We start from the raw sequence: 72,089 nt of genomic DNA, 5'->3' as shown, positions 1-72,089 counted from the left end.
TCCGAGGAGAAGTCCCTGACGTGGGATCTAGGTGGGGCGCAGGGGCCCACTGGTGTCCGGGTGTCTTCAGGTGTCCTCCTGCCTGAGGGGTCCGGGAGGTGGCGGCCAGGGCAGGTTGCACTTCTTGCTCTAGCAGCTGGCCCTCGTGAGGGAGACCCTGTGCCACCTATCTGTGGACACAGAGAGGCGCTCGGATCCAAAGTCACCACCCCCTTGTTCCTATGTGGACTTAGATAGATCTTATAAGCTAATTAGGCAATGTTTCAGGGTATAAAATAAAAAATACATAAATTGCATTCCTGAACATCAATGACGTATTAGCTCTATGGGATTTCCTGAAATCTAAGCTTTTCACAATGGCTGTGAAAATTAATATAAAATAAAATACCTGGGAATCAATATTAGCAAAAGTGTCACTTGATCTGTATAATGAAAACTAAAGAACACAAAAGAGAGTCATTGCAGGAGGTCATAGAAAATGGAACCATCTCCCATGTTTTTGAATAGGCAGAATCAATACTGACCATGTGGCCATATTACCCACAGTTCTATATAGATTTCATGCCATTCCTACAGAATTCTAATGATGTTTTCTATAGGAATATGAAAGGTAATCATGAAATTTGTTTGGACAAATGAGACATCCAGAATAGACAAAGCGATTCATTTGCAAGAAAAGTGCAGAAGGCCTCACCATTTCAGACCTTAAATTATATCACAGAACTGCAGAAACCAAAATGGCACGTTATTGTCACCCAAACAGGCAAGACCACCAATGGAACAGAAGACCCAAAGAGAAACCCACAAATATACAATCACCTCATACAAGACAAAGGTGCCATCCACATATATTGGGGAAAAGATAGTCTCTTCAACAAATGGCCCAGGGAAAAGTGGAAATCCATATGTAGTAGAACAAAACTGAACCCTGTCTCTCACCCTGCAGAAGACTCAGGTCAAAGTGCATCAAGGATCTAGGCATTAGACCAGAGACCCTGCGCTTACTAGAAGACAAAGTAGGTCCACCTCTCCATCACGTCAGCTTAGGAACTGAGTTCCTCAATAAGACTCATAAAGCTCAAGAAGTAAAATCCAGAATCAGTCAACGGAATGGTCTCCAACTAAAAGGCTTCTTCATTGCAAAGGAAACAAGAACCTGAAGAGAAAGCCTACAAAATGGGAGAGATCTTTACCACCTGCTCCTCAGATAGAGCATCAATCTCCAGGTTGTCCAAGGAAGTCAAGGAACTTTTAACAACAACAAAATAGAACCCACAAATGACCCAATCACTAAATTGGCACAGGAACTGAACCGGCCCTTCACCGACAAGGAAATATGAAGGGTCAAGAATATATGAAAAAACGTTCAACATCTCTAGCCATCACAGAAACGCAAGTTAAAACTACAATGAGATGACTTCTCATTCCAGTCAGAATGGCCACCATCAAGAACACAAGTAGCAATCACTGTTGGCAAGGATGTGGGGAGAAAGGTACTCTCATACATTGCTGGTGGGACTGCAAATTAGTTCAACCACTGTGGAAAGCAGTAAGGATACTCCTCAGAAAACTTAGAATGGAACCTCCATTTGACTCAGTTATCCCACTCCCTAAAATCAGCATAGTACAGTGACCCAACTACATCAAAGTTTGTATCACATCAATTCACAGTACCAAGCTATGGATCTGACCTATGTGTCCTTCAATACATGAACGGATAAAGATAATATCACACATATACACACACACACACAATGATATATTACTAATGTATAAAGAAGAATGAAATTATAATATTTGCTGGTAAATGGATGGAACTGGAAAATATGAAATAAGCCAATCCCAGAAAACCAAAAGCCAAATGTTCTCTTTGATTTATGGATGCTAAGCCACAACATGGGAGCAGGGAGAAAAGAAAGGAATCCATTGGATTAGACGGAAGGGAGAGGGAGGAGAATAGGAAGGCAGTAGAATTAATTGGACATAACATTCTCAGCCTTGTAGTTGACTACATGACCATGGTTATTTTGCAAATGTACAATCACAAGAATAGGATCCTAATTAGAATAAGTTATACTCCATGTATGTACAATATGCCAAAATGCATTCTACTGTATATGTAAAAAGAACAAGTAAAATAAAAATTAAAAATTTTCACCAACAAGTAGCTTAGGTTGATCAAAATATAAATCATTTACATTTTTTAAATATATATTTTTTTGGTGTAGATGGATACAATATCTTTATTTTATTTATTTATTTATTTTTAATGTGGTGCTGCGGATCGAACCCAGTGCCTCAAGCATGCTAGACAAGCACTTGACCACTGACCACAACCCCAGCCCTAATCATGTGCATTTTAAAACACTATTTGTAATAATCGTTAACAAAATTTTATTTCAACATAAAAAATGTGATATATAGATATATATATATATATATATATATATATATATATATATGAGTATCACTCAGCTATGAACAAGAATGACATTATTTCATTTCCTGGTTAATGGGTGGAACTGAAGAGATCATGCTAAGTGAAGCAAGCTAGACTCAGCACGTCTGGGAATGAGTATTTTCTCTCAGAGGTGGAAGAGAATTAAGGATAAAAGGGGTGGGTTAATCCTACAAAATACGGGAGAGATCAGTGGAGCAGAGAAAGGGTTGAGGAGGAGGGAGGAGGGACAGGTCAAAGGAAGAAGAGTGGAAGGAATCTGGTGAAACTTTCCTATGTTCCCTACAGGATGGACCTCAGTGAATCTCACCTTCATGTGTATGCAGAATGCACTGATGTTAAAAGATTATAACAGGAGAACATTCGGTTAGGAAATGGGGAAGGGAAGAGGGAATTCCTGAGGATTGAATTGGAGCAAATTATGTCTCATGGTTCTATAATTATGTCAAAATGAACCTCAATCATGTGTATCTCTAATGCACTGATAAAAATGTAGAACATGGGGCTGGGGAGAACCTTTCCAAGTGTTTGAACATTAGAATTCTTTTGCATTTCATCAGTGTGCTGCAAATTTGCAATAATTTGCTATATACTCACATGTTTCCAGGATGCCTATTGTTTATGATGATCAGTCTGTGATTTGTTTCTGTGTGGTGTGTTTAAATATTCTAAGTCAAAAGGATTTAGGAGGTTGATACATAAAGACACACATAAGCAACACAAATTCAAATGTATGTCATCAACTGAATCTATTCAAAACCAAAGTAGAGATGCTGTTCGAGTCTCATTTTTCTCTGGAAAGGATTAATTCAGCTATCTGACTATTAGATTCCTGAATTATTACAGTAACAGCTACATTGCAACCTCTATTTAAAAACATTAGAAGAGCTGGACATGGTGACACACACCTATCGTCCCAGCATCTAGGGAGGCGGGCACAGGAAGATCTCAAGTTCAAGTCCAGCCTGGGCAATTTAAAGAGGCCCTGTGTCATAAGTAAAAAGGGCTGGAGACGTAGCTGATGGCAGGTGTCCCTGGGTTCAATGTCCAGTACTGCAAGAGAAGCAGATGGGCAGTTTTGTTAGTACTGCCCTTGTCTATAGCACTGCCGCTCAAGAATGGGGAGCTTTGAATGAAGAGTGCCTCAGGGAGACTCCTCATCTGAACACCTACATTAAAGCCAGGAGAACTCTTTGTGCAGATTCAGCTGCAGCTCTAAGGAAAAGATCTGTATATTAGGAAACCTTCATGATGATATATTAATAATTTAAATCTTTCTGTGCCCAAGAACAAGTAGACAGCAGGGAAGAACAGGTGGGAAGTAAGTGGCCACGTGGATATTCAAAAAAAGCAAAAAGCTGTAGTAGACATCAAAGTCACTCTAGAAAAACCAAGAAGGCCTTGATGGGACAGTTAGTAGGTCAGATGTGACTGAAGAAAGGACCAGGGAGCTGGAGGAACCCTGAACAGAAACTTCCGAAAATGAAAAGCAAAGAGACAAGACCCACAGTAACTTCCAGGTGCAATGGAGGGTGCACACATGAGAACCCAGGGACTCATGTCTGCTTACGCAGGGGGACCCAGGCCAGTCTGTGCGACTTACCAAGATTCTGTCTCAAAGTAAAAGTCAATTAAAAGGGCCGGATACGACTCAGTGATAGAGCACCTTTTGGTGGGTTGAATCTCCACACCACCAAAAATAATGCTCACTGGGGGCAAGGACGACTGAGAACTTTCCTGAATCAATGTCAGACACCAGATCACAGAACAGGAAACTAGGGAACATCAAGCAGTAAGATAAAGGCCAAGATAGCCACACCTAGTGACGTGTTTGCTGGACACAAACTATGTGCCTCAAAACCTTAAGTGCCGAAGTCCCAGCCCAGTACCTCAAACTGCGACTGTGTGGACATAGGGCTTCCAAGGAGATGGTTCAGATAGAATGAGGGTTTTAACCCAATCTGACTGCTGCTCTGACAAAATGAGGAAATCTGGACCTAAGGACACACCAGGGGCACCAGTGAGAAAGGCTAGGGAGCCAGAGTAAGAAGGTGGTCATCTGTAAACCCAGGAGACACGCCTTGAAGAAGCTAAGCTTGCCACACCTTCATCCTGGACTGCAGCCTGCGGGACTGTGAGAAAACAGCTTGCTGCGGTGGGAGCAGCCCAGTCTGTGGGGTCTGTTGACGGCAACTCCAGCCAACCCATACAGTCTTTAACCTGCAGGCCCTTTTAAGGTGAGCACTTTCAAACTCAATACCAGTATAGTTTCTTTGTGATGTATACGTGGATTGAAAGAAAAATTTTGTCCACATTATCCAATAACCAGTAATAGATAAAAAATAAAGTGTACAGAAGACTTTGACACCATCTCCATTAGAGAAACACATGTGCAAATATAAAACAAATGTGATTTTAGCCCACTTAGTTTGGCCATTTATACATTAGTATAAGCTAAGTATAGTTTGTTCCACTAATAAAACATGTAGAAGGGTAACATCAAGGCAGGCACAGTGGTGCACGCCCCTAATCCCAGCTACTCAGGATGCTGAGGCAGGAGGATCCCAGTTTGAGGCCATCCCAGGTGACTGAGGTAGACCCTGTATCGAAACAGAAACTAAAAAGGGCTGGGGATGCAGCTCAGTGGTAGAGCACACCTGAGTCAAATCCCCAGTGCCAGAAAAGAAGAAAGTCGCTCACTACCAGGGACCTCCTCATGTCCCTGCAGGGCAACTAGGATTGGCAGCCATCAACCTAGAGAAGTGCCCTTGTGGGAACTCAGGGACCCAGATCACACGCTGCAGGATGCCCGGCTGAGGAGTGCTGTTGATGAGGGCAGGCCCACACCCAGGTGGCCGGCCTGTCCACTCTGGTGCTGCCTACAGACCTGGAAGTGGCCTGAGCCCCGGTGCACCTGGCCACCGCACCCCCACCCCCAGGCCTTGGTGCCACCATCAGCACTACTGCCGAGGGTCCCAGAGTCATGCCCACTTACGTGCCGAGTGCCTGGGCTGCCAGGCTCAGTGGCAAGGGCATATGCTGAAGAGCTCTGTAACTTGGCCCCAGCGCTGCCCCCTGCAGTCTGAGAGCAGTCCCGCCCAACAGGAACCCATTGGAAGGCATGCCTGTCTGTGCCCCCAGAAGCAGCCTGCAGACCCCTCTCCCACAGCAGGACCTGAAACAGCTCCATCCCCACAATTGGTCCCAATCCCTCCCAGTGACAGCATAAGCATAAATTGTCTTCCTCCCAGGGACCAACAGGGAAACACAGGTATCCATGCCCGCAGAGGCAAGCCAGCCAACCTTGGTGAGACTGCAGATCCCCAAGGAGCCCCGGGTCCCAGCTCCAGACCTGCTCAGCTGTGGTCCAGAGGCAGCTGTGCCTGCCCAGGAAACCAGCAGGAAGCAGGCTGCCTATGCCCTGGGAAGCCTGCAGACCTGGGTCTCGGCTGAAGCAGCACTGTGACGCAGTTCTGGCCCTCGCAGTCCACGTCTGGGGCCACTCCTGCCAGTGCAGGACCCTCCCAGGGAGCTACGAAAGCCATAGGAAAAACAATTTAACCAAGGAAAGGAAACCTATGGGCACAAAAACTCTGAGGCACTGATGAAATCAACTGAAGAAGGAAAACATCTCACACTCATGGATTGGAAGAATTAATTTTACCACAATGTCCGTGTTGCCCCAAATAATCCAGATAGTGAAAGCATTTCCTATCAAAACTCCAATAGCATTTTTCACAGAAACAGAAAAACAATCCTAAAACCCACAGAGGTCCACAAAAGACCACTAATAGGCAAAACAATCTTGAGAAGGGAGAACAAAGTCGGAGGCATTACACCTCCTGATTTCCATTACAGTCATCCCTTGGTATCCATGGGGATGGTCGCAGGACCTCCCACGAACACCACAAGCCATGGACTCTCAGGGACCTGGCGTTAAGTGGCCCAGTGTTTGCACAGAACTGACGCACATCCTCCCATAGCCTTTGGATCATCCAGATTTCTTCTTACCTAACCATGTAAATGCCACTGGAATAATTGTTCTACTGCATTGTTGAGGGAATAAGGACAAGAAAATGTCTGTATAGATTCCATAAAGATGCCATTTTTCAATGACTGGTTGGATCCACAGGTGGAGAACCCAAAGATACAGAGAGCTGTCTGTCTCTTACAAAGTGAACAACAGATATCAAAACAGTATGGTGGGGCATAAAAACAGACATGCCGGCCAAGAGAACCACGTGAGCCCAGAACTCAAGCCAAGCAACCTTTGACAAAGATGCCAGGAATAAACCCTGGGAAAGGGTTTATCAAATCATGCTGCACAATAATGTAGGAAGGTAGTGATGGCTGCACAATATTATGAATGTATTTTACAACACTCAGCTGTGCACTTTAAAATGTTGGGATGGAACTTTTCACCATGAAAAATTGGAGGAAAAAAAAACCCTTATTTTGAATTCCAAATTAAAAAAAAAAAAACTTGAAAAAAGTTTTGAGTCTTCCCTTCCCAGCTGTCTAGTGACTCTCTAGGTGGGTAGGAGATGCCTGCAAAGAGTGATCGGCACTGGCTTAAAGGTCCCAACCATATTTCATTTTCCTAAGCAAGAGAGTCTTTTTTCATGACTTGAATCACATTGATCTCAATCATTTGATTTCTCTTTTCAATAAAATCAGATTAAACTATCAAAAAATACAAAACTGAGCCAGTCACAGGGGTGCACACCTATACATAATTTCAGCTACTTGGGAAGCCAAGGTAGAAGAATCACAAGTTGAAGGCCAGCCTGAGAACTTTAGTGCGACCTTTTCTGAAAACAAAATGTAAAAATGGACTGTGGGTGTAGTTCAGTGGTAGCATGCACAAGGCCCTGGGTTCAGATCCCAGTACTACAATAACCAAATATTTTAAAATATATTTTTATACATTTATAAATATGTTTTCCATACTTTCACATATTTTATAAAGCGAGAAGACCTGGTCATTGGTACTGCACAGCATGAAAGAGGGTTTTCTATGGAAGTTACTCTATGCTTCATGAACGTACATCTCTGCTGGAATAAGGTTCCACACTAATCCAGTTCATTCTTCAACATCTGCAGGAGGAGGATTGGGGAATTTGAAGAGAACATACTCTCACCTGGAGACTAGTTCATAGCCCACCAACTTAATAGATCACAGGGAAAAGAAAATCATTGAGCATTAGAGTAACTGGTTAAACTAGTTTTGACTGTTAATATAAGAAGCATTACTAGCATTACCAAGGGCACAGTAAAATCATACACAATTACTAAGCATCAAAGAATTTTTGCTTGCTTTTTTGATGCTGGGGATTGAACCCAGGGCCTCATGCATGCTAGCCAAGTGTCCTACCCCCAAAGAATATTTAATGTTTTAAAACTGTAAAACCATGGGGATATCAATCTCAATCTGAAAAAAAAAATAAATTTAAAATGGAAAGTAACTTGAAATTTTAAAAAGTGTCTCTATTGGGATTTTTCAGATAAGCAGAAGCAATAGGATATGGAGACAAAAAAAACAAAACAGACATTTATTATGAGGACACATAATTCGGGAGACTAAGAAGGTCCATGATTTACCCTCTGTATGCAGGAAACCCAGGAGAGCCAGTGGTCCTTCTACCTGGACCCTGAAGGCCTGTGAACAGAGGAGTCAGTGGTTTTAATTGCAGTCTATTTTCAAAAGCCCAAGAACTAGAAGCTCCAATGTTTGGGGAGAGGAGAAGATGAATGCCCCCACCAAGCACAGAACAAAGCCCACCCTTCTTACACCTCTTTTGTCCATGTTGGAGGATGGCCACCCTCACTGCTTAAGGCAATCCCCTGCACTGGCCTCATTCCCATGCTAATCCCAGACACACCCAGAAACCCTGTTTCACTGCATCTGAGCACCCTCAGCCCAGCCCAACTGACCTACATCAGGCATCACAGCGGCAAACCCTTCTTTCTGCTCAAGGACCCTTCTCTGCTGAGCCTCCTCTCTCTCCTCTGACCCCCGACCCCCACTGCCCCTCTGCCTCTCTCCCAGCTCATTCTCTCTCACGCTCCCTGTGCCCCTGCAAGTCAGTCACCCGTCCCACCCTTCTCCACTTCACCTCCGTGTCTCCCCACCTCACCCTTAGGGAGCTTCCCTTCTTCTTGGTCTCTCTTCTCCGGATTGTCCACCCCCTCCCAGCATCCATAATCTCTGAGGGGGACGGGTCCATCTACAGTGGGGCAGGGAGATGTACTTGGTGGATATGATGGGAACAGAGAACACTGGTGTTGAGGACGGGGTGTGTCACTACACACTCACCCCACCTCCAGGACTGGGCCTCCATGAGGTGGTCCCTAACCGTGGGAGGCTTGGGGGTAACAGGCTGGGTCCAGGGGCCAGTGATAGGGCATCTCAGGACAGGAGTGGGTCTTAGGATCCCAGAACCAGGGAGCATGGCAAGGTCCTGGTCTCCCAGGGAGTGAGAACAGAGGCTGAGCCTGGGTCCTGGCCGCCCAGGGGAGAGGGTGGAGGCCCAGTCCAGGCCTGGCCACACAGGGTGAGAAGGCAGAAACTGACCCTGGGTCCTGGATGCTGGGTTCCAGGGGTGAGGATGACAGAGGCCGAGCCCAGGGCCTGGCCACACAGGTGAGAGGGCAGAGGCCCAGCCCAGGCCTGGTCACTGCTGAGGCAGGAGGAGCACAAGTTCAGCAACTTAGGGTGCCGCAGTCTGGCTGGGCACAATTCACAAGCCACTTATCAAGCAGAAACGAACTATATTTTTACAACACACCTGGCACCCCAAGAGCTCTTCAGGAATTCCCTCAGAGCCCAACTGCCACCACCGGCTTCCCTCAAGCCTCTCAACACCCGCCCCTTGCTCTTGAGGCCGATTGGCTGGGTCGCGTGGGCAGAGCCAAAAGAGTCCCCAGTGAGCAGCTCCGTGGTCTGAAGGGCAGGGAAACAGCCCAATGAGCATCACCGCAGAGGAGCCAATCAGCTGGCAGCTGGAAGTTTTCTGGGGCCCCTTCGGCTGTGGCTCTCAACATCTCCCCCTCTCTGTTTAAACAACAAGCATGTGGCTTAGGGACCGTGTGCCTGCCTTAGGTTGTCCAATACTACATATGGTCCTTACCCGTCATCGGATGAGCTGACCTCAAGGCGTCAGCGTCCTGTCTTAGGTTGGTACCATTGCAATTGGATCTTACCCGTCATTGACTACCGGTCCAGTATACAGCCACACCTGTGGAGAGGTCTTTGTACCAGCAGGGGGGTGAGGTTCTTTGCCTCACCTCTGTTGGCCCCCAAATTTTAGCTGAACGACCATCACAAGCAGAAGGGAGGAGGATACACCAAGCCAACTGACGGCTCCTTTTGGAAAATTTGTACCACCTATGACACCATCAGCAAAAATACCCCAACACTACCACAAGTTGCTGCACCAACAGATAGTTCACAATGCATACAAGTGAGTTCACAATGCATACAAGTGATACATAGTCCAGGCAAGTTCTGCAAGCAGTTCACTGATAGCTATTGCAGAAGCTGTAGATTGGTTTTATCTTTGTCTTCACAGGCACTGGGATGAAGATAGGAATTCTGGCAATAATAGCTAAAGAAAAAATTATGTAACATTCCAGAAGGCACTAAAAGAAAACAATTTTCTGAACAATTTACATTATCCTGAACAGAATTATTAAATATAATGAAAAGGAAAGGTGAAAGTAAACAAACAGATCTGTTAACCTCCTTTTTTGTTCACATATTAAAACAATCCTCAACAGCTGTTTACCCATTTTAAATTAAACCATTTAAATCACATGAATAAAAAAAATATTTGGATCCATTTTTTCATGAGCACTCATCATATATGATATATGGACATACGCTCATACAGACAATACAAAACACAAGTGTGCACACATAATATAATATATACAACACATAACATAATAGTAAAGGCCTTATAACTTTTTACAGGTGAAATCTCCATTGCAATGTTTAAAAACTCTATAGTCAAAAACAAAAAATAGAACTGATCAGCAAAACATTAACCTAGGTCTGTATGAGCTCAAAAAACAAAATAGAACTTCATGATATGGGAAAGGGCAATAATAAAATAGATATTGAAAAAAAGCATCCTGGTTCTGTTGCAGATGTAAGGATAGCCAAACTGGAGTTCTGGATATCAGCTGTTATGGATTTGAGCCAAATCATCTTCTTTTTGGTCTGTAGAAATCGCTTTAGTTAATCTCTCTGGAATACAAATCAACTGCTGTTCTCCCTGTGGAAACACACAAACAGACCCCCGACTCCAGACAATCACTGGGTCAGGATTTTAGTTAATCTTTCCGGAACCCAAATCGGCTGCTGTTCTTCCTGTGGAAACACACAAACAGACCCCCGACTCCAGACAATTACTGGGTCAGAACCTTTCCATTGTCCTGTTAGAATATCTTTCCAAAGTACCTTGGGCTTATGTACATTTTTTGGACACATATGCCTTTCTGCAGCACTAAGTCCTGATGAATCCAAATTTAAAAAGTTTAGAGTAAAAAGGGTTATTTTAAGTTTATCTTTGGGGAATACATACCCCTTTCCAATTCCCTCTTTTTGCTTTAATAAGTACATTTTAATGAGCTCTTTCAACTATACATTGTCCCTGTGGATTGTATGGAATTCCTGTTATGTGAGTAATGCCAAATGATGAGCAAAATTGTTTAAGAGAGGTAGAGGTATAGCCAGGGGCATTATCTGTTTTTAACTGTTTTGGAACGCCCACAGTGGCAAAATTTTGTAAGCAATGAGCTATAATATCTTTAGTTTTTTCTCCGGCATGAAGGGAGCCCATCAAAAATCCAGAAGAAGTATCAACTGTAACATGCAAATATTTTAATTTTCCAAATTCTGGCAAGTGTGTGACGTCTATCTGCCAAATATGGTTAGGTATCAGTCTCTAGGATTGACTCCAAGATTAACTTGTGGTAAAAAGGTCACACAATTTTGACATTGTTTTATTATTTGTCTAGCTTGTTCCTTAGTTATTTTAAAATGCTTTTGTAAAGTATTAGCATTGACATGGAACCTTTTATGAAAATTTATAGCTTCTTCTAGTGTAGAGAAAATATGTATGTCATGTGTAGTTTTATCTGCTAAATCATTGCCCAAACTAAGGGCTCCAGGCAATCCTGTATGTGCCCTGATATGTCCTATAAAGAATGGATCTTTTCTATCCCAGATTAGACATTGTATAGTGGAAAACAAAGAGAAAACAGTAGAAGAAGGGGAAATCCTACCAGCATCTTCAAGGGATACTATAGCATTAACTATATACTGACTATCAGAAAATAAATTAAATACAGAATCTTTAAACATCACAAAAGCTTGTAATACTGCATTAAGCTCTACCTTTTGAGCTGATTGTTTGGGTACTAAAAATGTAAAAGTTTGATCAGGTGTAACTATTGCTGCTGTACCATTATTTGACCCATCAGTGAATATATTTGGAGCATTCATGATAGGTGTTTTTCTTGTCATTTTTGGAAAAATTACAGGATGCGATGACCAAAAAGACAATAAAGGATTAGATGGTAAGTGGTTATCCAATGAAACATTAGATTTGCACATGATTATTGCCCAAGTATTTAACTCATTAGCTAACTCTTCAATTTGATCCATAGTATATGGAGTAATAATTTTATTGGGAGAAATTCCAAACACTCCCTTTGCTGCTTTTATTCCTTTGAGTATTAATTGTCCTACAGCCTCAGGATACCTAGTAAGAATAGTGTTAGGAGAATAAGATAAATGTATCCATAATAATGGACCTTCTTGCCAAAATAATACTGTAGGAATATCTTTTGTTGGTAGTACAATAAATAATAAAGGCAAACTTATATCAATTCTATCCAAATGCATATTTTCCATATATGTTTCAATGATTTTTAATGCCTTTCTTGCTTCAGGCGTTAATGTGTGGGGTTAATTTCTATCTGATGGACCTTTCAGGATATCCAATAAAGGTCCCAACTCTCCTGTTGGTATGCCTAGATAAGGCCTTATCCAATTTATGTCTCCTAATAACTTTTGAAAGTTGTTAAGTGATTTGAGTTGATCTACTCATACTTGAATTTTTGGTGGACAGACCATGGTTGAGGATAATAGAACTCCTAAATAATTAATTGGAAAATTTAATTGTACTTTATCTATTGCTATCTCTAGATTACAATTTTTTAATAAGTTTGTAACTGTGGCATAACATTCTAGCAATGTATTATAATCTTTGTGTGCTAATAATACATCATCCATATAGTGAAATATTTGTAGTTCAGGATTTTGATTTCTAAGTGGCTGGATTACTTTGTTAACATAAATTTGACACATAGTTGGGCTGTCAGCCATCCCTTGAGGGAGTACTTTCCATTCATATCTCTGATCAGGATCTTCATGATGCAGTGCAGGGATAGTAAATGCAAAACGTGGACTATCCTCAGGATGAGTTGGAATTGAAAAAAAATCTTTAATATCTATAACTAAAACATACCAGGTTTTTGGCAAAGCAGACAATTGGGGAATCCCCAATTGAGCAGGTCCCATAATAACCATCTCATTATTAATGGCTCTTAAATCTTGCAATAATCTCCATTTACCAGATTTCTTTTTGATGACAAAAATGGGAATATTATGGGGACATACAGAAGGTTGTATATGTCCTTCTGCTAATTGTTGTTTGACCAGGTCATGGGCTGCTTGTGTCTTTTCTTTAGTCAGGGGCCACTGAGGAACCCATACTGGTCTCTCTGATTTCCAAGTAATTTTTATTGTCTCAGTGACCCCTCCTTAAAATCTAATCCAATTCTGTCTGTTCCTTAATCTATTTGTATTGGTGCTGATCTACCTTGTTCTTGTTCTCCTAAACTTTTTTCTTTCCTAAAACCTTGTCTAGCCATAATAGTGGACACATTTGAATTAATGTTATTTGTTAATATTAGTCCTAATTGATCTAGGACGTCTCGTCCCCATAAATTTACGGGAAGATGATCCAATACATATGGTTGTATAGTTCCTTCACATTCTTCAGGATCCTTCCAATCTAATACCATTGAGCTTCCATGGGGATTAGTCGCCACTCCTAGGCCTCAAAGCATTTGAGTGGCTTGTTGTAATGGCCAATGTTTTGGCCATTCTTGATGAGAGATGATGCTAAGGTCTGCACCTGTATCCAGTAGCCCATTAAATTCATGTCCTTGAATATTTAGTTTTAGCATGGGGCGAGAATCTAAATTTAAAGAAAGCATAGCCCAATCTACACCTGTGGACCCTAATCCCCTGGAACCTCTTTCTACAGTAAGACTGGAAAAATTATCATGTAGGCTGGGTATTATTAGTAACTATGCTATTGTATCTCCTGGTGAAATTACTGATATACCCTTTGGAGAACTGGCTATAATTTTTATTTCACCTACATAATCGGGATCAATTACCCCAGGACTTATCATAAGTCCTTTTAGAGTAGAAGAACTGCGTCCCAATAATAAGCCTACTGTTCCTTTGGGAGAAGGTCCTTTTACCCCTGTGGGAATAATTTGAACTCCCATCTCTAGAGTTAGTACTGTTCTGGCGGAGGCGCAGATGTCCAACCCTGCGCTCCCTCTGGTTTGTCTAGTGAGGCATCTAATGGACAATGTGTCCTGGGCACTACCCTGATGGGGTTGCTGGGTTCCTCCAGTGCCCCGTATATTTGTGGTCTTGGGCCCCAGAGCATTGGGCCCCCCTGTCCATTTTTTGGCAATGGAGCCCGATGCTTTTCTTCACGATATCGTGGATGGACACCTGGTCCTTGTTCATTTTTTGATGATGGAGTACCCTCTATGGTGGTTTGAGAATGGCATTCATTATCCCAATGTCTACCTCTACGGCATCATGGGCAAATACCCGGTTTTCTACTCCTTTGATACCTAGTTTTGTTAAACCCTCCTCCTATGGGGCAATTCCTTTTAAAATGTCCTGTTTGTTCACAATTGTAGCATGTTTTTGGCCTGGTATCTAAAACCTGTTGTACTGCAGCTGCCACAACTTGCCCTTGTTCATTAATGTCTCTACATAATTTAATATATGTGTTTAAATCTTCATGTTTCCATGGTCTAATGACCTCTCTGCACCAACGATTTGCTTGCTCATAAGCCAGTTGTTTTAGTAATGGCATTGCTTGTTATGTATTCCCCAAAACTCTGGTAGCTGTTTGAATAAGCCTATCTATAAATTCAGCGTAAGGTCCATTTGCTCCTTGTATTACCTTAGATAATTGACCTTGTAAACCTCCATGTCCTTGTAAAGTCTTCCATGCCCTAACCGCATCTGCAGCAATTTGTGAGTATATGCCAGGATCATATGCAATTTGTTGCTGCTGATCCTCATAAGGTCCCTTTCCTAACAACATATCTAGATTTCTCTGAGGATAACCAGCTGCTGCATTTCGCCTAGCCATCTCCTTGCAAAATTCCTCATTGGTAACCTTCCATAACAAGTATTGTCCTCCATTTAGCACAGCTTTACACATACTAGCCCAATCTGCTGGTGTCATGTTCAAGTTGGTAATGGATTTGACCATGCTTACAGTGAAGGGTGCTTGAGGACCATAAGTTGTTACAGCCTTTTAGCTGCTTCACTGTTTTGAAATCTAAAGCATGTTAAATTCACTGCCCTCCTGCCTGCTCAAGTACAGGGCATGTTAATATTTGAGGTCCTGTCTCAGGATCCCATCTATCAACTATGGGGTTTGGGGGCCTCCCAGCATATGGAGGTGGCACTGTTGGTTGGACACTTGCGCCCTCTGGTGACAGAAAGGTGTTAGTAGCAGTCTCCTGTTGTAACTTTTCCCCTGATGGCTTTTTCTGCTATGAACTTTCTTCCTCTGTCTGACTAGCTCGAGAGACCTTCTCTTTTACTTGAATCTTTTCCTCTGTCTGACTAACTTGAGAGACCTTCCTCTTTTACTTGAATCAATATGTCTTCTCCTTCCTCTACCTTTGTCTGAACTGAAAGGTTTGGACTGGGCAAACAAAATTGTAGCATGATCCACAATGGTAATGTGCCAACTGGCAGAGTCCCTAGGTTTTTCTTTTCCTTTTCCCTTAAATCTTCACCATGATGGTCCCATTGTGATATATTCAACAACTCCTCCTTAAAAAGCCATGGGCTACATTGTTGTATTGTATCAACATATGCCCTGACTGCTCTTGATTTTACTGGGATGCCTCCTTCCTCTAACAATTTACTTAACAGTCTTTCGGTTTGTTTTTTACTAATTTCTGTTCCCGTATTTCTACTATAATACAACCCAACAAGATGATGCCAAACAAAACTGAGACAGAATGAAATAAAAATGGAACCACACAAAATCATTATATCAGCCTTTCTATCCTCCTGAAATGTCCATCCGTCCTTTCTCCCTATCTGTTCCTCAGACGCAAATAGTTTTTCCTCAGATGTGAGCGGTTTTTCTTCTGTCTCACTCATAGGGGACAGGCAACTTAAAACAAAAGTGAAGCAAAACAAAAGATGAATCTTAAAATGGCTACCCATCCTCTCGCCCTGCCCTCAGGGGCGAGCAGTTTACGTTATCACTTACCCTCAGTCGTTCCCGTGCGGCCCACCAAATGCCACAGTCTGGCTGGGCACAATTCAGGAGCCACTTGTCAAAAGAAATGAACTTTATTTTTAGAACCACACAGGCCAAACAAAACAGCTCCTCAGGAAAAAACCCTCAGAGCCCAACTGCCACCACCGGCTTCCCACAAGCCCCTCAACCTCTCCACTCCTCCTGCTCTTGAGGCTGATTGCCTGGGTCGTGTGGGCGGAGCCAAAAGAGTCCCCCAGTGAGCAGCTCCGTGGTCTGAAAGGGCGGGGAAACAGCCCAATGAGCATCACCGCAGAGGAGCCAATCAGCTGGCAGCTGGAAGTTTGCTGGGGCCCCTTCGGCTGTGGCTCTCAACATTCATACTATAGGTCTGAGCAGTGAAACAGACCTTTTTTCCTGCTTTCATTGATGTCTTACCCCATGTCAATACATGGAAGACGATTTTCTGTACCTCAGTCCTACATCCTGGATCCCAGGAAACCTTGGCAGTCCTCACTCCAGGCCCCAGATAAAGGAAAACCAGGCGGGTGAAATGAGGTCCGCAGAGGAGAACCAATGGGGAAGCACTGCAGGGGCAGAAGACAGGGCTGAGAGGCACTGGGAGGCTGGGAGATGGGAGAAGGGCGGTGTCTTCCCAGTCTTCAGGGGCCCCTCCAAACCCCAGCCACCCCACCATCCTCCCCACTCAGGGTCCAGACGGGGCCCAGACCTTTGGCCAATAGAAGTAAATTCTCAGTCACAGGCCCAACGTTGCTCCTCCCTGAATCTTTCCAACAGAGCAAGGAGAGTGTGTGTGTCAAGGACGAGCTTCCAGGACAACTTATGCCTCTACCTCACACAAACGCGAGCAGAGGTGAACGTCTGTTGTCACCTAACACCCGCATGTTTCTAGACCAAGCTCTGCAAGGCTTAAGAAGTTTAAAACTGATAATGAAAAGGTCAGCGCTGTTGACCCAGCCATGTTTCACCGTCCAACAGGGAGCGCGTGTGACCAGGCCTGGAGTCATGACTACTTCCACATCAGTGACTCTGACCCCCTTCTCATGGTCCGGTGTTTAATGACAGTGTCTTGTCACAGGACAACCAGGCAGGACAGGCAGTTAATCACACATGACCCACCTCCTCTGCTTTACTTCCCCGTGGTTCCTCGGCAGGGCTCCCGCCACCACACGGTTTCCTCGTCTTTTTCACACCTGCTTCGACACATGAAGTTGAAGGTAACTCGAGGGTTTGAATGGCCTGGGTTCTCTGGTTCCAAAATCCTAAAGCTCAAATCCTAAAAGGTCCTGAGAGTTGCTGGACTTCCCTTCCTTCCCTTTACCCCACTGGATGAGTGGATGCTGCAAAACTGGGGCAGAAAGCCTCCTTGGCCAGGAGGCGGACACTGGACTCTGGGAATCACAGACGTTAAAGGGGAAATTTGGGGCCCTATGGTGGCCTGGGGTCCCCGACAGTCAGGAGTCAGAATTCTGGAGAGAAGGTGATTGAGTTCAAGGAGGCTGAGGGAAGGAACATGAATGGGGACTCCATTTCCCCAGCTGACCCAGCTCTGGGTGTCAGCCTTGGGCACAGCAAAATCCCTCGGGCGTGGTGTGGACCCTCCCTCGTCTACTTTCTACGCAGAAAATCTCTTGTATGTAGGAAAAGTCTTGCATTCTGCTAGTGAAAATCAGGGGCAGAAACACTAGTGGAGACTGTTAGAGGGGTCTCGATACTTCACAGTCCATCAGCAGATGGGACCCCCAGCTCTTCTTTGAAGCAGAGACACAAGTTATAAAACAGACACAGGGAAGTTGTGCAGGGCAGGACCTCAGGGGACATGAGACACAAGAGCAGCGACAGGCCGCAGAGCCCAGGAGCTCAGGACAGGGGCCTTCCCACCCTCTCCACACTGAGCTCCCAGGAACTGCAGTAGGGAGGGAACACAGGGAGACAGAGAGTTTAGGTGACAGCCACCACCAGAGAGTGGTCCCTCCACAGCTACAAGAAGCGGCAACACAGGCATCACCCCTGGGTCTCGCTGATTCTCCATGTTCTTTGACTTGATGGCACAGACTTCACGTGCAAAAGACCACACCCACTCCACCAGGGCACTGGAGAGTCCAGCGTGGTGTCCACCAGTTAACCTGGCGGTCAAGGAAGAAGGTGCGGCAATTCACAGAAAGTCACAGCCCACTGACTGCACAGGGACAAACTGCTAGCCACGAACAAAGGTCATTGTACATGACAGTTAAAAGACCACCTTAATGATCACCAGGATGCTCTAATACTTTTTCAAAATTGCGTCTTCATGTGCAAGGTAAGTTTAACTGGAAAAATTGATTTTCCTTCTTGCCATCATTTTAAAAATAAAGTCTCTGACCATGGCTCAAAATAACCTCAGATTGACCCCGGGAGCCACCCCATTAATGCCCACTGCCCAGAGCAGGACTCTCCAAGAGCTCGGGGCTGAGGAGGGCCAGCGGGCGCCTGAGGCTCCTGGGGCCCTGCAGCTGCTGGCACAGCTTGACCTCGATGTGGCCGCCGCTGAAGGCTTCCGCCCTGGTCTCCTCTACGGGGTTCTGCCTCCCACGTGGCTTTGCCTTCCTCCGCGTCATCGTGACCCCTGAGTCCCCAGGCCTCTGCACTGGGGAGCAGGGTTCCTTTACTAGGCAACAGCAAACTGCAGACAAGAAATTTTTTTTGAAGTTCTCGTTCAAAAACGCATAAACGATGGGATTGCAGATGGAGTTGGAAAAGCCGATGATTTGCACGATGGCAAAGACCATCTTGACGGTGACTTCATCGTGCTCCTTTTCGAAGTTACCTGAAATAAAGCAGCACTTCAGAATGCTTGTTTTACCATGAATAAAACAGACGGCTGCTCCTGGCCCATCTTCACCACAAACTTACATTCACATAAGGGGCAGAGGCCCACAAGTCTCAAGAGCACTTGGGGAGGCACCTGGTATCTTAATAAATGACCTTTGGGACGAGGCTGCATTCTTGGGAAACAGTCGTTCAACCCCATGCTCCAAGCATTCTGTGAACGTTTGCTGGTGTTCCAGGAACACAATCACACCAAGACCCCCACTGGATCGTGGGTTGCCAGGGAGGACTCCTTGAGGGTCTGGCTGAAATCCTCGGCCTTACTACACTATGCCAGGAAGGCCAGTTCCAAATAAAGAAGGTCCATGAGGTGCCACCTCGCCCATGTTAAAGAGGGAGAAGCCACGGGTCCCAGGGGAGAAGAGTCTCAAAGCGTCTCTTTGTCTTCTGTGATCAGGGACAGCCTGGTCACAGTTGTGCCTAATCAATTACTGACTGGCGGTCCTGCCCAGGAAGGTCCTGCATTCCATGTCGGGCGTTTGATTATCCGAGTGGAGAGAGCACATCCCCGTGACTCATCGCCCATTAGCAGCCCACAAGCGAGAAAGCCCTTCACCCAGCACAGACACTCACCGTACTCATTCATCATGTGAACGACGTGGAATGGCGCCCAGCACACGGCAAAGAGGGCCACCACGGTGACCATCATCACAACGGCTCGCTTCTTCCTCCTGGACCCACAGGGAAACACGGGTTGTCATTCTGCCCGGCAAAGGTGTCCAGCTGATGGCATCCCTTACAGCCTGTGCTCACTGTGGGCTGGTGCTCGGCTAGTGATTGGCAAGAATATGCCACCCATGTTCCCAACAAGCTCCCGGGCAGATGCAGCCAGGGGCACAGAGAAGCTGAAATACTTTGCAGAGTCAGATGGCTAAGGAGGGGGCATTCTGGATTTGAATTTAGGCAGTCTAGCTTTTATTCACAGCATGTTGAAAAGCCTTCATACCCGTGATAGGAAACTGTAAATACTTATGAAATGTGTGAGCCCGAGGACGGAACAAACATGCAACCCTTTATTACGTCGAGGGAGCAAGGTCTTTACACAGATGGGCACTAGAGGGCACTGCACACCTGGCCCTGTGGAACCCGTGGAATAGTCAGGCCTCTCCACATATTGCTCCAGCAGTCATAAAGTAGAGATGGTAAGATAAAATATATGGACTGCACGTACCATACCAGTAAACTGTGTTTTAAAATTGCTATGAGTGAATAAAACCCAAAAGTACAGACTTCAGGTACAAATAAAATATCAATAATACTAATTTTTTAAAATAACGTGCTCCAGTTTCAGAGCACCGTTACACGTTGTTGATGTCTGTGAGTGACATCCTAAGGATGGGCTGTGCAGGCCCCTTGGACGTCTGGGAAAAGCAAGACCTGCTCTCCAGGTGCTGGTCTTCATGATAGCTGGCGAGTTTCAGGGCAGACCCCCGGGGGGACCACAGGTCCTGGCACCAGCCCTTAGCTACGGCCAAGCCATCGTCACACATAGATAAAAATGTAGTGGTGTGCCCAATCCCAGGGATGTTTCTATCTACAGCCACAGAGCCTGTTTTGATCTCAGAGCGGGTGATCTCGCTCTTCCTGCCTCACGCACAATCTCATAAAACCTCAGGGTTTACAGGCCAGCCAGGCTCTAAATCTGAGTTGGCTAAATCACGAGGGGTTCTGGGAGCCCTGGTGAATGTCCCACCCCAGCATAACTGAGGAAAAGCACTTAGAGAGGAACGTAGCATGGGACCCACCTGGCGATCTTGGACATTTCCTTCCCATGAATAGTCCGAAGCACAGAGCCGTCCCCCACCCTTTTCTTGACCCAAAGCTCATAGCCGATTTTGCTGTAGAGGACCAGCATGACCAGCAGGGGCAGGAGGAAGAGCATGACGAGGATGAAGGTGGCGTAGGCCTTCTGGTGCGCGGGGCTGGCCCACTCCTCCAAGCAGCAGACGTGCTCCTTCTCGTACAGGAAGTCGTACTTGATCTTGGCAGAAAAACGACACGGTCAGGAGGACCAGCGTCTGCACCCACAGGGCAGACTCGACCCAGAGCCAGCGCCACACCGCAGCCCTGCTCAGCCCCCCAGACGCCCGCTGTGCGGGTCCCCGTAATCACTTTTCCATGGCTGCTTGGTTAGAAGTGTTTTCCACACAACTGCTCAAGTTCTTAAGAGTTTTGTGCTTTTATTTTCATTTTTTATCTTTCTCAACTTTTATTTCCCCTGGCTACGAGTTTTCAGTTGGCTGGAAAAAGCACAATTAATAAAGTGCATGTTGAAAACATTTTGCATCAGATGCCAGCTAGCTCAGTATTCATCGAACCCATCAATTAGACTTTTCTTTCTTAGTTGTTGAGGAAACAGACCTGGGAGTCCTCAGACTTTTTCCTAGCAAGAGGCTGAGAGCCACATGTTTTACTAGTCTCATAGTAGAATGATCCGGTTGCTTGGAAACAGATCAAAAGGGCAACTGGTCAATTCTGAGATAAAAAGCAAATTGGATTCAAACTCCTGTCCGATTGTATTTATTTGCCGACATGTTCATACTGTTTCTGGCGGACTCATCTTGTACGTTCAAAAACATTATTAGGAACCATGACAACATCAATGGTTACTAAAAGGGCTCGTTTCAGGACCAACTAAACGTTTATAGCACATTTGAAAGTCATGTCTGAGTGACAGGAATAAAAATGAGGGAATTTGTCCAACTGTCAAAACCACTTCGATCACCCTGGAGGGTTCCAGGTGAATACTTCGGTATCAGGCATATTCTGCCTGCACTCCCAGCAAACTTTGTCACTAATCATCAACATCCGTTGAAAAGGTAAGAAAATTTAAGTTCTCATCCAGGTGTTGAGGGAATACAACGAGGAACAGTCACATTTAGTGGGGGAAAAATTCTCCCCAGGAATGGGATTTAAAAAGGAAATTCGTTCCGACTTTAGGTAAGCAGACCTTAGAGGGTCAAGGGGGATACCTCTCAAAACATCTCACAGCTGCATGGGAGACAGGTGGCCTCCACACAGCATTCTGCAGCACTGGGACAAGCCCAGGCTTTCCAACAGCACACCTGGATGGGATTGTGACAACCAGTACCAGGTCCTCCACTGCTCTGGCTGGTCCTGGGACTGGGACATGCTGGGCCCACATTCTCACCTCCTCTTTCATAGTTACCCTCTCCCTACTCAAATCTACACGGAGCACCAACTGTGGCCGTCAGTGAAGCCCTGGACCAGGCAGTGGAGGCCATGCCAGGACCTCTCGCTTCCCTGTCAAAGCCTGCTTCTGTTCAGGGTAAGGCCTGGCATTTGGGGAGATGGTATTTTGACAAGCGTTGGGGCATTGTGAACGCACAGGTCACAGTGAGGGGGCAGAAGGGACGATAACTTTGATTTAATCACCTCCTTGCTTCCAGGTCCCGGAAACTGTCAGACATCACTCCTGAGAGGCCGCCAGACAGCCAGGCCCAGAACTTCAGGAGCAGTGCTAAGACAGCTGCTGCCTGTCCCCCGTGGAAGCCAGGAGCAAGAAGGTGGCCCTACTAATGCACTTACAGTCCCTCAAAATGAAACAGAACAGGAGGCAAACCTGATTTGGCTGATCTGGGTTCGACAGGGCGGCTTTGCCAATTAGATCACACAGTACACATTCTCTCAAACTAGACAAAGGACTTATACATTAAAATCCATTTAGAGTACACAATAAGATGATTTTATTGAAGAGACTGGTAGACCTCGTTTTCTCCCATCGGCTAGAAATGCACTCCAGGTCATGGTCTGCACAGGGAACATCCCCCAAAGGCTCAGGTGCTGAAGGGCTGGCCTGATCTGCAATGGCCAGAGGTGGGGCTTTGGGGAAGGGATTGGACCACGAGGGCCCTGACCTTCTCAGCGGATCGACCCACCGAGGTACTTGGAGCTGAACGGAGTACCGGGAGACGTGGACACTGCAGCAGGAGGGAGCTGGCTGGAAGGAGTGGGTCCTGAGTGCCCCTGGGGACTGTACCTTGTCCCTGGCTCTCGCTCTGCTTCCTGGCTTCCAAGAGGGAGCAGGTTCCCTGGGCCACTCCCTTCCACCATGAGGCTCTGCCTTACATCAGGCCCAGAGCAACAGAGCTGTCTGACAGAAACCCCTGAAAGTGTGAGCCCAATAAGTCTTCCCCCTCCAAGTGGTTCTTCTCAGGTACTTGGCCACAGCAGGGAAGAGTTGACGTCCGGAGTCTCCTGCTGAGGTAAGGGCAGGTCAGCTGCAGGAGCTGTGGTCCAAGCTGTGTGGCCATGAGGGCTGGTATCCTGGGGAGACCCAGGGACCAAAGAGTCTGTCACGGGCCACAGCCATCCCCAGAGGGCACCGCCTTCACAGGACCTCTGCCCTCCATCTCCCCACCCTCCGTGCGGGCTCCCAGGAGAGAGGTGGCAGAGAGACAGGAGGCGGGCAGAGAAGGCGCTGACCACAGCCCCTCACAGCTCTGGGCCTGAAACCATTCCAAGCAGAGGGAAAGGCAACGCTTAAATGACTGCAAGTATGAGTGATGTGACTGTCTCCGGACATGGAGTTTGACAAGGGGCTGAAAGTGACCAGAGGAAAATATCACCTGAGTGGCTGGAGGAGCTGTGGGGTCCACTCGGGCAGCAAGAGATGGAATGAAGCGGCTTTGTGCTCTCACCCACACAGTCCAGCCCACTCAGCACAGCTCCCCTCATAACCCAAAAAGCACTGGCTACTTTCCAACTGTGCCATTATCTTGGGGCCCACTTGACATCCTTGCTGGCCCTAAAGTTTCACGTTTGCCCACCTCTATTCACAGCATAAAGGGCATGTCCCTTTAAAGGCTGCCTTGTGCACATCCTGTCCCTGAAGCCCGCCTGTGCTCGGCTCCCTGTGTAGGACACACTGAGGCACAGCCACAGGCTGGGCCACCTGCCATGAACACTGCTCCCTTCACCCTGAAGCCCAGGCGGGTGGGCCTGTCAGAGAAGGTGTGGGAGGGAAGTCACAGAGATGACCCCTGACATATTTCCAGTTTCAATTTGTCAATGAACAGAGGCAGGTAAGAAAGAACTAAGTAGACAATCTTAAAAACAAATTTTTATGTGACCTAAAAATATAAGAAAAATCGAAAGCAATCATTGAACTCTTAAAATGCAGCAAGACATGGAGAGACACCAGCATGGTCACCTTGCTGTGGAATGCATTAAGTGATCTTGTAAATTTAAAAAAATTTTTTAACTAAAATCTCCACAATATCAAGAAGAGCTGGATAAAACAGAGTGGGGGAGTCTTATTTTACTCAGGTTAAAAGACTTCCTGTGAAATAACTGAGGTCACACAAATTTTCTGCAATGCTCTTGAAGGAAAGAAAATGACTGCAATTAAGAGGGGTGAGAAATGGCTCAACAACCCGTCACCAGCCTGGTCCCAAGTCTACCTGCAGCTGCTGCACGTGCCACATGGGGGAGCCCACGATGACCGCCACCAGCCAGACCACACCTGCAGAATGCAGAAGTCATCAGAAGGGGCTCTGCTGAGAAGACCACAAGGTGCTGAGGATCGGGCCACCGGGACTCCCTGTTCACCACGCCCCGCGACCCTCCTCCGTCTCCCCTGCCCTGGGCAGCGCAGTGGGCTCATGGGTTCTCAACCAGTTTTAAATGTTAAAAACTCCTTAATAACGTTCTCCTGTCTGTAAGGTCAACCTGATTCTGGGCACGGGCTCTGAGTCCTCTAGTGAGGACCGAGCACTGCGGGTTTGCATCCTGAACCCCAGCCCCTGCTCCAGGAACCCCTGTGCTGCACACCCCTACTCCACACACACCCCCAGCTACTCCACACCCTGCTCCACACCCCGCCCCCTGCTGCTCCACCCCTGCCCAATGCCCCTGTGTGCTGCTGCTACTCCACGCCCCGCCCCTCCTCCACACAGGCCCCCTGCTCCACACCCCTTGCACTGCCCCCTTGCACGTACCAGCATTGGCTAGCCAGTCCTCACCGTCCATCCGTGGTCGAGGACGATCCACTTACTGTTTTGTTGCCCCAAATAAAATTCCAGGGAAAGTTCCTGGCCCTCGGTGGGCGCTGACCCATGTCTGCTGAACAGACTAGCCACTTCCATACCGGCCCCAGACCACGTCCACCTTCTCTTCTTGAATCTAAACTGCGTTATGTTAGGCCACATAACCTGGACACTGTTTTCTGATCCAGGAAACACCTAATTGTGACTTTAGAAACCAGCCGCCCTTTCTAAATACCCTGCCCCCCATTGTGAGTTTATTGAGAGGAATTACCTTTCTGATAGGCTCTTAGCAAAGAAGGAAAATGGTGTCATTACCCAGGAGCATTTCAGCCTAGGAATATTAACAAATCAAGAAGAGGCCAAAACCAAGGGCCATCTTTGATTTGGGGAAAATCAAACTCTGGTTTTCTTTCACTGGGCGAGTCATTATAAGACAGCACATTCCTTGGGTTCCAAGAAGCCGAGACTCGGGCCACACCAGGTTGCTAGAGGAGACCCATGAACTGGCACCGCGGGCAGACGTCCTCCCTACCTAATGATCCCAGGTGGCCCTGGGGCTCGGGCAAGTCTCTGCACTCCAGCCTTCCCCACATCTATCTGTTCTAGGCGTGTGGAGCTCCCAGTGTCCAGTCCTTTTCCCGTCCCTAGCAAATTCTGGGGGAATCGAGTCTCCTGGGCTGGGCTCACTGCTAGTCCTCCTGGGCTCCCCACTAGCCCAGGACGGAAGGTGCAGGGTGAGAGGGACAGGCTCACACAACCCAGGACCACTTCTGGGAGGTCCCCGATCGGGGCCTGGGAGGGCAGCATCAGCTAGAAGGAGGCACAAGGCCAGGCACCCAGGTGTGACTGACAGGGCTGGTTCACTGGCAGGAGAAACCACCTGTGGGGAGCTGTCTCTGACCATAGGACCTGCTGCTCTCCAGGACCTTGGAGCTGGTCTGCTTCCGGCCCACTGTCAGCGTGGCCTAGTGTGTCGAGACCCAACTCCTCTTTCCCTTTCCCGCCTGGTGACTGCCTCCGTGTGTCCTTTCCTCGTCCACCTCCCCACCACACCACTTCACATATTTTAATGCTACAAGGTGGTCAGTTATCAAAAGCCCAGAGACCTTTGAATCTTCATAGGAGAGACATGGCATAAATTTGAAGATAACTAAAACTAATGGATTTTCCCCTGTTGATTCATCCATTCGTTTCCAATTATTCAAGATAAGTTTAGGATTGCAAAGCCCTCAGGAATCCTTTCTGTAATTCCACAATCCAATACTAACTAAATTGTCATAGCAGAAATAAGTGCTTGCTGACACCTTTCACTTGATATAGTAGTGAAACTTGCTCTCTCTGATGCCCACTCGGCTGCTTCCTGGGCCTCTGTTGATTTAGCAGCATAAATCCCATCAGGGTGAAGCTCATCCAGCTATGGAGCGGGGAAGTTCTCCCAAGTCACTGTGCCAGGCAATAGGACGCACTTCAAATGTGCCACTTGGCATGTGGCACGTTCACCGTGGCAGCTAATCGGGAGCAGCTGGAGCCAACTGGGCATCCAGGACCCACTCTGCTCTCTCACAGCCAAAGTCTCCTGCTGTGCACTCACCGCCAGGCGCACCTCTAGCAGCCCTCCTGTCCTCTGCCCCCTGGGGACCTGCCTGCCCTTGTTAGCTCAGTGCCTTTCACCGCTGTCTGACAGCTGGGGTGCTGAAGGTTGAGGACCGGGCCTCTGGCGGGTTTCCATAGAGGAGTGGGAGTTAAGTTTGCCTGAGAGGTGTCCCCAGGAAGTCAGTGTTGGGACAGGCCTGAGGAGAGATGGGGGGCTAGAGGCAAACAGGTGGCGTGGGGGGGGGGGGCTGCACACCCTCGGGCACTCAGAGCTTGCAGGCCCCGGGGTGCGACCCTCCAGGGCACACACACTGTCCCCTGAGCCCTACCAGCTCAGCACATGGCCTCACCTAGCATTGTGAAAGCCCTCTGGTTGGTGTACTGCCACTTCATTTTAAAAGGGTGGACAAGTCCCTGGTGCCTTTCCACAGCAATGCAGGTCATGGTGAGGATCTCCGTCACAACGGCGGTGCACTGGACAAAGGGCAGCAACTTGCAGATGAAGGCACCTGCCAGAAGGAAGCAGGGACACGTCACACTCAGAGCAAGGCCACCTGCCGCAGGTGGGCGTCCCAAGCCTCTGCTGGGGACCCCATTGCTATGGCAACACACAGACACACAGCAGTGGAGACGGTACCCAGCTTGTGTTTTCTCTCTGTTGGGCTCCCAGTTCCTAAATGCCACATGCACATGTATATACCACAGTGGGGGGCGGGGGGGGACAGACTGATATCTAGCCATTGATGATAAGTAGGGAGAGTCAGCGAGCAGTGGCCTCCTGGGGTCTAAACCACACAAGAATCTGATTCTTCTTCCCTCTTGGTTCCCTGTCAAATTGTCACAAAGGAACAATGGTCGTTAAACTCTCTGATGTCACCGATTTCTTCTCTTTGACTCCCGTCCAAGACTCCCTATGCACATTGTGCCCAGCACTCTTAGCTGATTTTATCTTCTCTAATGCAAAGGCTTCCAACTGGTGGCAGCCGGGCGAGATTTGGCCCACAATCAGGTTTGGTTTGCTTCATATAATACTTTTCCAGAAATATCTGAGTCCACTGCCAGTCCTTTAAGTGTTTGTGCTACCTGTCTGGGCCCCTCACCATCGGGATCTGTGAGCCCTGGTCTGGCCCTGCTCTGGCACCCACCCTGCTCCCCGCCGCCTGCCTGTCAGAGCGCTGGAAGCTCAGGGCGCATAAGGACTTGGAACAGACCTTAGAGGTCATGTAGTACTTCACGCCGAGGCAGAAAAAGATCTGCTCATGTCCGTCCAGTGTGCAGCCAGGCTTAGCTTAGAGCCTGCAGAGAGGCCTTGCTGGCGCCTCCCACCTGAGGCCTCTCCGCGGCTTCCTCTCCCAGGACTGACTCCCTCTCGTGGTCCCCGCGTCTGCTCACGTGTCACTGTGATGGCTGATTTCAAGTGTCAGTTCCTGGGCCAAGGGAGCTGTCAGAACCATCTGTATCTCAGGATGAGTTTCTGGAAGAAGTCAGCGGTTTAACTGACAGACTGAGTCGAGAGGCAGGGGGCGCCGTCCACCCCACAGGCAGAGTGCAGAGGCCAAGAGCACGCAGGGAGGGTGAACTGCCCTCTGCCTCCCGGGACACATCTCCTCCTGCCCCTGGAGGTCAGCCACCCTGGCTCTCCGGGACCTCCAGCTTGCAGGTGGCAGATTGCAGGGCTTCTCAGCCAGTCCCTCAGGACAAATCTCCTTCTGTCCATCTCCATGATCTGCTTCTCTGGAAAACCCTGACTGACGCAGTCCCTTCCCACTGAGGCCGAGCTACCCTAAGGCCCTCGTTTAAAGCAGTCTCTCTCGTTCCATGTCCTCATGTCTCTCTTACTCCTTCCCCACCTCTTTCACCTTCTCCCATAGCCATACCTAGGTAGCTATGATAGATGCACATGTAATTACTAATTTGTTGCTATTATTTATTGTCTCCCTGCCCCTACTGGAATATAAACATCCCAAGAGCAAAGACTTTTGTCTATTTTCTGATGTATCCTCAACATTTAGAATGGCACACAGTAGGCCCTCAATAAATATTCATTGAATGGAAGAAAGTGGGTCACTAGGATGCTCTTCAGCTCCAAAGGCATCCCATTCGGTTCTGAAGAGGCTCTAGTTGGAAGGAAGGGGTGCTTTTCAATTCCAACCTCTTCTGGTTTTGCATTCAGAGAATCCCGGAGCCGGAAAACCACCTTTCCCAAACAGCAGCTCCCGTGTAGATGAAAAGTGCTTTCTCGCCCCTCCTAAGCCTGCGCTTCCTCAGTTTCCCTCTCTGCTCCTCGTCTGACATGCCGCCAGACCTCTGTGCTGGCTGGACCGTTCGGACAGGAGCCTCTGTGTTGAGGACGCAGACGGGCAGCCGAGCCCGTACAGCCTTTGCTTTTTAAATTTTTTATCAGTTTATTTATTTCAGTTAGGTATCTATGATAGCAGGATACATTTGATTCACTGTACACAATTGCAGCACGACTTTTCATTTCTCTGGTTGTGCACATGTAGCGTCGCACCACATGTGCACATGAACCTAGGGTAATGACGTCCACCTCATTCCACCATCTGTCCTGCCCCACTGAACCCTCTCTACCCTCCCTTCCCTTTGCCTAATAAAAGTTCCTCAGTTTTTCCCAGCCTCTCCCATCCGTGTTTTGGATCAGCTTCCACTTATCAGAGAGAACATTTGGCCTTTGGTTTTTTGGGATTGGTTACTTCCCTTAGCATGATATTGAAGCCAGATTTAAAGTTAGGTAGTCAGTGTAGTTAGGTAAATCGGGTCTAATACCGAGTGAAATCTAAAATGGAGGCCATGCTGGGAATGACTCAGGAAAAACACAGGACAATGGAATGTTAATGGAGCCCAGGAAACAGCCCCCAACAGATTTGAAGATAGCCCATCACAAAGAAGTGTTAATAAACAGCCCCCAGCAAACTTAAAGATAGCCCATCCCAAAAGTCCTCCCTGTCCTTTTGGCCCACCTGTGTCCCAACCCCTCCCACCTACATTCCATCACCAAAACTATAAAAAGGGGAGACAACAGCCCTTCCTCGGATTCCACCTCTTGGGTCCCCTTCTTCCTCCGGGAGAAGTCTTTTCTGCTGTCCTTTAATAAACTTCTAATTTCTACTCTGACCTTGCCTCGGCGTGCTTCTTTGGTGTTATTCTTCAACATCGGGGAAGCAAGGACTCGTCACCGGTCAACAGCGGTATCATATTGGAGGTCCCATACCGAGATCTACACCGGGGTAAGTGCATGCACCCCATGTCTGTTTGAGGTGCATCTTTTTCTCTCTTTCTTTCTGGAGGATAAGGTGGGCACCCGACGGCTACTTAAACGCAATTAGTGCAGCCGCCACTCTACAAGACTCGGGTGAGAGGTTTCCCGGCCTAAGCAGCTCTCAATCACCTGTTCAATACAGAGCAGGCATGTTGGGTTCTGCCAAAGCCGATTCCAACTTTTCTGTCTGGGCCCGGAGAGCAATTGGTGTGAGTACACAGTGTCCCTAATCCCGATCTGCCTCGGATGCGTGGAGGTGGAGGAAGGAGTTTGGAACAACTGCGGAATTCCGGTCTGGGCTACTCTCAGACGTTTCCAAAGGTTCCTTTCTCTTGAGCCCCCTTCCGACAGCCCTCAGGGGTATCTAGGGTGATCGGTAGATGAATGGCACTGAGGGAAAGCCCCAATCACATTTGCCTCCGTATGGGCTACGCGCAACACTCCCAACCCCGCATCCATTCCTCCTGGATGCTTCCCTTCCTTCGCAGGTCAGAAATGTTAGCAATTCAGGTTGCAGGACTGAGAAAGGCATGAGATAATTAGTAAAATCTGCCCAGGTTCCCTAAGATGCATAGGTAACTTTTACTAGTCTGTTTTACCGCCCCAATGTTTAAAATGAGCTGCGTTCTCTAAGCTACTAGAGAGGCATTTTTAGAATCAACTCCTCCGGTAATCTGCTACCTTACAACCAGTAGATATCCCTTAACACTTAGGCGGCTCCTTTAGTCTACAGAGCAAAGACAACAAAAGAGCACAGGATTCTCTATTGCAACGGGTTTTTAGTGGTCGGGAGGAAAGCAGTAAGGCCCTTAAGTCTGAATCCTCCCAGGGTCTCTGGCACAGGGCAAACTGAGACCCTAGCAATTTGCTAAAGGGGACCAGAAACCCCTTGGCAAAGCAAGGTGAGAGACGGGTTTTCTGGACCGTTTAGGAAGCTCAAACTTAGGGAGACGTCCCTAATGAGAACAGTTTTCTCCGGTGCAGCGTGGGCGCCTGAGTCCTGTTTTCTTCTCACTCAGAGGGGAGCTTCTCTCTCTCTAATACGCCAGGTGGACCACTAGCCTGCGTATTGAAAAATTGGGGTAAATTTGAACCTCAGATGCTCAAGAAAAAGCGCCTCATTTTCTTGGCCTGGCCTCAAATACGAGAAACCTGGCCACCAGAGGGAAATATCAATTTTGATACAATTTTACAGTTTGATAAAATTTACAAAAAAGGAAATGGTGTGAGGTGCTGTATGTTCAGATTTTCTTTGCTCTAAGGGAAAATCCTAAATTATGCCAACAGTGTAAAGTAGACTTAGCTATGATATCTGCCATGAAGAGAGAAAATCTTGGACTCACTGAGGAAAAAGAATCAAGAGAAAAATTTGGGCCGATCAAAGTACATACCCCCTTCCCCCTTCCAAGACCTAAGGCAGATAAAAACTGACTCTACTGGAAAGTTAGGAGATATGCCAGATTGCCTAGGATTGGATCTATCCAAAGGAGCTAATCTTGCAAGTGAAAGGGAAACTGAGGAATTCCCAGCAGCTGCCAGAGCCATTTTCGCTTTGGGGAAAATTTCCTCATAATTTCCCTGCACTTAAGGATTGCTCCACCTAAATGCAGTAAAGTCAGTCACACTGAGACCCTTGATTTTACACCTATAGTTGCCCTTATGTGAGAACATCTGGTCCACTCATGGGGAAATCTAAGGTGCCACTGATTAAGAATCATAATTAAATGGAAGTTCAAAACCTGGAGAGATTTTTTTCTTATCTGGTCTGTTTTAAAGGTTATTATAGATTGTTTCTTGAGGATAATCTAGGCTAAATGTGTGTCTAAAAGATGTTTCATTGTAACATCTGGTATCTAAATGAGTTTGAAGCATTGCGTAATCTTGCAGTTAAAAGTTAGGGTTAGGTAATTGATTAGTTTGATTTCAGATAATTCATGCAGGAGAAATTAAATACTTCCAAGTTGGCAAGTAACTCCCAATCATTCAGTTTTATTTTTCCATCAATTTTTGAACTGGGTAGCCTAAGGAGATTTCACTAGGTATACAGTACATTGATTTGGGCAAGGATAGTAAATTATGATTTGGTATCTGTTTCTCTCAGTGTGTAAGATTTAGGAAAAAGTGTTGAATTAAAACGTTGGTCTGGCTTATTGAAATGACATTAATTAGCAACAGTCTTGGGAATTTTCAAAGCTTAATTTTAGATATACATGGTAGTGTGTGGATTTTTTCCAGGTGATTTAATGTAACTTAATACTACTTTAGGAACTTCAGAACAAAGAAAGTAACTTAATGATCCTGAAGGAACTTCTTCTGATGGTGGCTTTTATACTATCAAGAAAGATCCTATTTTCAGTTTTGTGTGAGCAAGTTTTTCTAGTGTAGGAAGATATAAAGATGAAATTTTGTAAATTGTACCATATTTTCAACTTCCAAACCTGAAAATTGTGACTTATGGTTAAAATGCCTTAGACGTGAAGTTTCTGCTCAAAATTCCAGTTTTCCCAGTTCCTTCCAGACCTCAGCCAGGACTTAAATTGATATACAAATAGAAGAAGCCTGGAGCACTCAGTAGGAGACAAATCTGAGGCCCAAAGAAAAAAAAGTAAAGGTGTCTTTTACCTAAACTCAAACTCGATTAAACCAAAGAGTAAATTGTATGACATTTACTAATTACTGGCCGGTCAATTTTTTCTAGGACTTTTGCCTTTTCTTAGATTCTATGTTTTTTTTGGAGCTCATGATTTTTATCCTACAGACAAGTTAATGTTTTTCTGATAAGTTCTATTTTTGATCAACTGGAGTTTTTTAAACATTGCAATGAGATTTCACCTGAGAAAGTTGCAAGGCCTTTTGTGTTATGTGTTACACTTGTGTTACATGTTGTATGTCGGTATGTCTGTGTGTGTGTATGTCCATATATCATGCAGTGATATGACAATTGACAAATGAGGAGCGCTCATGAAAAATTAAAAATGGATCCAAATATCTTTGATTCACGTGATTCAAATGGCTCAATTTAAGTTGGGTAAACAGATGAAAGTAAAGATGTCTTTAAAATTAAGCTTATAAGTTTTTCTAGGTGTTCAAAAAGGCCCTAATAAAATGTTAATGTCTATGAAATAATCTGCTTAAATTCAAGTTTACAAGTATTGTTTCAAAATGTGAAGAAAAGGAGGTTAACAGATAAAAAGAGAAACTAAAAGGTTCTAGATTTCTGGATAAGAGTCTATATGATTAAGTAATTAAGAGGGTTTAAATAAATGATATAAAGAAGGTCTGTGTAAGTTTTTGAGCAAGTAATCTTAAAGAAATTAAACAGCTGGTTAAACAAGTGCTGTCGTTTTAGAGAATTGTGCTGTTATTTCTTTAAAAGCTAAACTTGGTTAATATAAAAACATCAATGTAATTGGTGCCATTAATGTGTTCATATCTTCCAGGTATACAAGTCTGTAAGGTAGAAGCTTTAGAAAGAGCATCATATCAAGCTGGTGTTCTAAAAGTGTATGGTAATTTTAGGCTTAAAAGAAAAACATGTTGGAAGTTTATTTATATCACTTGTGTTCTATAACTGTACTTATTATCAATAAGTTATGTAAAGTTCCATGTTACTTTTTACACTGAGATACAATTTAAATGTATTTTTAAGTTAATGAGAACCTAATCTATGTAAAGGTTTTATTGCAAAACAAAAGTACTTTGCTACTCTTCTACAAAAGGTTAAAAGCGTTCAGCCTTTCTTTAATTCATGTTTTAGATGTGATATTATGTTGTGTTAGCTAATATTCATGTAAACTTGAGCAACAATTTATGTAGGCTTTGTAAAATAATGTTTAAAAAAAAAACAAAGATCAGCTTCAGAACTATAGTATTTAAGATTTATGAAGAGCCCCACCTTACTTGAGATAAGGCTCTATGTCCCATCTCATGTGAAAGTGACTATGAAAGAAGTAGGCTAGATTTCAGTACATTTAAGGTTGTGTCCAAAAGTTGGTTTTTGTCAGGATTGCCAGGATCTCAAACAGGAAATTATAATGTATAACTCTGCCAGAATTCAAGGTAGCTATTACATAAACTAAATATGTTTTTACCCTAGTTAGTTTTGTTTTGTAGTTTGCTTTTAGATGGTCTAAGGATTGCCTGTTAATGTTTTAAAGAGGTACTGCTTTAAGAACACACAACCTGGCTTAATTTAAGACAAGAAGTTATCACCTACAGGATAGAGAGATAGACATTAAAGCTCAGTGCTCTTAATATAAGGCTGTTAACTTATTTGCTGGATGTTTAAGATTAAGTTTTAAAATTAAAAATTTGGCTCTTGCCCTCTGAGTCAGTCTGAATCAGGGAATAGGGGACTTCTTCAAAGGGCTCTGCAACTCTAGGCCACATAACCTCCCGATCAGGGAGATTAATGAGACCAGTGGAGGACAGGAAGCCAGTCAGTGCATTTGCTGTGAAGAGGAGGGTAATCAAAAAGGGAGACATCCCTGATGCTTCCGAGGGAAGCCACGTGGTCAAGCAAGGCCTGGACCCATCCTAGCGCAAATGGCACTAGCAGAACTGAGAAGCTGCTGTGAAGTTCCCGAGGACTCCCAGAGTAACTCAGCTGACTGTTAACAATAGATTGAAAACAAAAGTCAGTTTGACTTGCTTCATCTTAAACACTTAGCAAAGACAGTCAAAGCCAAAGCACAGTTGTTCCTGGACATCTTAAATAATAATAATAGTTAAATGTAACTTCCATAAATAAGTAAACTAGAGGCTACAAAAGAGATTCTCAGACAGGAATGCCTGATAACTATCAAAAGAAACTGCCAGAGTAGTTTTTAGTTTAAGGCCCACAGATATTTCTAACCAACGCAGGTAGGCTTGATGTTTGCTAGTATGGTTATCCAGCCCTGTGTAGCAGAATTAAAGATTTTTCTATTAGACACAGAGGTCAAACTAGTAAAAGGATTTTGCAGGATCAGATGGCATTAAATTATTAGACTATATCTTAAAGGAAAAGACATCTGTAACCCTAAATGTTGTGTTGACATCCCTGACATTTCTGGCAATGTGGCAAATATCCTTAAAGATTTACATGCTCAGATAGAAGCCATGTCCTCAACAATATTGTCGTGGAAACAGTATCTTAACTCTTAGTTCCTGGTACTGCCTGATAGAAAACATTGTTGATCTTTGTCTTGGCCATTATACTCATTGGCATATTTCTGTGCTTTGGCATTTCTTGCTGTATCAATCTGGTTCCAGTACTAATGAACTCTTATTTCTCTTATAGACCACCTATCACTCGAATGGCCTATTACTTCTCAATTGGACTTTTAGCATGGACCACTCGATAGACCCAATTTTTAAAGGGGGACTCCAAACTGCTTGCCCCAACATCGCCCCTTTTGTCAGCCTGAAGAAGCCAGAAAGATCTTCTTCGCCCCCTTTCCTTACAGCAGTAAGGAGTTCCCCAAATTAGAGGGGGGAATGAAGCCAGATTTAAAGTTAGGTAGTCAGTGTAGTTAGGTAAATCGGGTCTAATACCGAGTGAAATCTAAAATGGAGGCCATGCTGGGAATGACTCAGGAAAAACACAGGACAATGGAATGTTAATGGAGCCCAGGAAACAGCCCCCAACAGATTTGAAGATAGCCCATCACAAAGAAGTGTTAATAAACAGCCCCCAGCAAACTTAAAGATAGCCCATCCCAAAAGTCCTCCCTGTCCTTTTGGCCCACCTGTGTCCCAACCCCTCCCACCTACATTCCATCACCAAAACTATAAAAAGGGGAGACAACAGCCCTTCCTCGGATTCCACCTCTTGGGTCCCCTTCTTCCTCCGGGAGAAGTCTTTTCTGCTGTCCTTTAATAAACTTCTAATTTCTACTCTGACCTTGCCTCGGCGTGCTTCTTTGGTGTTATTCTTCAACATCGGGGAAGCAAGGACTCGTCACCGGTCAACAGCGGTATCAATATTCTCCAACTTTACCCATTTACCTGCAAATGCCATGATTTTATTCTCTTTTCATGCTGAGTAATATTCTATTGTGTATGTATACCACAGTTTCCTTCTCCATTCATCTCTTGAAGGGCACCTAGGTTGCTTCCACAGTTTAGCTATTGTGAATTGAGCTGCTATAAACATTGACATTGCTGTGAGCTGCTCTTTTTAAGTCCTTTAGGTATAAACCAAGGAGTGGGATAGCTGGGTCAAATGGTGGTTCCATTCCAAGGGTTCTAAGGAATCTCCATACTGCTTTCCTGACTGATGGCACCAATTTGCAGTCCCACCAGCAATGTATGAGTGTGCCTTTTCCCCCACATCCTCGCCAACACTTACTGTGTCTTTATTCTTGATAACTGCCATGAAATCTTAGAGTAGTTTTGATTTGCATTTATCTAATTACTAGAGATGTTGAACATTTTTTCATATATTTGCTGATTGAATGTATATCTTTTAAGTGTCTATTCAGCTTTTTACCCATTTATTGATTGTATTTTTGGCATTAAGTTTTTTGAGTTCTTTATATATCCTGGAGATTAGTGCTCTATCTGACATGCATATGGCAAAAATTTTCTCCCAAAATGTAAGTTCTCTGTTCACCTCATTGATTGTTTCTTTTACTGAGAAGAAGGTTTTCAGTTTGAGTCCATTTTATTTATTAATTTATTTATTTATATTTTGCAATTTTCCTAAGGAAGTCAGAGCCTAATCTGATGTGATGGATATTTGGGCCTACTTTTTCCTCTATTAGGCGCAGGGTCTCTGAACTAATTTCTAGGTCCTTGATCCACTTTGAGTTGAGTTTTGTGCATGGTGAGAGAGAGGGATTTATTTTCATTTTGCTGCATATAGATTTCCAATTCTCTTAGCACCATTTGTTGAAGAGGCTATCTTTTCTTAATGTATGTTTTTGGTGCCTTTGTCTAGTATGAGATAATTGTATTTATGTGGTTAGTCTCTGTGTCCTCTATTCTGTACCATTGGTCTACATGTCTATTTTGGTGCCAATACCATGCCATTTTTGTTAATATTGCTCTGAAGTATAGTTTAAGTCTGGTATTGTGATGTCTCCTGCTTCACTCTTCTTGTTAAGGATTGCTTTAGCTATTCTGGGTCACTTATTTTTCAAAATGAATTACATGATTGCTTTTCTATTTCTATAAGGAATGACATTGGGATTTTAATTGGAATCGCATTGAATCTGTATAGCACTTTGGGTAGTATGGCCATTTGACAATATTAATTTGCCTATCCAAGAACATGGGAGATCTTTCCATTTTCTAAGGTTTTCTTCAATTTCTGTCTTTAGTGTTCTGTAGTTTTCATTGTAGAGGTCTTTCACCTCTTTTGTTAGATTGATTCCCAAGTATTTTATTTGAGACTATTGTGAATGGAGTGGTTTTCTTAATTTCTCTTTCAGAGGGTTCATCACTGATGTATAGAAATGCATTTCATTTATGGGTGTTGATTTTATATCTTGCTACTTGGCTGAATTCATTAATTAATTATAGAAGGTTTCTGGTGGAGGCTTTTGGATCCTCTAAGTATAGATTGCTTTGCTTTTTTTTTTTTTTTAAGAAGCTACTTGGAAAGATTCATGCAAAATACGAGTAAAATGCAAGAGATAAGAAGTCATGAAATCAAAGAAACTGAAGAAGGAATCCTTGGGAAACCAGTTTAATGAAAACAGCTGTAGAGCCCTCGATAAAACAAAGCAAAGCCTAGAGAGCAGTCGTCAGAGCTGGAGTTGATGGTCTCCCAGGAGAAAGTCTCAGGAGAACAAACCCTGGAACTGGTCCCACGCAGCTTCCCATGTGCCGAGAGCTGGACTGGGGCAGCCTCAGCACCGCCGACAGCCACGAGTGCTTCAGGGGGTCCAGGTGCCGTCCTCAGGGCGACACTGGCTGAGAGTCCTGTGGGGCTCGCACTGCTGTCCTTGTCCACGTGTTACAGGTGTGGGAACCCAGGACACAGAGAAAACAGGTGCTGGTGTCTGGGTATGGCTTGAGAGCATCCTCCAAAGGCTGCGGTGTTGGAGGTTTGTTCCCCACTGTGGCCATGGAGATGGGTGGACTTTTGAAAAGTGCTAATCTGAAAGACTTCATGATTCACTAGTGCAACTCCTTAAAGCCTTGAGGGGCTGTTGTCCTCATCAAAATCCACTCAAAGAAGTCTTTTTTTTTTTTTAATTTTTACTTCCTGGTGCCAGGGATTGAACTCAGGGGCACTTAACCACTGAGCCACATTCCCATTCATTCTTTTAAAAATATATTTTATTTAGAGACAAGGTCTTGCTAAGTTGCCAAGGCTGGCTTTGAGCTCACGATCCTCCTGCCTCAGCCTCCTGAGCTGCTGGAATTTCAGGTGTGCACCACCACGCCTGGCCAGAAGAATGTTTTCAGACAATAACATCTTTTCAATTTTTCAATGTGAAAATCCAGCCACAGGATATAGAGAGGAGATTTCCCTAATTAGAATTAGGAAAAGTGGTGCTTCCTGAAGACCAGGTGCTGTGGTCCAGGCCCTCTGGAACCATGTTGGAGTCCAGCCTCCACTTCGAGGCACTGAGAGGGAGGAGACTTAGCTGGCTGTGTGGCTGGGCCACAAGGAGGTTAGGGCTAGCTCAGGGCAGGCCCATGGTTGAACCTTGGTGGCTTTATAAGAAGGGACAAAGATGAGAGAACACCTCTGCTCTCCCTGCCCCTGGCCATGGGCTGCCCTAGGATTCTCCAGATGGGACGCTTGAACCTCCAGAACAGTGAACCAAATAGACCTTATAAATTATCTGTCCTTGGGTATTTCAGTATAGTGACAAAAGTGGACTAAGCCAGAGTGAGCAGGGTCATTAAGAGCCCATCTAGCTGAGGACAGGTTCACCACTTGACTTGGGCTTGGATCAGCCATCACAAATCCAGCAGGCAAGCAACAGGCTGGGCAGGAAATCCTGCCCCTCCTGGGTGTGATGGCCATGTGGAAAACAGTCCTTAATGCAAGGGTCCTGATTACCAGTGATGGCCTCGCCGGTACGACAGAGAAGAGGGAGAAGTGACAGCCATGCCGTCTGCGAGAAGTGCTCAGGGGAGGCCTCTTACCAGTGGCCAGCGTCCTCTACCCCGTCCTTCAGAAGCAAAACTGAGCCCAGCGACTGCAGGGAATGCACCAGTGGTCTCCATCTCCTTTGTGCATGTGGATCACCTGGGACTTCTGGGAAAATAGACTCGGACCCAGGAGCTGAGACGGTTTCTAGCAAGGTTCCAGGTGGAGGTGACGCTGCAGGCACTGGTCCGTGGTAGATCAGGAAAAGTGTACCACAGATAGAGACCCAGCTCATGAAAAGGAGAGGCTCATCTGAGACTCCACGGCTGTTGTCACCATGGTAACCAGGCCAGAGTGGTCCTGGGAGATCTGGGTCCACTGATGTGCTGCGCTGCAAGCAGAGTGCCTCGTCAAAGCACTCTCTCCTTTCCTGCGTCTTCTCTGCCTCCCACACGAGTCCTGCTGCTCCTCCCATGACCAGAGCCGATGCTGTTTCCTCGAGACACTGCACCGTCTGCTGACCACCGGAGCAACCGCTGCTCGTTTACCTCCTTATGTTGGAAACTTTTAAAAAAACAATCATTGTGGGCTGAGGTGCTGCTGCGAGTTGGAGAATTGCCAGGCATGTGGAAGGCTCTGGGCTCCCTCCTCAGCACCCCAAAAAACACCTGCAGTCTTCTGTAATCCTCTAAATTGCCTCTACCTGGTGAAAGAGGCTGCAAAGATACCAAAGGCAAGCAGAGCCTGAGCAGCTCCACACAACTCCAGCTGCACGTCTGCCCTAGCCAGTTTCCATCAGAGATTCCTAAAGCTGCCCTCCCTGTCCAGGCTCCAGCCCCTTTCCCAGATGTTTTTAAAGAAAGGTAACCAATTCCGTTCTCATCAGCTTCCCAGATAATTAGAACATCTGTAGGTCGGACTTTCTAACAATCATAGAAAAGCGTTAATAAGTCTTTTCATTTCTCTTTTTAAAGAAGTGTATTTGCTATACACCCTTATCCAAGAAGAGAGGAAAAAGTTTAAAGAGGAAACAGGCAGAGAGCTACACAGGAAGTCTCTCTCTGGATCCCTTCACCACAAGACAAAATCCCAGCACGTTATTTTGTGGATTCCCGAGACCCAGACCCACCAACTCACGTGGGGAGAAAAGAGAGGAGAGTGGAAAACCAGGAGCAAACCCGTAGGAGGAGACTTGCAGGGACCTGCTGCCTGGCTGGGCAGGAAGCCGCAGTGATCCTGCAGCCCTGCACCTCAGAGGGCGTGGCCCGGACAAACAGGGGCCCTGCAGGCTGGGGAGGGCAGCAGGACAGACGCTGGAAGGGAGAAGGAGGCTGGAGAAACATCCCAGAGTAAGGAGCCGGACGCCTTTTCAGCTTCTCTAAATGCACAGTTGGAGACTGAAGTCAGGGTGAGTGTTGGCCACTGGACTGCGTTTCCTTGGAGGTGACACTGTGCCTTGCCGGGGCCACCCACAGCAGCAGGATGTACTCCACTTCCTAGGGTAAAGGGGACGGCAGAAGGCTGGGGACAGGATTCACACCACATAGTGAAGAGCCCTCAGATTTAACAAGCCCCACTGTGCTGGCAGCAGAGGAGCAAGGTCCCCATCGTGCCCTGAGCCCAGACTCACTTGTCCTCCTGCTGAGCTCTGCAGACCGGAGGCTGCTGGGGCCTCCTGGGAGTTTCTGGAGATGCCACTTACCTTAAACTCACATTTTCATTATTGCTACAAAGTAGCCTTGCCAAACCCCAATTATACGCCGTGCTCAGAATCTTTGCTTTTGTGAATAAAAAGGCCCAAATGCAAGGTACACAAAATAGATACAATCTCATCCTTGTGAACATTGCAAAAATAAAGCCCACAATTCCTGAAAAGCCTGGGACAGGATTACAGGGACCAGAGGACGCCCCTTAAGTTACTCCAAGACTGAGCATCTCCTGTGTGCTGCTGAACCCTCCTCGTGCTGAGCAGAGGGGGGCTGGATGCACAGAACGAGGAGCCTTTGGCCTCTTGGAGCTTATGTTCCAGACAGCAAGCGAACCGTGTCTTCAAAATCCAAAATCCAGGTATGACTTCCTCAATATTGAAAATGCAATTTGAATCAAACTGGGTCTGAGTAATGTGTCCACTGAATTAACCAGCTGTCAGCATCTGGCTGTTACACCCAACGATTCTACTTAGGGGTAATCTAAACTTTAACAGTCTGCATCTTGCTCAGAGTTTCCTTTTACTCTATTCTGTCCTGACTTCCTTCATTGTGCGCAGCAGGCAGGGCTAATTTCCAGGGCTCTGTCACTCCGCCATGAAAGCTACTGTGGCAGAACGTAGCGCCGGCGTCTCCTCCTCAGACCCGCTGAAGAAGTCACTGCATGAACCAGGTTCATAATAAAACTTAGATTAAATTTTGATCTAATAAAATTTCTCTTCATACAAACAAATGCTTTATTGCTCTCAGAATCTTAGTAAAGAAAAAATAATTAACAACCATCACACAGTTTCTGCTGTTGAGCGGCTTGGAGGTCACTCTCACACCAGCCATGGTCCACGTGTGCGCAGGCCACGGAGGACAGTTGGCAGAGTCCATCTCCAGGAAAGCTTTCGAAGGACAATTGCAGCAAATGTCCCTCTAGGTCCCAAACCAGCACCAGAGTATGAGGGGGAGCTATGGGGGACCACACTGCCCAAAGTGGGTTTGCACGAAGAAGTGACCGTCCCCTCTCCTGCCTGCTGCAGGGGAGCCCCACACAGCAGAGCCTTCGGGCCAGTCCTCCCCAGCTTTGCGAGCTTAGGCGACTGACTTAACTGACAGATCATAAAGCCAAAAGCCACGGGCTGCTCCTCCTATCACTGTCCAACCCCTTCATGATGGGGCATGGGCCCTCACAGCGGTAGAGGGTATCCTCCACGGTGTCAACCTGGGCTCGGCTGGGACTTGCTGTATCACAGAAGTGACGTGAGTTCGACGCCCAGCCCTGAGTCTCCGGCTCCGGGGAAGCCTGGCTCTAGCTCTCTGGGAGGAGCAGCCTCCTCCAACAGAACTGTGGGCTCCCCAGCCCCAGGCCAGTCAGCCCCTTCCCTGCAGAGGACGTTCCATCTTCCGAGCTTCCTAGTGTCCTTAAGAGTCTACCTACCGTCTCTCTGGTAGGACAGGAAATTTCTCAGCAACCCAGCCACAGGAAGAATGAACTTAGCCTTAGTTTTAGTTTGCAAAGACAGATTAAAAAAAAAAAAAAGTACTTGCTCGACTACTTCAGATTCATTATTAGGAATCCTTGATTTCAAGACAGCCCTGCTCACAGGCCGCTTTGAAGCCAGCAGAGACAGACACAGATACGGGAGATGGGGACTGCAGAGTCGCCATCCCAGGCCAGCAGAGGGAAATGCCAGTGTCCTGCTCAGGCCAGGGAAGGGAGATGCCAAAGGAGGTAGAAAAAGAGCCGTTTTTCTGAGCTCTGGTTGACCTTGACTTCAAACATCAAGTCAGGACTTAGGCCATGGAGACAGACCCAGAACAAAGGAACCACCAGGGACACATGTTCCCAGAGTTGGGTTCCCAGGGGTTGGATCTAGCCCCATGGAATACAGCGTCCACTCTGTGGAATATGTCCATCTGTCCCCACCAGAGCCATCAAGCACTTCGTCTAAGTCCCTCAGTGGAAGTAACACAGCCTCCCTCGGTGTCCCCCATCATGATGGGACACAGGACTTAGATCTGAGCAGAGGACTTCTTTTTTAGATCACAACATTTTTTTTTCCCATGAGAAGAATGAGACCTAACTGGCTGGAATCTTTTCCAGAATTTTCTGGAGCTACCAGAAAGTGTCCTTTTGAGAAAGAAAGTTTCTTTCTTTCCTTTTTTTAGAATAGGTATATCACAAATGTGTGATTTCCACCCTCCCGGGATTGAATCTGGGGCATCTTCCACAGAGCTATACCCCAGCCCTTCTTTTTTTTCCATTTTGACATAGGGTCTCACTAAATTGGCCAGACTGGCCTCTAACTCATGATCCTCCCACCTCAGCCTCCTGAGTAGCTTAGATCACATGTGTGCATCACTGCACCTGGCAACTGTAGCCTTTTTTAAAATATGTGATTAAGTGACATTAACTATATTGACAATGTCATGGAGACATCACCACTTAAACTCTTTCATGGTCCCAAACACAGGACTAAACATTCACTTTCCACTCACCCCTGCCCCCACACTCTTCCCATAACCTTGAATCTATGTTCTATGGCTCTAATCTTGCCTATTCTAAATGGCTCAGGTGAGTGCAGTCAATGATGTGGATCCATTAGCATAATGTCTTCATCCACCTCGCACTGAGTGTCAGACCTTCTCTCCTGCTCAGGTGAGGGATGGCTCATCAGGTGAGTGTGGACCACGTTGGTCTATTTATCTGACAATGGACCTGGGGTTGAGATAGGAAGTTCTAAAGAAAATGCGAGTCTGTAGTTCCTGGGGCCATTTATGCTAGGTTGCAAAAGAGCTTAAGAATAAGATCACAAAACATGTGGGGGAAGCCTGGGCCTGAGGCAGGTGAGCCCAGGTGGGGGGCTGGGCCTGAGGCAGGTGAGCCCTGGTGGGGGGCTGGGCCTGAGGCAGGTGAGCCCTGGTGGGGGGCTGGGCCTGAGGCAGGTGAGCCCTGCTGGGGGGCTGGACCTGAGGCAGGTGAGCCCTGGTGGGGGGGGCTGGGCCTGAGGCAGGTGAGCCCAGGTGGGGGGGGGGCGCTGAGGCAGGTGAGCCCTGCCGAGGGGCTGGGCCTAGACGTTTTCAGTCTTTCTCTTTGATAGACCCATTTCTATGTTTATTGTAGTTGCGAATTGCTGCCGTCCTCTGTAGAAAAGATCTTCCATGTAAATCCCGGCTCTTGCCGCCCTTCCACTCCCCAAGACTGTGACGCTCTTCCTGCCTGGGCGCATGGTCCCTCTCCCTAGGAAGCTCCAGCCTGATGTCACCTCCGCCTGAGCCTGCTCCTCTCCTGTCTTTACAGAGGTCTCTTCAGCACAGCTGTCAGCATCCCTGCCGGGAGACTTTCTGAACCCCCACACTCCTGATCTTACATCTACTTGACCAGGTGTACATTTCTGAAATGTCATAGAAAAGGGAAAATCATATGGGAAAGGTGGTGGATGTTTTCTGATCACTAACTGAATCATAAACTAAACCTGGAGAAGCTTCAGGGTGAGGCCTCTGCTCTGAACTGGAGTCCCACGGTTAAAGCCCAGAGCCCCCCTGGCCCCCTTCACCAAGCCTCACGGGGCTCTGAAAGCCACCTGGATATTTCATGCCCTGTGTAGAGCATGCTCCTCCCCTCCTTTCCTTCCAGTAAAATCCTTCTCTTTCTCATCTAAAGTCAGACGCAAAGCTCTATTTATTAAAAATAGAGACGGGAGCCGTTCTGGTGAAGCCAGGGGTTGATTGCCCACTCCCTCATACACCCACGCCAGTCGCCGCGGCTCTGGGCACAAGGCACTGAAACCTTCGCAGGAGGTGTGTTGATTTATAGCTGCATCCTCTTCTCCAGACAACGAAATGCTTTTTGTCTTAGCATATCTTGTATTCCACTCTCTGTACCATTTTACTCCCTTCTAAATTTTTTTTCCCCCTTGGTGCTGGGGATTGAACCCAGGGCCTCTAGCCAGGAGGGGTGGGGCACCTGTAATCCTAGCCCCTCAGGAGGCTGAGGCAGAAGGTTCAAATAGTCAAGGCCAGACTCAGCCACTTAGCAAGACCCCCAGCAATTTAGAAAGATCCTGTCTCAAAACACAAAATAACAAAAGGACTGGGATTCAGCTCTGCAGTAAAGTGCCCCTGGGTTAAATTCTCAGCACCAAAAGAAAAAGAAAGAGGGGAGGAAGGAAGGAAGGCAGGAAGGGAGGGACAGAACGGAAAAGGAACCCAGGGTCTTCTGCATGCCCACCAAGCACTCCCCCCCACCCCAGCTGCGTCCCAGTCCTCCACATTCATCTTGAAAGACTCCACAAAGGTCCGGTTTCCATGACCTGCAATCAGCAATGGCCTCGAAGGTCCTCCGGGGACTCGTGTCACCAACACACTCCTGCTCTTCCAGGGGTCTCCCCTCCTCGTCCTACTTCCAGACACCACAGTTGTACGGGCTGCCACGCCTCAGGCTCCAGCTCTCTGGAAACTCCGCTTCTATTACTCCTGTAGCCTGGTCCTCAGTCCTCGCCCTAGTGCTGGTGCTGGTAGCATCTACGCTGTCTCTCAGCCTTGGCTGCAAATAACAATCCTTTCTAACTCGGGGAACTTTGGGAAACTTGACACTAGTTATCACACTCAGACCAATTAAAGTCAGAATCCTGAGGGCAGGCAGGCAGGTGCTGGGCAGACATCCCAACCAGAGATATGAAAAATTGAGAGCCACTGTTGAGGGGAATTCATTCTCGTAGCAGCTGCAGAAGAAAGGGACAGTCCCCATTTCCTGACCCAGGCAAGTGCCTTGGGATGTGGGGAGGTGAGAGGACATGTCCATCTCCCGTGGTTCCCCACCACTCCGGATGGAACTCCTTTCTTGGAATTGCATTTAGTCAACTTGCCAGCCACCGTTAAAAAGCTCTCCCTGCCACGACAGGAGGGCAGGGAGCACCAGAGAGCTCAGGGTGACAAGGGGAGACCATCCCTCCCTAGGCTCCTGCAAGGCCACCTATCCACACCCTCCCCAAGCAGCGCCCCTCTTCCCTTACTTATGCCTAGAACCAGAGCTGATTTCTACTTCCATCTTCAGAATCACTGCCCCCTCCGCTGAGCTCAGCGGCCACGGATCCTGCCCTCTCCTGGACCATCCCTCAATCCCACTCAAGCTCTTCACTTCCCAGCATTCGCACTGTGCACCCTGGAACCCCGACCTTTACGGGGCTTCCTTCGAATGCCTCCTTCTCCTGCTGATTTACTAGAACTCTGGCTGTTCCCCAAGGACACAGCTGTGTCAACCTACCACATCCCAAGCACAGAGCAAATACCCAGGGAGGCCAGACGCAGGGATGGCTCACGTGCCACAGATCAGTTTAGACTGCAGGCAAAAGAACAAGCTGCAGAGGCAGTACTGCTGCTGCTGAGATGCCCCCGTGTGCACACCTCGTCCGCAGATCAGCTGGAAGACCACGGCTCAGGGTGGGTCAGATGCTAAGCTCAGAACCACCAACAAGGCAGCAGGGTCTGGCCACAGCCTCCACGCCGAGATGACTGATAAAGAAGAGGCAGTCACGAGCTTCAGTGGACACTGGCCAAAAAGAAGAGGCATGAGAGCCATCCAAGACAGAACACCAGACACAGGAGAATGAAGAAAGGAAGAAAGAGGAAACAGGAGTTTAGGGAACCTCCAGAGGAGAGCATTGCCCTGAGGCTCAGCCCAGGCAAAATCAATTGTTCTGAATTTAGTTAGAAGCAAAACATGCTCAACCAGTGCATTCAGAGGAGCATTTGCAGTTGTGAAGAACTAAGAGGAGGAGAAGGAGAGAAATAAGAAAGTTGCAGGTAAAGACACATAAATGTGATTCTCAGAGGGCAACCGGGAAATTCACTGGTGGCACCTGACAAAATAGATCAGAGGGGACAAGAGAGAGAACTCCTGAGAACTACCTCTAAATGCCATGGCAACCCCATCCCATCCTCATTTCAGGGATAAAGGGAAAGTCGTGAGCACAGGCTGCTGACTGTCCTCTGCCGGGGCAGAGGAGCCGATCGCTCTGGTAATTGATCCGGAGACCGGTGGATGGAAGGCCCTGCACTCTGACCCCCATCCTGCTGGCAGCCTGAGGAGGCTGCTCATCAGGGGTGTCTTCCTGACTCCAGTGAGAGTCACCTAAGCCAACTGGATGTTTATGTGACTGTTCGAGTTTGCTCATAGGGTGCTGGGAAACAGCCGTTTGACTTGTGTGTCTGTGTTGCAGGCCTGATTTGTAGCTGCTGAACTCTAGGCTGTAAATACTCCCACTACACCTGACTGAAGCCAATACCATGCTCTGCTGAAGGGGAGCTGGGCAGAGCCTGCAGGGGGCTCTGAGTTAGCACAAGCCGGCTGCATGGAGTCAAGCTAGCTGGCAGGACAGGAGGCCAGAAGGGACGAGGTCCAAAGCCCTTGAGCAGATCCTGGTGCAGGCAGGTCCGAGGGCCTCTCCCTCTGCAGTGCGTATCACATGGGGAGGCTGCCGATCAGGGGTTAATCTGCACACCATCACCAGGACCTTGTTAAGACGCAGGAGCTGACACTGGAGGTGTGCTGGTCCTAGTGAGGGAGGTGAGTGGACAGAAGAGGATCAGCAGTGGCTCCCAGCCCAGCCACCATCAGGGACGCTGGACTACAGAAGTCCCAAGTCCCAACAGGAGTTACGAGCAGGCTCACAGAGGTGTCTTTCGTGACTCAATGACACTTTACTGCCATCATAAAAACCTATATTCCCTGCTTCTCTGGAGAGAGGGGAAGGACCTGTTGTGACCTCAGCAAGGGTGATGTGCTCAAGCTGAGCCCCTGCACGGGACAGGCCTGTCCTTTTCCCGGGCGTCTTCCCTTTGCCACTGCCACCACCCGGTGATCTTTGTGGCCTCATCTTTCTTGCCTCATCCATGAAGGAAAGAGAGGTTTTACATAACGTGTGCATTTTCCTCCCAGTTGTATCAATCTGTCTATTTCCCACCACTCCCCTCTGAAAGATGTGCATTCTTAAATGTCCAACACAGCGCTCTTAAAATACACCACCTTCTTCCTGTCCTCCACATTGTGGAGTGAACCCCGCTCCTAGAACACCCCATCCTCCTCTACTGAAAAAAGTCTGAATTATTCAAGCCCAGCCACAAACACCACCTCCTCCCGGGGGCCTTCCTGACCCACCCCGTCTCCACCACGGATCTCAGCCTGTCCAACCCTGGATTTGCTCACAGGGCACAGCGCTAGTCTCTGGGGCCCACGGGGACCTAGGAGCTCCCCTGGTTCCTGCATTCCCAGGTGGACCGCTTTGCCCCCTAGGAGCCTCAACGGCTCTGTCAAATAATAAATTAAGAATTAATTGTCAGCTCCTGGATCACGTGCTCTTGAACTCTTTTTTTCGTTCCTTCATCAAGGGCATCTGCAACTATTCTACCTTAAAACACACAGGTTAATTCTTGCTTAGCACCCATTTCTCAGGGGAGAGGAGTCTTCCCTGTACTTCAACCGAGGTGTCCTCTACTTGAGTGTAGAACCTCACTTGTTCTATAAACCCCATCCCAGATTACCACAGACTGCCTCGGTTAAACACCTGGGTGAAACCAACACCTGGACCCCGGCAGGCCCGCCTCGTTCAAGCACACTCACTCACACTCACCTCTCTCCAATCTACAGAATACTTCCCCCACATACCGCCCTTTTTTCCAGTACTGACAAGCAAACATGAAATGCCCCCATGAATAGGAAAACAGGGGATGAGAAAACCTCCAGCGGTGCCCCTCTGCCGTCTGCAGGGGCCGCCCTCTGTCAAGGCCTCCCTGACATCGCTCAGAACGGCTGGGGGCCTCACTTGACCAGCCAACCTCTCTGATCCCTAGTATCATTTTGCAAAACTGAGGCCCAGACATGTTCAAGTACAGTGCATTCGAGCCTAAGTAGCCATCCGGGTCTCCTGACTCCCAGTAAAAGACCCCACCTGACTTGGTCACCCAAATGGAGCTGTCATCCCACAGCACCACAGGTAGGCTTCGTCAGCCCACTTCCTCCAAACACCATTCCACATACAAAGTGCACATTCCCGAAATGTCTTCAAGTACCCTCTTCTTCTGTCTGTCTTCCACATTTTGGAGCGAACCCCCCTCTAGAACACCCCTTCCTTCTCTGCTGACAATCTGAATGACTACTGTTCAAACCCAGATCCCACATCATCTCCTCAACAATTTCACACGGAAATGTAAGTCATTTCCTCCTCAAAACCCAGGTTCTATGAACTGACCCACAATTCTCCATTAATTTGATGCAGTGAGTGGCGGCAGGCAAATGATGCCGGATGCAACAGTTCGGTCCGAGAGCACAGGAAAGTGTCTGACCTGTCAATCCATTTAAAACTTTCCACACAGGTGAATCCGTGTTTAACGCTGTTTCAGCAGTCCCTCGCGGAGGAGGGCCGACGATTTAGCATCCTGACCTACTGACAGTCGACTCCCTGTAAGAGAATGGAAAACAACCCGAAGAACCCCGATCCTGATTCCCGGCCGGCAACGTGGGGAGGAAGAAACCCTGGTGCAGGGGGGGGGGGGGCCGGCACCCGCGAGGCGGACTCACCCCCGAGCCAGGTGTCCGACACGTTCTGCAGCATCGTGACCGGGATGCAGAAGAAGGCGATGAGCAAGTCGCTGAGTGCCAGGGAGCAGATGAAGATGTTGGTGACCGTGCGCATGGCCTGGCTGCGGGCCACCACGTAGACCACCAGCGCGTTGCCGAAGAGCGCCAGGGCGAAAATGAGCACCCCGGTGAGCACCAAGGCCAGCTTGGCGCGCGCGGGCAGCTCCGGGGTGTAGACGAGCGGCCGCAGCCCGTAGAGCGCGATGAACTGCTCGCGCGTCAGGTTGTGGTCGCGCAGCAGCCGGGAGAAGCGCTCGGGGGTGATGTTGAGCGCCTGCATGCCGCGCCGACGCCCCCGGCCCACCCACGGCCAGGCGGCGGCCAGGGGCAGAGACCCGCAGGTGCGCTCCAAAAAGTTCTCCCCTGGCAGCCCGCAGGCTGGCGCCTGACCGCCCCGCTCCGCCCGCCGCGCCTCCCGGGCGCAGAGCCCGCGCGCAGCCCGCACAGCGCCGCCCCCGTCTCGCGCTCCCTGCCCCGGGTCCGGCGTGCAAGTGACAGTGGGCACCGGGGGTTTCCCCGGCTCACGCCCTCCCCTGCGGAGAAGTCACGTGGGCCACAGCTGTCCTGTCGCCTTGCTCGCTTGACTCCACTGTGCAGTTGCTGGGTCATCCTTCAACACCCAGCCAGAAACCAGATCGACCCAAATCAAAACACCAAACTCCTCTGTGGCCGCACCCTGCCCCTCCCCCCTCACTTCTAGCCCCTGGCGACCACTAATCGGTTCTCCACCTCTGAACTGTTGTCAAAAGGTCGCATAAAGAGATGGCCGGACCTGGATTAATTTATTGAGTCCTTACAACTTTATGAAGTAGGCATAGGTACTATTATCATTATCCCCATTTTTCAGGTGGGGAACACAGGCACAGAAAGTTCAGTGACTACTAGATTGCAGAACTAGAATATAAGCCAAGGCAGGCGGTTTTAGAACTCAATCTCTTAACCACTACTCTATATTAAACAGAAAGTAGCATGTATGGGAGTCAGTGTTGGGTCATATATGGGGACTAAGAGCAGATAAAGATGACCTATGTGCTCCTGGGTCAGGGAACTTTGGTCATACAGTAGGACATTGATCCAACTAGAAATACTGAAGAGAGATATACAGCGAGTAATATGAAAATTTTGATTTGGTTCAAGGTAGAATTTGGTGCATGTGGGATATCAGGGAAGATATTCATTCAATAGATGGTTGGCCATATGGATTGGAGCTTAGAGAAGAGTGTAGGGCTAGAAATAGAATATTGGAAGTCATGGACATAAAGACAGTAATTGAAGCCACAGGAAAAGAAGTGATTTCCTGAGGAGAAGTGTGTAGAGTTAATAGAGACCAGGAAATTCTATGTATCAACATAAAGTATAGATTCTCTGACAGTGGAATCTGAGATGGAGCAAATATTCTTTTTGAGGGTGGCTGCAGATTGTCAAGGAATAAAGAGAGCAAGTAGGGCAGGGAAGAGGGACTGAACTAAACATCTTTTTCCCCCCAAACCTCATCTTCCCCATTCAGTTCTACCTCAGTAGATGGCACTACTATCGACACAACTAGAAAAGTTCAGACTAGGGGTCATCTCTTATCTTCCTATCTCCTTTACCTCTCATACCCAACTTGTTATCAAGGTCTGTGGTCTGTTCTTTCAAAATTTATCCTAAAAGGGAACTATGGAGAGGAAGGAGGAGAGGAAAGAGGAAGAGCGGGGGACTGTAATGGATCGAATTATATTCCATGCATGTAGGATATATCACATGTACCCCACTATTATGTGTAAATATGATGCACTAATAAAAATATCATTAAAAAAGAAAAAAAGAGATGGCGGGAGTGCCTTCCCAGCGCTGCTCCACTGAACCCCTGGGCCAGATGCCCTGGCAGCACTTGGCATCCCACAGTTCCGGGGCCTGGGATCACCCTGGGATCTTAACTGCGAGTTTCAGCTGGTGGCGCTGACCGTCCAGGTGGCATTTGCCACCCGACTGCAGTCAAGTGGCCTTCCTTGGTCTCTGTCCACTCCACAGTGGAGTTGTTCGACCTTTTGCTGTTGAGTCCGGGTCCTTTTTACGTTCCACGTACGACCCTTTGCCAAGCAAACACTTTGCAAATATTTCCTCCTCCTCTATGGCTTGCACTTCTCTCAAGGACCTGTCACAGAGCAGGGCTTGCTGCTCCATTGTCAGGCCGATGGACTTTTCTTTACTGGTTGTGCTTGGGGTGTTCATCCTGCAACTCACCATACCCTGTGTCTTACAAACTTGTCTCGTGTCTATTTCTAAGTGTTTTGGTTTCACCATTCTGCTCCACAGTCACATCCAGGAATAAACACTGAAGTGGGTGGAGTGATTTCTCCTATTTTACTCTTATATTCCGGATTTATTATAGCTATTCTAGGGCCTGTGCCCATGCATATAAATTTTGCAGTAAGCTAATCTATGTCTGCAGGAAACCTTGCTCTGCTGAGTCTCTTGATCCATGAGCAGAGTGTATCTCTTCGTGTTTTTAGATCTTGGATTTCTTTCCACGGCGTTTTGCAGTTTTGGCATACAACCCGTGTACTATTTTGTTAGATTCCCACCCAAGTATTTCTATTTTGAAGCATTTGTACAGGTATAGTTCTAACTTTTGCTTACATGTATTCATTATTAATATTTAGAAATTCGATTTATTTTGTGTGTTGGTCTTAAATCCTGCAAAGTTGATAAACTTGCTTAATTTTTTTGAGTTTTTCTTTTATTTTTGTAAATTTCTCAGGCTTTTCTTTATTAACAATCATGCCATCTGAGAAAGGAGACAGTTTTATTTATCCCTTTCTGGTCTGCATCTTTTAATCTCATTTTTATTTATTTATTTGTTTGCTCATGTTTGCCTTTGTGTAGGGTCAGATACCCACTATGACCTTAGGTGGACATGGGCCAGTGGACCTCCTTGTCTTGTCCCTAACCCTGGGGGGTATTTGGTTCCCCCTTACTATCAAGCCTGATATTGGTTCCAGATGTTCTTTACAAAGTCGAGGAAGTTCCCTTCCATTCTTGACTTGAAATTTTTATCAATGGCATTGAATGTTGTCAAATAAACCTTCGTGCACCAATTAACACGACTGTGATTTTTTTTCATCTTCATGTGGGAGATTACATGGACTGACTTTTGAATATTGAGTGAGCCCTGAAAGTCTGAGATGAAGTCCGTTTGGTCAGGGTTTGTAACTTCTTTATGTATATTGCTGAGTTTTGTTATCTATGAGTTTTAAGGTATTCTATCTTCAGGAGAAATATTGGGCTATAAGTTCTTTATTTTTGAAGTCACCCCCCCAATTTTAGTGTCCAGGTAATTGTAGCTTCATAAAGTAAATTAGAAAGTATTCCCTATTTTCTGGGTGAGATTGTATAGAATTAGTGTTAATTCTTTAAAATTTTCTAAAAATCTCTCATGAAGCCATCTGGGCCTAGAGATTTCTTTCTCACTTAAAACAGAAAAAAAAACAAACAAACATAAGGTTAGAGCCATAAAACTCATAAAACTCTTTAGAAAAGTACAGGCCACAAACCCAAAAGTAGACACACTGACTACCTAAAATGTAAAACTCTCATGTCCCAAGGAGATGACAGGCTGCAAGCACAATCTATAGAACGGGGAAAATATTTGCAAATTGTGTATCTGATAAGGCATTAATATCCAAAGCATACAAAGACCTCCTGCATCTCAACAACAAAAATACCTGATTAACAAATAAACAAAGAACATGAAGCAGCTTGTTTTGCAAAATTCCTGCAGTGAGACTCTTCAGCCCCCACCGCACTGTCTTCATCCCCCACCACGTCTAAACTGTTAGGACAGAACCAGGCTAGAAAGAGGGAAGGGAGGGAGATTGAGGGACATCAGAAGGAAGTGGTGAGTGCAGGGCAGAGCCGGTCACAGGAGGCCACAGCAGCTCTGGGAGGGGGGGGGGCACTGCCTTCCTGTCAAGGAAGAAATAGGCCCCGGGGGCCAAGAGTCCACCTCCTCAGCTCTGCCCTCTGGGGGGAACTGGACGCATCAGTTTGCACTGGACAAGCATCCAGTACACAGTGGGTGGTGTGGCCAGCCACAGTGAACATTCCATACGTGGCCATTCCTAATGCCAAATGGGGTGCAAACCGATGGCCTGATTAGGTGACACCTCTGCAGGATTCCTGTGGAGACTCAGAACCATGTGACTTGCGCGAGCTGCTGCCTGTGAAGTGGCCCAAGGAAGAGAGTCCCGTGAGCACCTGACCCCTCTCACCTGAGGGACTCCAGCCCCGCAGGTCAGTCGCCTGCTAGGCTTTGGACAGGAGCCGTGGGGCAAATGCTCTAAATTGGAGCGGCTGAGGCCAGCTCTGCTGGGGGCTGAACAGAGACGCTGTCCACCAGGGTGTGAAGGTCGAGGCCTCAGCCATATTTCGGACCCCTCCCTTCTTCATGGGGTGGCAACAGATGGCGTCACTCTTAAGCCTCAGGAGACTTCAGCCAACCTGACCGAAGAGCTGCCCCTGAAAGTCTTTTGAATTGGAAGCCAAAGAAAGCCGTGAGCTAGGTCCAGGTGAATTCCCTGAGAAGGAAGACAGGGCTTCCAAGCTGCGAATCTGAGGCCCCTCCAGTAGCTGGCTGGAGCAAGGGGCTCACGGAACACGCATCTGCAGAGAAGAGTCCCCAGAGACCTGGCAGCAGGTGTCCACCCGGCCGGCAGCTGGAGTTGGGGCCTTCGACAAGAGATGCTGGTGAGCGGAAGGGTATAGGAAAGGGGCGCCTCCCAGGTCAGAGGCTTGAATGTGGGGTCAGGGTGGAGAAGAGAAAGACAGACGAGGTGCAGTGTGGACCCAGAAGTCAGTCAAGGCTCACCCAGTGCCGTGACGGCCAGGCAGTGCGCAACGGACTCACACGGCCATGTCAACTCACCAAGGCACCTCGAAGGCCTATTCCAGGGCCAAGCCAGGCCCAGCTGGCCCCAGCCCACTGCAGGGCTGGCAAGGGACAGGTGCCAGGAGCCAGCCAGTCCCCACGGGGCAGGACAGAAACTCAGAAGGCCCCCAACTATCACGGGGAGGAAGCACAACTGTGCTCTGAATCTGGCTCTTGCTCTCTCACCAGGCCAGTGACAGTCGGGACACACTCCCCCGTGATGTTCCAGGGCAGCAAGCTGAGGCCCCAGGTCAGCTGCAGGATCGTGAGTGGAAACAGCCTGTGCTCTGCGGGTGCTGTGACCCTGACACCGGGGGGTCAGGGTGCTAAGGAGCTCTCCACTGACGAGGTTCTGAACTCACAGCAGGTTTACAGGGACGTCATGGCCCCATCGAAGTCGGAGGTGGCTGCAGATTCTGATGGGAGGGACAGGTGGGGGCCTGTCAGGGCTGAGGTTGGGCGGCCTCCTCTCTGCCCCCTGCCCCTCCAGGAAGGCAGCTTCTCTTCCCTGAGCCCTGAGGGACCAGGCAATGGTTTCTGTGGAATCCAGGTGTCAAGGAAGCTGAAGGGAGGTCGGTGGGCACGAGTCGGTAGGCACGTGGGGAGGCCACGGGCCTGGGGAGGAGAGCGTCCAGCGAGCCTCACAGATTCTGGGACTGGGCCTGCAGGTGGGAGCAGGGGGCTTACTCCAAGTCAAATGCAAAGATCAGCGTCGGATGCAGCAGTCCCTAATAGGAGCTGGCGCTTGCCCGAGTGTCCACACCCCTGCTTCTCAGGCGGAGCTCTCAGAAGTGGCCTCTCCACAGTAGGTGCAGGACCAAGCCGCCCTGCGCCCACCCCCTGGACGTGGGAAAGTTCGTCAGAGCCAGAAGAACGGGGTGGAAATCACTGTCCTCTGTAACATGGGCAGCTGTAACCAAGCTGTTTGATTTCTGGCCCTTATTTTCACCAGCTTTAACATGTGGACAGTATCATGGGGTGATAGGGAGGATCACGTACGCTTACATTGATAAAGTTCTAATAAAATGCAGATAATGCAGATAGAATCCCCAATAGTGGGAGCAGTTTTACCTGTTCTGCACTGCCTGGTACACGGCGAGATCAAGCTCCCATCCTCAGAGCTTACTGAATCCCTTTACCATTTTAAACCCTCCCTGTATGTAGCTGTTCCCAAACCCAGCTCTATGCTGGCATCATCTGGGTGACTTTGTCATATGCCAGTCCACCCGCTGAGACCGGATGATCCTAATTTGAGTCAACTTGGGCATCAGTACCTGTAAAAGCCCCCCAAGGACTCTGCGTGATCAAATCTGGGAACCACTGATGTAAACCATGACTCCCTTGCTTTATAATAACAGGGTTTTGTTGAATTAGATGATTTTATAATGAAATCACAAACGAGTCCAATCTACCCACTAACGACAGCTAATCAACCTGCAGATAAAGAACTAATTGGAAAGAATCAGCTTTGTGGCCCCAATTTGGGAGGTGATCTGGGTTTGTTTTATGGACTCTCATTCTATGGGAATGATCATAAAAATACTGCAAACTAGTAAATAATCGCCCAGTTAATGGGGCACAAGACCAATGAGCAGTCGCTTTGTCAAGGGGGGGAGTCGGCTCTGCTCCGAATGCTGTGTGTGCTCAGGTGTCTTTATTTCTTCTCAGGGTGGGTCCATGAAGCGGGTGGCACATCACTGCTGGGAGCGCCGGGAAAGCGTTGCCTACACACTGCCAGTTCAAACAGAAATCTCCCCGCCTGCCGCTCCTCAGGGGCTGCCACAAACAGAGTCACTCAGCTCCACTTTCCGGAAAATGCCAAGCATCATAAAATGCAAAGTCAGTTTTCACTTCAGGCTCTGAGTAGCAAATGGTTCTTTGGCCAAAGGCAAGGAAAGAGCACAGCAGAGTCTGGTGAGGCAGGGAGGCCGCGGCCAGGAAGCCTTGCAGAATCCCAGTGCTCAGACCAACCGTTGCTGCCAGGCCCGCACCCAGGAGGCAGGGCCGGCCGCCAGGTCCTGGGCAGCCTTTTCTGGAGACATGGGCTGGGTACTGCTTAATGATCAAGCGTGGGACCACAGCAGGGGAGGGGCAGAGTTGTGTTAGGAACTGTGACGTGAGAAGTAACCAGGGTTGTTTGCACTCCATGGTGAGGGGAGAAAGAGCTCCTCAGCCACTCTCCTTCAAGGAGGGAAGAACCTGCAATTCAACGCCACCGTGCAGTCACCTGCATGTCGGGTGCACGATGACCATCAGGATCCCATCTGCCGCCCGAGGCCAGGCACCACTGATCAGTGCCCACGGTTTAGCCTTGACTCTGGCCTGTGCCCTCTGAGTGAACCTGGGCACAGTTTCTTCGTCTGCGGAGACCATGAAAACACCTCCCTCTGAAAGCAGTTACCAGCCTTAGGCAGATCCATGTTCGTGAGTCACCTGAGGGGGGAGCACCCTCCTCCCGCTCTCCATTAGACATTTCCTCCGACTCCGGTGTGTAGGAAGTGGAACCAGAAGCACCCTATCTGACCAGAAAGTTCCACTCGGCTTTCAGAGAGAGAAAGTGGGACCAGAGCTCCCTTCAGAAAACCCTGCTGCAGAGCATTTCTACCTGGTGCAGACCACTTGACGACACCTCCCAGGAGGTTTCCAGGGTGACAACGAAGCAGTTAAAGAGCCCCAGGGTATCGTCCCTGTGTTACTGTCAAACCAGGAAATAGCTCCTAGGCCACTCCCTTGGACTCGAAGTGACGGACACTTGAGGTTTCGCCCAGCCCCCCGAGGACTCCAAGCAGGGTCGGTGTGGGCCAGTGGGCCCTGGTTTGCAGGACTGTCCTTTCCTCTAGGAGCAGTGTTCAGCCTTGCCACCGTCTGGCAGGAAAACCAGAGTAGCCATGACATTGAAAGGCGGTATTTCTCAAGAGTGTCTGGTTTGGCCACGTTCAGGGCAGAGACAGCCTTTTCACCCGGCAGTTCTGGCCAGTGTCCACCACTGGAAAACACTCATGCTGGCTCAGGGTCCAGTATTTCTACGTCACACAGAAGCCAAGGCACTAATTCATCAGGGTCTGCACTTGGGATCGACGTGTGCGTGCAGCCCCCGCGGGCCCTGCAGCCCAGGTGCTCTGTTTACTGGTCACCAGCACTGACTGATGGCCAGTGGCCTCCCAGGCAGGTGAGACCCTGCTGACACCACCTGTCAGGACATGGCAGGAGCTCTGGCTACACGGGTCAGGAGAAGCAGAAAAGGGGATCCTTCAGGTGGCATAAGCCAGGCTCGCCCGCCCACTCTGTTTTTAAGCTCCATCCTTCACAATTCGAAGGACGCAGCGTCACACAGGTCCTCACCCACATAGACCCAGGGCGTCCGGGGTCTTCCCAGAGGGGCCTGTGACTCCCCGCCAACCCCGCTGCTCTTTCTTCCTGTCTGCTCTTCTTGTTCCCAGACGTGCAGGGGACAGACGTGCTAGAACAGCAGCCTAGGGCGTGGAGTCAGGCTGAGACGGCCACTCGGAACTTACCCCCGTGTTGGAGGTCACCGGGGTGGGGTCTTCAGTCTGAGCTGTGAGTGCTCCGGGGCTCTGAGGGCACCAGTGCCAATCCATCCACTGGGTTTATTTAAACAGGGCAGAAGGGGCCTGGGGGAGGGTGTGCGCCTCAGACTGACCCGCCCACCCTGCTGGAATCCGTCTTCTAGACACAAACTCCCCTTGGCCTCGCTATCACCGGCCTGTCTCCTTGTCTGCAGTGACAGTCACTGGGCCCACTAGAGGTAAAGCAGGGACAGGCGATGCAGGGGTTTGCATGACCCTTCTGCCCTCACCTCGTCTTACATCAGCGATTAGGAAATAGTGCCTCGCGGTACGGCCCACAGGTGAGCCAGCTTTTTGTCACTGTGACAGAACCTGAGAAAAGCCACTTACACGAGGAGAGATGCGTCTTGGCTCACGGTTTCAGAGGTTCAGTCCCTGGTCGGCTCTGGGTCTGGGAGGCCGGACCTGACCGTGGAAGGGCGCAGTGGAGGACAGTGGCTCAGCTCCTGCAGGCGGGAGAGAAGAAGGGGGGGACAAGACAGGCTCAAAGGCCTGTCCCCCGGGACCTGCCTCCTGCACCCTTGTCCCTCCTGCCCCCAGTTTCCACCACCTCCCAGGGGTCCACCAGATGGATCAATCCCTGATAAGGCCCAGGTCCTGGTGATCTGCCCCTGCCCAAAGCCCACCTCTGGAAATTGCTGCCCGGGGACCAGCCTTTAACTCGTGACTCTCTGGGGACATTCCAGGGCCAAACAACACAATGGGAAACATTTATACTAGAGCATCTTTTAACCCTGAGTTTCTATTTTACTAATTTTACACAGGAACTAATATCAAATATAGGTATTTATAGTTACACTGAAGAAATGTATGCAGTTAGCTTCTTGGTTCTGTGCACACTTAGGTACTTAATTAAAAAATATATATCCATCAGTTTGATTTATAAAATGTGTCTTGATTCTCCAAAGATATTTTGGAACACAGGGCTCAAACGCTGCCTTTAGATTCAGCACTTATTGATGTCTAGTTTCTATATCTGCGTGCGTGCCACAGGACCTCGTGTAGTACTTCACAGTGTTTGGATGGCTTTCATTGTTATTCATCTTTTTGATTGGCACATAGTATTTGCATTTTTTTGTGAGATGCAATGTGAGGTTTGAAGGCCAGCACACATCGGGCGGTGATCACTCAGGAATCAGCACATCTGTCACCTTGAGCAGTTTTCATGCGTTTTTTGAGTGTGCATTCAACTTCCTGGTCCTGTCTCACAGAGACCATGTCAGGAGGCAGCCAGGCATTCTCCACCTTCCTGGGCACAGTCGTTGAGGGCCTGAAGACGCCCCTGGGTTGGCCTGTGGCTGTCGTTTATGGCCAGAGTGGGGGAGGGTTGCTTCATGTCTCCATCCCCCTCTTTCCCCCGCACAAGTTGAGGCTGTGGCAGTACCTGCCTCATGGGCCCCTGAAGTCTCCCATAGAAAGCGTCTGTACGAAACCGAACGCCCACAGAATACTCAGCAAATACCAGCTATCGTATTTAAGATTAAACGAGGACGTGGGTGACTGGTGGTGGCTTTAATTCAAAGACCCAAGTGCATCTCCAACTTCTCCCTCCCCCGTGTGTAACCCCAGAGTGCAATGCTGCTTCTTTATTTCTAACTCCGCAGTCAGATTCGTGTTTACGATCGACTGTGTACTCACAAATGCAAAGCTGACTGGGGGGTTTTAAAGATTTGTTTTCTCAGAGCTCTGTGTGCAGTATATTTTGGTTTAGATTTTAGTGTGCTACTTTTATTTATTTATTTTTGAGAGAGAGAGAGAGAGAGAGAGAGAGAGAGAGAGAGAGAATTTTTAATATTTATTTTTTTTTTAGTTCTCGGCGGACACAACATCTTTGTTGGTATGTGGTGCTGAGGATCGAACCCGGGCCGCACGCATGCCAGGCGAGCGCGCTACCACTTGAGCCACATCCCCAGCCCAGTGTGCTACTTTTAAAACTCTTCTAAATCAGCCTGCTTTACCCAGAAGCCTGGCAGCTCTGGTAACCTGGGCACGAGATGAGGAGACGTTGACGAGCTTCTACCTGAACTGCACACTTTGGGGTAAAGTTTCAGCTCTTAATAACAAACTTAAAACTGTCCTTATAAATATTTAAGAATCCAATTAAATTAAGCTCAAAATTTAGTCATTCTTCAAGTTTGATGAACACACAAGTCGTTCCAGCAGCCCGGACCTGCAGCCTCACCAGCCCCTCAGCGACCAGCCAGGCCAGATGCTCCGCACTGCATGGCCCCATCGAAACGCCTGGCTTGGAATGGTTTGGGGTTCAAAAAGTCAAATCCAGCTCTCAAAAAATTGAATGTAGAAAAAATTATATATATATATATATATATATATAATATATTCTAATTCCAGTTTCGGGTTTCGGGTCCGGAGCCCTGGGGCCTGGCCAGGTATTGTGCCTGGAGAGCTCCGTGAGTACACGCGCGCTCACCCCAGAAACACCAGGCTCCTTTAAGACAGAAAGGCCTGCCCGGGAAGACTGTCAGTTGATCCCCTGGTGATAAAGGCCTACTTCCACGCAGGTGTGCTACTTTTGATCTTTGTGACTTTGTAAGCATTCTTCAGGCCCATGTCCCGGCCTCACCCCGACCCTGTCGCTGACCACCCGGAGCTCGGGAACCATGGTTCCCTGCTCCCCCATTCTCAGCTCCAGCTGAGACCATTCATAAGGAACCAGCTAGCAGGCAGCTGTCCTGGCTCTGGGACCCCTGGGCTGTGCTGCTCCAGGACCCCTGGGCGGGAAAGGGAGGATTAGGCCCCGACTCTACTCTGCGGTCTGTCTTCCAGCCTCCTGTCTGCCCGGACCTCCCGCTGTAGGCAGGGGGTCCAGGTGTGCTGGGCTCCGTTACTATAGTCAAGTGCTATGGGGATGTTTTATTCATGAAATTAATTCTGAGCACACACTGAGAAATTTCTAATTTGAGAAGATTATTTTGACTTATTTCATGAGCCTAAGAAGAATAAAGACTACATACAAACCAGAGAGTTTTCAAACATTCTCCATGTTTTCTAAGGTGCCTCAGAGAATCCATGTTCTGTTGGCCTTGGGGGGTATCTGAGAAACCCAAGAAGGCTTTCTGATTTGACCGGATTTTACCACATTTCATCCCAAATTGTCACATATTTTATGCAATGTTTTTGCAAAAAAGTGTGTGACTATTATACAAAGTTTATTTTTTCTAAAAATGAGCCCATGTTAATTAAAAATCATTTATTACAAACCTGTCTTTGGTGCAGGTTGGGACCACAGAATACTCGTGAACACATGTTAACATTGAGCTGTCCCAATCCACACACGTCATTTCTTTTTGACAGGTTAGAGAGCAGTTTTCTGGACTGGAAAAAGTCATGGCATTAGTTGTTGCTGATGTGTGCAATAAAACAAATTAGTATTAATAAAATAAGAAAATACTACACTCAAGAGAATTTACTGAGGTGCTGCAAAGTCTGGACCTCACAAAGTTCACCTCTGGGTCGGAGGTTTCTGGTGCTGTCCTGGGTTCTCTCTGCTGCGCAGTCCTCGCAGTCCTCGGGCAGCTCATGGAGATGTGTCCTGCAGGGCACCTGATCACCTGCAGGGTGGCTCTGGAGATGAGTGGACAGTGGCACTGGGGGACAGTGTGCCTCACGGTGCAGCTGGTGGAGGGCTGCTGCTGCTCCCCCGACAGCCTGGCTAATGGAACTGTACCGTGGCGAGAGCATGGCGAGAGTTTTAAACCAATTTTTAACAGGGTATGACAATTATGTGAGGGCCATGATTATGTGGTGGAATATGGTATTTGAAGCCAGGCACAGTGGCTCTGGCCTGCAATCCCAACCACTCTGGAGGCTGAGGCAGGAGGATCACAAATTGGAGGCCAGCCTGAGAAATCTAGTGAGACCCTATCTCAAAATAAAATACAAAAAGGGCTGGGGTGTAGTTCAGTCACAGAATGCCCCTGTGTTCAATCCCCAGTACTGCAAAAACAGGGAAAAAAATTTACATTTAAATTCAAAAAGTATATGGTACTTGAAAATAGAGTAAAACTGTTGAGCCCTGTAAAGGTTGCCACCTGGGGAGGAGGTGGCTGCGAAACTTTGGTCCAGGGTTCAGGACAGTCCAACACTCTCTGCCTCATGAGCCAGCGTCTCTTTGCAGCTCCACCCAACGGCAGGGGTCCTCAGGGACCCAGTTGGTTTTAGAGAGCACGGTGCTGAGTGCTCTGGGTCCCCTCTGTGACCATCTGGACTTAGTTCCTCCAGTAGGAGATTTCCTTGGTCTTGGTTGCAGGAAGGGATAGGATGGCTTGTCGGAATCCACCAGTTTCCCTGGCAACGAGCGCTCCTAACACGCAGCTCTGCCCCGTCCAGCATGCCACTATGGGGCAGGCAGATTGTCTTGTGAGAAACAAGACCCGTAAGGCACAGCTGCCTCGACTGCTGGACGGCTACAGCAGTGTCCTGGCGCCGCCCACTGTGATCTGTCCAATCTGAAGGAAGCCAATCTTCAGGTCTGTTCCGTCCCCTTTGGCTTGACGGCTTAATTCCGTCACCTTCTGGGACTGGGGAATGAGGTTGGAGAAAACCTGGTGCACGGTCCCCTTCCACTGCCCGGCTGGCGTCCGCTGCCTAATGCGTTCCTAACCACTGCTGCTAAGGGATTAGAATGTGGAATCCCACTTAGAAAGACTTCTTGGGTCCAGGAAATGAAAGAAATTCACCCATGTTTATACTACGAATTATATGACTCCCCTTTTAACGTTCAGAGCTCCAATGGAGCTCTAAAGTGCAGTCACCCCAAGCTGTCCCTTGTCCAAAACTCCCTCATGGAAGAGCCCCTTTACCAATCCCCAAATCAAGAGGTCTGTTCCAGACTCCGCCTCCTGCTCCCCCTGAGGGTCAGTCTTCCCACATGCTGTGGTCCAGTTTTCTCCGAGTCGGAAAGGTCAGAATCCCTGGGTATCCTGCAAAGGACTTGGAGAACACAGGTACTGTCTCAGGATGGGCAGACGTGTGGGCACTGGAGTCCTGTCCAGAGAGGCCGCAGGAGCTGGGCGTGCAGGGACACCCTGGGACATGCTGGATGGAGCCCAGCTTGTGCTTCTCCTGTCCTGCACGGGCTTCCGCACAGGCTGTCCTCCTGGGAGGAGGGAAAGACGTGCATTTCTGGGTGCCAGCCTGGGTACCTTAGAGGAGCGGAGAGGACGCCCAGGCCCTGACGCTGGCCGTGAGGACAGGCAGCCCTGACTGTGTGGCTCTAAAGCACCGCCTGTGCCTCCCGCTCCTGTGACTCAACACACCCCAGACCTGCAGAGGGCCTCCCTCTTCTCCCCTTCTCTGATACAAGGTAGAAGTCCACAAGCTTTGGAGTTCAGGGGGCTCTCCAGACAGGGTGCATGCACACAGCTCGGCCCCTGGCCTAGGCTGTGCCGCCCCAGGCGCACCTGCAGACACCCTGGTGAGGAGAGGCAGCAGAGCCCAGCAGGTGCCCTTCATGCACGCCCCGAGGCCACCGTCCCCATGGTCCTCATCACCTTCTCGAGGGCCAGGAAGTGGAAATCAGAATGTGCGTTGACTTCAGGCCACCCCGCCAGGGAGGGAACCAGCCAGGCCCTCTCATCTTAAAAGCCCAAACTCCGATTTCCACATTTCCTGGGCAGAGAGATACTGGCCTGGGAAAAGTAGCTCCAAAAGAAGGAAGGAGAGGGGTCTGCCGGGAGCCGGGGGGTCGGGGGACGGTGCGGAGGCGAGACGGGTGGAAGGCTACCATCCCCACCTCCCGGGGGCCTGGCAGCCTCACTGTTAGGTGTCTTCTCCTGGGACATCTCTGCACTGGTGTGCTCCGGGCAGGTTGCTGATGTCCCCCCAAGTCCACGTGCTGAACCCTTAATGCCCAACCCTGCATGGCGTGGCGTCCCAGGCTGGGCCTGGGGAGGTACCTGGGGTAGATGGGTGCTGTGGGGGGGCACTAGTGACTGTATAAGAGGAAGAGACCCCAGCCAGCACGCTGGCTTGGTCTCACCACACGGTGCCCTCTGAGGTCCCTGCCAGCTGGACTTCCAGCTCCAGCTGTGTGCTAAGTAAACCTCTGTGTTTCATAAGTTACCCAGTTTGTGGCATTCAGTTACAGCAACAAAGAAACAGAGACAAATATCAACAGCTAAAGTTGATGATATGGAATCACCTCATTCACCAAGTCTACAATCACATGAACTATTATCAGAATTATGGAACATTTTGTCTTTTGTTTCTCAGCAAATCAAATTAAAATTTTGTGTGCTTTTAACCACAGTAATAATTATACTGATATTAAGTAGATATTAGCAATTGTATTTACAAATTATTGCAGCTTAAGATGGAAAAAACCACATACCAGTAAATTTTTAAAAAATACTAAACTTCAATTTCAAAATTCTACACTAGAGAGTTAAAAGAGAAACTTTAAAACAGCAATAAAATCACGGCTTTCAGAGATAAACTGAAGGCGTGGCAAAGATTTTGTCTAACTTGCTGATTCCCGAGGGAAGCAGACCATCTTGCCCCCTTTTCAAAGGAGAGATCAGAGAGTCCTCTGTTCATGTAAATAAGGGAAGTTGGAGAGAAAGTACCAGCGGACTCAGAGTGCTTTCTTTTCCTTCCAGACAGAATCTGCTGCAGTGTCTACAGACGAAAATCATTCCCACTGCTATCGGGTACCCACAACTCGCACAGGCATAAAACAGCTCCAGGCAGCGGGGTGCAGAGCCCCGGGAAGAATCAAATGATGCCCGAGACTCCGGCCTTCTGCTGAAAGGAGATTTAAGTAGTCTTTCTGGTTTATTTCAAAGCCTTAATTTTTACCTTACAAAAGATGCCTGGTAATTGCTGTATAATCTGTTTTCTAAAAGAGTGAGCTTTTAACACGAGGAGCAGTTCTATGAGAGGAACGTTCTGTTCGGCCCCAGCTGCTGGCTGTGTTGCCTGGTTGCCACCAGCTGTGGAAAAACACGGGGAAGAGTTAGAAATGCCCCTGAAGAGCGCTCGCCTGCGTCCTCTCTGGACTCTGTTGTGTGAACATTTCTGTCATCAGAACAGGTTGAGCCTTTGCATAGAAATGTGGGAGAAGCCTCTGGCAGGGCAGCAAGGGACCAGGGTGGGTTGAGAGTCCCCGGTGTGGCTCGGCTTGGTCCACACCTGTGACTTAGATCGGCAGGACGGACGCTGTGTGAGAAGTAGCACCATCGGCTGCCCAGAGCGTTGCTGGAGATCATCACCTGCCTTTGAGGGGATGAGATGACGGGGCCATGAACAGCAGGCCCTGAGACGTGGACTCCCGGGCTTCCGGTTCTCAGCTTTCCATCCACTTAATACCCCCTTGGCGAAAGCCTCAGGCCTGGTCCACTGCTCTCCCTGGGTAACACGCACTGCTGTTCTGTGCCACTGTGATGACACAGTGGGCCGGGAAGGCCCCATCTGGCAGGAATTCCCCAGTGCTGCCCTGTTTCCTTCCATTTGAACATCAACACTGGCTTTCTACTTACTAATGACGATAATGTCGTAAACTTGCCCTTAAAGAGATGGATTTTCATGCAAAACAGACCTGGAGGACAAGAGGGAGGCACTGTGACGTGGGGGAGGGACAGCCCAGAGTCTGTCCAACCTTGAGCCCTTCGCCCACTGTGTGACCCCCTGCAGGACACGCACCTTCAAGGTTGGGGTCTCCCTAGGTTGAAAGTGAGACCTGCCTCTCGCCCTGTGTTCCCAGGGTACAAGGAGAGAGCTGGAGAGCCCCAAGAGCCAGAGGGCTCAGACAGAGGGGACCTACACTTTCACGTAGGAGTCCTCCTGAGGATAAGGCTGTCAAGTGGAGACTGAGGTGACCAAGTCACCAGAGTGGCCCCAGGGGCAGCTGAAGAGTGTGCCTTGTGCCCTCTGCCTGACCGGCTCACTCAGCTGCAAAGAAGAGCAGCACCCCCGAGCTCCACCTGGAAACGCAGCTGGTCTGGAGGGTGCCGTTCCCCAGGAGTCCTAGGACGTCCACAGGCAGACCTGTGCTCCAGGCTGGAAGCTGTCCTGTGGGAAGGGTCTGTCCCAGATGGTGCTCAGCACAGAGACCAAAAGCATCCCATCAGTAGACACTAAGCTGTGTCCACAGGAGGCGAGCTGGTCAGCCTAGCTCAGCATGTTAGGCTGAGCTTCGTGGTCACCACTCTGGCCCTCGCCCCAGTCCTCCCACCAGTCCTCCCACCCACACTCAAACACAAGCAGCGCCATCGCTGCCACCTACCACGATGGCACCATGCCTCGGACACATGGAAACATGTTCGTGCTCCATGCGGAAGGAAGTGTGCCGGTCACCTGTGGTGCCTTGACATCCCGTACCTGGGAATAGCATTACAGATGTGGCTGTCACCATCACACCACGCATGAGGTGGGGGAGGGAAAGAGGCCAGGAGACAGGAAGGGAGCAGCTGTGCATCCCTGCAGCGGGGTCTGCTCTGGGACACACCTCTGGTGGCTCTGTCACTGTGCCAGCACCAGGGTGCACTTACTATCTGACTTCGGCAGCCACTGGGCGGGGCCTCAGGATGCAGCAGGAGAGGTGGGAGGCTGCTGGCGGTGCCCGCAGGCCGATCCCCAGAAGCCCCGTCCACAGAGGAGCAGACTCAAACACCCGGAGAAGCCTGGTGGACACGGAGCTGGGGACGGCCAGCCACCACTGTCCAGGGCTGTCTCGGCACATGATTGTCAGGGCGACAGTTTCCTGCAGTGGCAGCAGAGGGGTCTCTTCACACAGCATCGCCCCAGACGGGAGCACTGCCCAGGCTGCGGCGGGCAGCCCAGCAGGGGCGTCCTGAGGCACCCGGCTTCCAAACACTCGCTTTCCTAAACAGTCTGTGCTGCACACAGTAAAGCCTGTGAGGACCCACCTGGCACTGTTCCCCAGGAGGCAGCTACGACTCACAGCTCCCAGGCCCTCCTGGGGAGCGCCCTGGTGGGCAAGGGCTCCTCCTGGGCCCTGCACTCCACCTCACTGCCCACCTGCTCTGGCACGGCCCTCCGCAGCAGCCGCAGGAGCAGCCCCCACTTCTGTTCTGCCTTCCAGATCCCAGAAATGCACCTGCCTTGGGACTCACATCCCACACCGCAGCTTCCAAGGAAAGTCAGAAAGCAGGACTGCGTGGCCTAGACGGGCAGTGTCCCCGAAGCTCGCGTACAGAGGGCCAGGATTGTCAGGGGGGAAACGATTGGGTTCTGAGAGGGGTTAACTGCGCGTAGCTGTGGGCAGGGGGGTGTGGCTGGAGGAGATAGCCTCTGGGGACTTGGCCTCTGGGGTTCACATTTTGTCCCTGGAGAGTAGAGCTCTCTGGTGCTTGCTCTGCGTCCTCGTGGCCAGGTCCTGAGCCTCCCCCTCGGCCGTGTTCTTCTGACGTGATATTCTACCTCACTCACCTTGGGCCCAGAGCCATGGAGACGGTCATCCATGGACTGAGACCTCTGAAGTCCATGAGACAAAATAAACTTTTCCTCCTCAAATCGTTCTTGTCAGGTCTTTTGGCCACAGAGGAGAAGAAAGCTGACTGACGCCAGGTGGACTGGAGGTGGCCCCGCACTCCACACCACGCCCTCTCGCCCAGGACCTCATAGGTTCCCCAGCCTTGGAGGACAGAGGGTAGACTAGTGCTCTCTTTGGAATGTGGACATAGAGCGCCGCCTTTACTGCGTAACACAGCACTCACAGGAGGACGGGCAGCAGCTGAGCGAGCAGGCAAAACGTGTAAGTGACCGCGCCTTCGGATAAGCCAGGATGGAAAGCAGCTTAGATCCGCTCTTGGCAGGCTTTGCTTCCCTGCATTTTCATAAAACTTAAAAACAAAGCTTTCAGAGCTTCTGAGACGTGGGATTGCAGAGGAGGAATTGGAGGTCTGTACCGGCTGCTGTTACGGGCCAGGCTACACGGGCAATGACCAACAGGCTCCATTTTACCCCGAGACTCCATATCATGTAAGAAATGCTTCTCCCATGGGAAGCCCTGCCTGGGCCCACTAATAGTCACCTAGCACAGCTCACTTGGCTACACAAATGGCAATTCTTATACAGTGTAAAACTGGTCGCTTTGGTTTCTATTTTTCTTGGGCAATGTACCTTGTTAGAGATTGATTGTGTCGACGTTGGTAACCGTCCTCTAATGTGTACTGAACTAGGGCCATTTTGAGCCTATAAGGTCCTTGCTTGGCATCTGGACAGCCATCTCAAGAGACAGCCGTCATTTTAAGGAGAAAGTCTCGCCTTCCTGCCCAAGGTCCTTTCTGAGAAAGGCCCGGCACTCCCGCATGCCAACCCCACCCTTAACTCCCCGTAGGACCCACCGCTCTGAGTCCTCAGCCTGAGCTATAAAAATCCCAGAACCCTCTCTACTATGGAGACGTGGCCGTTACCTGTCAGCTCTGACAGATAGACCCTCGTGTGTGCCTCTGCCTGCCTCCATCTGTCGTTCTTGCTCGCCGCCTCTTGTTCCTAGTGTTCCCTTCAGACCCTCTTCCCTCCTGCTGGCTTGCTGCTCTGCCAACCTGGAGAGTCCCATGGGAAATACCACTGCCCATTGCGTTGTCTCGCTAACTGCCCAGTCCAGCTCTGCACCTGCTTCCTTGCAGCTACTTCAATGCGGATGTGGTTTTTGCAGCTTTTGCCTTTGAATATCCTAAAATGCTCAGGCTCAGGGCTGTTTCTTGCAGAGACAGTTATGGGTCCCCTGGGGAGCAGCCTCTGGCCAACCAGCTAAATAAAGACAAAACTGGGCCTCGGTGTGTTTCCTGAGCGACCCCTCACAACACTGCTGCCTGCATCTCCCAAACCTGGCCTGCAGCCTTGGGCGCTGCACTCACCCTGCCCATCTCCACTCCAAGGCAGCAGCCCATGCGTGTGGACCTCAGGAAAGCCCCAGCAGAACTCAAGGCCCAGTCTCACCTGCGTTCTCCCGCTCAGCAGAGGTATCAGCACCAACATCTGCTTCTCTGTTCAGCTGGAGACAGCAGTGGGTGACTGGACCCTGTCAGTCTCCATGCCCAGGTCCCTCCCGGGTCCTCACTGCTCAACGCCCCCCTCCTCTCAGGCCACGCCCCCTCCTTCTGCTCCCTGCTGGGGCCTCCCTGCCGTGGCTGTGATGGCTGTGGCTGTGATGGCTGTGGGGCGTCAGGCCCGTCTGATGTCCCTCTCCATGTGCAGGGAGGTGGCAGTGCCCTCCCTGGAGCATTTTCCAGCCGTCCAGTGGAGAAGCAGTGTGCTCTGCAGAGTCGCTGTGTAAGTTAGTGCTGCGGAGTGAGATCTGCAGTTGCAATACCACTTCTAAAGTGCCTTTAATTATGAATGACGGTGGGGGCTGGCCCACTTGTGTCCCTGGTGGGAAAGAGTCACTATTGACCCTTAAGACTTTGGTGATGGGCCACTCTCAGACCAAGTAAATCAAAGTATCCAGGGTGGCATCAAGCACCTGCAACTATAAAGCTCTCCCCCTGATCCCAGTGCCCAGCTGTGGCGAGAACCATCATGCCGGGCCCTGGCTGCGTAGTGCGGGCTGGCCGGCAGCCGGAGCACTGCAGGAGCTTGTTAGGCTGTGCAGTCTTGCTCCTCCACAGCCCCAGATGTACCCAATTACTCCAGTGCTTCCAAGATTCCCATAGCACTTATCTGCATATGAAGTTGGAGAAGCACGCTCCAGCTGGTGGGTCCAGTCACACTGTTCAGCAGTTGCTTTTAGCAGCAAGTAATCGTGCCAGCAGCAAAGTCTTCTGGTGATAATTTCTTTCAGCATTTAGTTTCCTAGTGTCACTGGAAATCAAGGTCACTAAGGTTTAAGAATTTTAATTAACAAGAGCTGAGGACACAGCTCAGTGGGAGAGTGTTCGCCTAGTGACACAACGTCCCAGGTCCATCCAGTTCCACAGGAAAACAAAGCACTCCAGAGCATGCAGTTGGAAAGCCTTCCTGCACGAGTGCACAGACGGCTAGGAGGTGCTGTGGGTAAAAGCAAAAAATAGCTATAAGAAGCCCCTTTATTCTGTTTTGTTACGAGAAAAAAGAGCTTGATTTTTGTCCTAAGGTAGAATGACTTCTTGTTTTAAAATAAGAGATAGGAAAGTCCAGGGCGCTGGGCGGACAGCAGACATGGACATGGTGAAGGAAGACGAGTCTCATGAATGTCCTGTGAGGCCCAGCTGGCCAGGATCTTGAGCAGAAATGTCAGAGGTACCCTGACGCAAGGCTCTTCTCTGGACCCCTTTGTTAAGAAAGGTTTTCTTCCAGTGTGGCTCTGCTCTTAATTGAACTCTGAAAGGAGGGTTTCTTCCATTGTGGCTCTGCTCTTAATTGAACTCTGAAAGCTTTTTCTCTACCTTTTAAGTAATTGGCCTAGAAAGCAGAGGTTCTGTGTTTTACCAAGATAATTTCCTGTGCTTAATGTGTTCTTTGTCAGTTTTTGCGTAATTCAAAAACTCAATCCTTTCCTTTAAAAGAGCTAAGATTTTGCCAGCTGTGGCGGCACACGCCTGTCATCCCAGCAACTCAGGAGACAAGACAGGAGGTCCCCAAGTTCAAATCTAGACGAAGGCAGGAGGTTCCCAAGTTCAAGTCCAGCTTAAACAACTTGTGAGACCCTGTCTCCAAAAGTAAAAAGCCCTGAGGACGTAGCTCAGTTGTAGAGCACCCCTGGGTTCAATCCCTGGTACTAAAGGAAAAAAATTTTAAGACTAAGATTTTTTTACAACTATGTAATTATCAGTATTTTCCCTTGAAGTCTTTAAATTGTTACTTGTAATTCTATTTTGATGGAGTTTTAAGTGCTTGATTTTTTTTCACAAACTTAAATTCTAAATTAAGCCTTCTTCTTGACCATGGATTAATTTTGGAATTTTCCAGATGGGTCCCAAATGGTATCTCTTCTTATAAAAAGAGATATTAAACTAATTGGGCTCATGTGACAGATTAAATTATATGGAAAACATTGTCAAATAAGCAAGCCTTCTCTGAGTTCTATTTGTGTAGATGTGTTACTAGTATATTTCAGCAGCAGGTGTTCTAGTGAAAACAGACTGGGGTGAAGGGAGGGGGGCGCAGCTGCAGCTCTGGGGAGGTCCCCGCAGGCGCGTCTCCCACCAGGGCTCCATGGGCAGTCAGAGCTGCAGACCCACCGACCTCCCAGCAGAGACGAGCTCTTCTGGCCTGTGCGAGGCAGGTCTCCTGTTTCACTGTGGGCTCTTTTTAAGATGTCCATTGCCCTAACCATGTTGTGCTTGTCCAGCTGGACTCCCTGAGGGTCCTGCTCAGTGCATAGGAATGTACTCTCTGCTTTGAAATCGACAGTGCTAAAGAATTAAAAAGTAGCATTAGTTTGGGTTGAAATCCTATATTTGAAAAATTTAACATGTGTGATTAATATTCTTGGTGAATATTTTAAATAAGTCTCCAAAACCAGTTTTGTCCCTTTGGGAGCTTCTTAGGAGCATAATTTATTCACTCATTGCTAGTTAATTTGAGGTCTTTGAGTAAGAAACAGGTATCTAGGGAAGGAAGAAATCACATTAAAAATTTCCGATTGAAATGATTGAAATATTGTGGAATGAAATGGACACCACTACCCTAGGTACATGTATGGCTGCACATGTGGTGCGACGCTACATGGTGCACAACCAGAGAAATGAAAAGTTGAGCAGCAATTGTGTACAGTGAATCAAAATGCATTCTGCTATCATAGATACCTAACTAAAATAAATAAATAAATAAATAAATAAATAAATAAATAAATAAATAAATCTAAAACCATTTCCAATTGCTAATTTGGAATTCTGCAAACAAGATTTTACTTCCCTGGGGCCAACAAGCATCGGGGGAGGTGCTGTCTAAATGTTTTCTGCTACTCTGTATCACAGTTTTATAAGATGAATTTGAGGGCTCAATTTCCAGGGGATGCTTACATGCAGAGAGGTTAAATGATCCACCTGAGCTTCTCCAGCTGGTGTAAAGGACCAGGATTTAAATTGCCCTGTGCAGGGCAGTGTGCCTGAGAGGGCGGGGCCTGAGTCTTCTCCTCAGGTGTGAAAGAGCTGGGAGAAATTGAGTAGTGAAAGCACCCTATTCCTTCCTTCAAGCATAATATTTAGACTTTCTCTTTCAGTGCTTTTCCTAAAAGAAAAACTTTAAATTTAGTGGATGTTATCTATGCAAAGAAGAATTCGGTACCCTGAACCAGGAAGGTCTGACTGTTATCAGCTGGTAAATCACAGAAGGCTTCTCCTACCTGGTAAGAATAGATTTTGCAGAATGATTTCAATCTGTATAATATTGGTGTCAGAGTTTGTAAGAGCAGAAAATACATGAAGTTCCATTGTTGGAGGCACACACCTTCCCTTCCCACTTTATGAGGCTCAGTCTGTGTCTT

General features: G+C 48.3%; 1 protein-coding gene across 1 annotated transcript; it reads right to left on the bottom strand.

Moving 5' to 3' along the window:
• Positions 1-18,497: 18,497 nt before the first annotated feature.
• On the bottom strand, positions 18,498-49,481 carry QRFPR (pyroglutamylated RFamide peptide receptor; the record flags this gene model as incomplete). The annotated part of the gene is made up of 6 exons (XM_081304399.1): positions 18,498-18,898; positions 19,534-19,631; positions 20,706-20,941; positions 24,384-24,445; positions 26,912-27,070; positions 49,142-49,481. The coding sequence occupies 6 exons, from the start codon at positions 49,479-49,481 to the stop codon at positions 18,498-18,500; spliced, it is 1,296 nt and encodes a 431-aa protein (XP_081160525.1).
• Positions 49,482-72,089: the final 22,608 nt, after the last annotated feature.

The sequence above is a fragment of the Spermophilus citellus genome, assembly GCF_964194105.1.
Source record: "Spermophilus citellus genome assembly, chromosome: 8".
Classification (NCBI taxonomy): Eukaryota; Metazoa; Chordata; class Mammalia; order Rodentia; family Sciuridae; genus Spermophilus; species Spermophilus citellus.
The sequence above is the reverse complement of the archived record's forward strand: the minus strand, read 5'-3'. Positions and strand labels throughout refer to the sequence as shown.